The sequence below is a fragment of the Pseudorasbora parva genome, chromosome 2 (assembly GCF_024679245.1).
Source record: "Pseudorasbora parva isolate DD20220531a chromosome 2, ASM2467924v1, whole genome shotgun sequence".
Taxonomy (NCBI): domain Eukaryota; kingdom Metazoa; phylum Chordata; class Actinopteri; order Cypriniformes; family Gobionidae; genus Pseudorasbora; species Pseudorasbora parva.
This window is the reverse complement of record NC_090173.1, coordinates 6,634,458-6,706,546: the sequence shown is the minus strand read 5'-3', so window position 1 is coordinate 6,706,546 and position 72,089 is coordinate 6,634,458. Positions and strand designations below refer to the sequence as shown.

Genomic DNA, 72,089 nt, shown 5'->3' with positions numbered 1-72,089 from the left:
TTAGGGCCATAAACACACATTCATTGGCTGTAATTCCTGCTTTGAATTAAATTTGAGTTTGTCCAATGGGTTATTTTTGCATTTTAATTCTACAAATATGCTTGTTGTTATTTAAAAGTTTTAAAGGTAAATTAGATTGATAAATGTGTTCGCCCTACATAATAAACTTTTATAAATTTGACATAACATTATTAAGTGCACATATAAATATTACGTAACAGTGACAAATTCAAATTATTTGTATTTACTCAAAGAAATGTTGTCAGCTTCACTCGAATTTCTTTTTTTCGTAAAACTAAATTATTTGTAAAAATTGCTCAATATAGTTGTGTGCAACCACTTGATGCATATTTTTTAAGTAAATTCAACAAGTCATTTTTTGACTGATGCCCATATCCTGATTGGCTTCATCTCTCTGTCTCCGCTCCACCAATCATGGGTGAGCGTTCTGGCACAATATGGCTGCCGTCGCATCATCCAGGTGGTGGTTGAGGAGATGAACCCCCTTCTATATGTAAAGAGCTTTGAGTGTCTAGAAAAGCTCTCTCTCTCTCTCTCTCTCTCTCTCTCTCTCTCTCTATATATATATATATATGTATATATATATATATATATATATATATATATATATATATATATATATGTAACAAATGAATTATCAATTACAAATTATGTTCTTGTGTAACAACAATGACTATGAGTTTAATATCTCGGGGAATAATTAACTCAAAAGGGATTTAATATTCAATATTCATGAATTTATGAATATAATTTGCCAGTTGTTCATTACGTATTAAGATTTTCCGATAGGGAAAAATGTTTATTTAAATACAAGTAACCCTTTACGGACTTGCTTGAAATTATCCTACTAAGTTTGTCCTGCAAATTAGTTATAGACTTTTCAAATCAATTCTCAATAAGGGATTACTGCTTTACGAGCGCATAAGAAACATTAACTTTACTGATCAGGACAAGTTCAATATTTCAAATGGTCATACAGTTTACTTTACTAACATAGTAGCATAAGCAGTTAGGTAACGTTTAGATCGTAAGTTTCATTGACTTTGTGTATGTGGAAGAATAACAGATTCAACTCATTAAATGTCCTTTGGAGGTTTAATAAACACAGACTAAAAATAACACTACGATTCACATAGAAAGTACACACTAAATATGCATCAAGAAAGTAGACATATAGATATTAACGAAAGAATACATAAAAGAGAATAATGAATAGACTGAAATTAGAGGGAGATAAAAGAGAGAGAGAGAAAGAGAGAGAGATGGTACAAAGAATTAGGGATAAGAAGCAGCTTTCCTTCAGTTCATCAAATACAACCTTCACGGAGTTAACTTGTCCCAACGGGAAAATAACACACCCTCTTTAGAGCAGTTTGAATTTGAAAGAATAAGAATACTTGCTTTCTTTTTGGTTTCGTTTTGGCTTCTCGCGTGTGTGCGTGTATTCCTGCTTGTCCGGTGGTTCTTTCCGAGGTCGGGAGGGAAGCAGCTTTTCTTTAGCGGTGCTTCGTGTTCTCCTCCTGAAGAAGGCCCGTGGGCTAGTAAGTTGATGAAACGAGGAGCAAAGGGTTGTTGAAGACCGGATTGTAGAAGATTTCGGAAGAGAGGAGATTGTCAGAAGAAGAGGATTTTTAGAAGAGGAGTTTTTCAGAAGAGAACGATTGTGGTCTCCACTGGTCTTTTAAGACAATTAATCCACGCCCCCTTCTGGATAATTCACCCAATCCAGAGGGTGAATTCTGAGCGGGAAAAGTTATCTTTGTCTTAGTTTATGGCCTGTTTTGCATGTTTCTGAGGTGTCGTAAAGGGGTGTTGATTTTGTATGGTTTTACTCCCAAGTCGGCTAAACATATTAATGATACATTTCACAATCCCATTTTGTGCATCGTTGAGTAAGTCAAAGAAATAGGAATATTTAGATATCAAACACCTTATGGCTGGGAGATATTAAAACAGAGATACAATTTTACACAGAAATACAAGCATTTAAAATGAGCTTACATTGTTTCTATGCCATGACTGAGTAGGCCTGAGTCAAGGAGCATGCATATACACACCAAGCTAACTCGTATACAGTCTAGAATAGTCTTAATTAAAGCTTCATAAGGAATGTGTGTGTGTGTGTGTTTGTGAGTCCGTGTGTATTGACAGGAGCCTTGGCGCCTTTCTGTCTGGGGAATGAAAGGGGGGGGGGAACAGGGTTCGAGTCGTGTGACCCGATCACTGCCTGTTTTATTTGGACTGGGTCGTAAAACTGCCGGAGTTGTCACTTCCCCCAGACTCTGTGGCGTGGCTCTTAATTTACATTAAAAAAGCTACCCCCCCCCCCCCCTTTTTACAATCAACATTGGGTTCATCTTTGATCCTCATTGTAAGAGACCACAGACGCTACACTTGTATGTGATATATTGAAGATCCTTAACATGTTAAAATAATTTAACATCTAACATTATAATTTAACAATCAAAATCTTCAAAAACTCACTGACTACAAAAAAACACACCGAAACAAGAGGTGCACAGGTGTGGCGTGGATACCCATCATAACCATTTCAACCAGTGTGAAAACTTGAATGGCTATGATCAGGCCAAACATTAAAGCTTATGTGAACTAATGCGATGCACTTGAGGGTTACATTGGGTTGAATGATCACAGCTGAAGATGTTATTACTATTCACTTCATTCTCTTCACAGAAAGAATGGGACATCTACACACTTCTCTTGCTTTGCTCTTCATCTTGTGTTCACCGTGGCTGGGCGATGGGAAAACTTTCTTCACTCATCTTGGGACGCTGTGTATTGAAGACTGCAAGCCCGACTACTTGGGCCAATACAAGTGCAAGACTATTGATAAAGATGGAAAATGTCAGGAAATGTACTGTTCTCCTCAGGAAAACATGGACTACCAGGGTAGGCTTTGCAGTGCTGAAAGTATGTGTGGGAAGCATGGAGAAGACTACTACTGGTGCAGAATTAATATCCTTCATTGGGGATACTGTGGGCTGGTGACGGAAAACAAGAACTATTATGGATCATCTTATGGATCGTTGTGTTACGACCACTGTGATAAAAGAAATGCAGACTACTATTGGTGCAATACTGCACAGGGGTGGGATAAGTGCTCGCCATCAAAAAACACAGATTACTATAACAAACAGTGCAAAGAAGACAGTCCATGTGGGAAGCATGGTCATGACTACTACTGGTGCAACCGTGTGGAGGGAAGCTGGGATTACTGTGGGCTCGTGGAACCAAAGATGTTGCTCCATCGGTCTAAGTATCATTATGTTTGCATAGATGAATGCCAATATTATGAGAGTGGTGATTACTACTGGTGCCACACTACCACCGGCTGGGAATACTGCTCTCCAGATGTAGATGTAACCTATAAAGGCAAACCCTGTCGCTCAGACCACTCCTGTGGCTTACATGGTTCTAGTTACAACTGGTGCTGGACCTCAGAGTCAGAATATGATTACTGCGGGCCCATTGAATCTGGAGAGTGCACTTACATCACCTCTCGAAACCGCAACAGGAGAGCCCCAAATAAAAGAGTACTGATATGCACAGTGAAGGACAAAGGTAACAAGAGAACAACCATCTTTTATGCAGAGCCAGCGCCTCATCACATCACTGATGGGAGTCAATGGAGAGAGGAGGCGGAAAGCTTAATCAGTCGCTGGGAAAATGAGTACCTGGTGGACCAGGGCCGCTCAGATCTGGTCCCCCCTGATCCAAATAATCAAAACGCTAGAAGAAACCTCCGTATCGACATGCAGGGCATCATCGCTAATAATAATCAGCGCTACTACAACCTACAGATCCAGTTGAACACAAGACGGGGGCCTGGTGAAAGCACCACCGTGTCTCAGATCATCGTGCCTTACCATCAGGACATCCCACGCCGCTACATCCGCAGAGCCTTCCTGGAGAGCTTCAGGCGCCGAGCTCGGATCATTATTGAGATTACAAGTGGAAATCAGTGTTAGAGCCATGGGGTGGAAATGTGTACTACACAATTATCAAGCAATTATTTTCCATGAGAAATGTCTTTAGAACTTCCTTACATGTAACGTTAATCACTGTGTAACGTTTATTTCTAATTAGTGGTCAAAAGATATGGGTTTTTAATGGCTGATACTCATTATCAAATCTAGAGAGAAGAATGGTTGATTAGTATGAAAACATATATTCATAATAATATGAACATGTTATAAACAACAACAATGAAAACATAAGCTGTTTACTTTCTTTGACCTACCTATTGTTAGATTCTGTGATCACAGTTTAAAAATATTGTTCAGTTAATTGGCCTATTGGTCTATTTCTAAAGTGCTAAATTTCATCAGACTGTGAAGTAAAAGTATACTTGCATTTTAAACTCAGATTGTTTTCTAATGCTTTCACGTGTACAAAGATCAGTTCAAACGCTGGTAATTAATTATCTTTAGTTTCCTAATCTTGATTTGAAGGATCTTGTGACATTAACACACATGTAAATGTAACCAAATTAGGTAAGGAGTGATTGACACTTGCAATCACATATGAGCAAAGCAGACTCTCTATTTAGCTGGTTGGTTGCCATTCTGAAGGAAAAGGAAAATTCAGCGGAAGTAGGGGAGCACCGCGTTAGGGGCACAACCTAATGCAGGTTTAGTTGTAACACATGGTTTAACACTTTCCACACATGCCATGAAACTGAGGGTGCTTTCACACCTGCCTCATTTAGTTCGGTTGAATCGTACTAGAGTTCGTTTTCCGAGATATATATATATATATATATATATATATATATATATATATATATATATATATATATATATATATATATATATATATATCTCGATTTTGACACTTTTGGGAAAATTGTATATAAAAACATTAACTGTTAATTAGATAATTACTCTTAAGTCTCATTACCATGCTGTATTCATGTGTCAGTACTTACATTAAACGTCCAATGGTTGTGGTGGAAAGTAACACTCCCGAAAAGAACATCATAATTGGATGGATCAAGCTACAAACAATACATAGCATTTTAAAAAGCGCTGTCACAATACAAAAATACTTTTTTGGAGTTCGTGTTTAAATGCAAAAACCTTTTTCAAGCCTTTTCCAGATTTCTTTCATCTGGTATGAATCAATTAAATATGCCCTTTTGATTCCTCACATATTCTGCTTATTTCTGTAATGGAATTTTTGGTTGCCACTCAAGAGTTCCCTTTCAGCGTCAGAACGCTGAGCATGACTGTGTCGTGAAGCACTCGTGAAATCAGTCCAATGGCTTGACGGGACGTCAGAGGCAGGTGACGTCATTGACCAGGAAACTATAAAGCACCCTTGAGCTAAACAATGTCAGCTTCTGATGTCTTCAGCAAGGAGCTCTGTGTGAAACTGTCTTTGTCTATTTATTGTTGTTTGTCCAAAAAAGAATGAGCATAAGAAATGCATATAGACAGAATATATAATGGTGAGCAGACAGCATTTTTGATTGTGTGTTCCTCCCGACCCTCACTTTATTATGAGTGGGGATACAGGCGATAAATGTTTAGTTTGTTTGGAGTGGCGAATGCTGCACGGTCAGCTCTAGTAAAATGGAGCTGACAGTGTTCATTCATAAAATTACAGGCGTGCAACATGCACTATCGAGAGTATCTGCTCCTGTTGGCTTTCTTCTCAAGGGGAGAAACTCAACAACGGTCCTTGGCTCGGATCTCGCGTTTGCCGAGGCATCGCATAGATTATGGGTCTGGATCTTCACTAAGATTCTAATTGCTACAGATCGTGGCTCAGATCTTGCATTTGCTGAGGCAATGTGCAGATTATTGGTCCGCAATAAATGTGTGGGGAATTGAGCAGTCGGGAATTTCCCTTTCTCTCTCTCTCTCTCTCTCTCTCTCTCTCTCTCTTTCTCTATCTTATGATCAGAAAAAAAAATTATATATATATATATATATATATATATATATATATGAATATTCAGTCTATCATCTTGCCTAAGTTTTGTAAATGTTGTCTGATGAAATTAAATGTTAAATACTCACCTGAGTTGATGTCGGTATTAACACTATATTCAGTCTCCTCCAGACAGTGTTTACTTGTCTGGTTGATATTTGGCTGCATTTAATTCTGAGGACGGTGCCCGTCTCCCTTCGGTGCCATCAGGGGGCCGTTCTGCCAACCCTGCCACCTCTGGTGCTTCAGGGCGCAGCGGTCCTCAGCGAGCACATCTCAATGTCCACCCGGAAACGTAGCGGCACAGGGAAGCTCGCGCCCTCCGAGGAGGGCTCAAATAGGGTCAGTTCGGTTGCTCCCTGCAGGTGCGCCGTTTCAGGACACCGATCTGGCCGCTCAACAAATACCAGAGGCTGGCCTTGAGAGGCTGGTTCCCTTAGTAGATTTTCTGACAGCGTGGAAACTTCTGCCAATTATCTCTGATTGGATCCTGCAGATATAACGGGGTGATATCCACAGTGGTCAGCCCCGAGCATGCTCTGGTTATGGAACAAGAAGTACGGACTCTTCTGCAAAAAGAGGCTATAGAGAGGGTCCCTCCCCACAGCAGAGAGTCAAGGTTTTCTGCCGGTACTTTATATCTCCGAAGAAGGATGGAGGACTGTGTCCTATTCTAGATCTGCATCAGTTACATTGCAGGTAAAGAAACTAAAGTTCAAGAAATGCTCACGCTGAAACAGATTGTGCATCAAATCAAGTCCGAGGACTGGTTTATCATGATAGACTTAAAGGACTTATACTTCCATGTATCCATTCTTCCTCAACACAGGAGGTTCCTCAGGTTTGCTTTCGGAGGCGAAGCTCACCAGTATCAGGTTCTTCCTTTCGGCCTAGCTTTATTTCCCTGCACATTCACGAAGTGCGTGAATGCGATTCTGGCTCCTCTGAGACTCCAGGACATCCGTGTTCTGAACTCTAGAGTCGATTGACGAGGGCAACTAGCGGTTCAGCATCGAGGTGCTGTTCTCGCTCACATGAAAGTGTCGGGGTTGAGGCTAAACGGCAAGAAAGTGTTTTATCTACAATACAAAGTACCACATTTCTAGGCATAGTTTGGGATTCTAAGACCCTGAAGGCTTATCTAATGCCTGCTCGGGTAGAAGCGATTCTCATAGCCATAAATAAGGTAAAGCTAGGCCAGTCACTTACTGTTAAACAGTTTCAGAGACTGTAAGGTCTGATGACAGCAGTGTCCAGCGTGATAACTTTTGGCCTGCTGTACATGAGACCCTTGCAGTGGTGACTCAAGATCAAGGGGTTCTCCCCGAGGGGAAATCCATTTTGCAAGATCAAGGTCACATGGCGATGCCTTCGTGCCTTGGTTATGTGGAAGAAGCCTTGGTCTCTGTCCCAAGGACTGGTGTCTGGGGTTCATTGTCTTCGCTTGATGCTAACGACAGATTCATCCCTCACCGGCTGGGGTGCAATCATAAGTAAATCATGGAGCAGATTTCCTGTCGAGGCAGGGATTGACACCTGGGAAGTAGAGACTCCACCCTGAGGTGGTGGAGCTCTTTTGGCTTATCCAGTTGCTCTGGGGTTGCCATGGTGCAGACGTGGCTGAGGCTGTGTCTGTATGCCTTTCCCATGGTGGTGCTCCCAGGAGTTCTGGAGAGAGAACGCTGGAGAGAGGACGGGGGGTTCGTCTGTTACTAATAGCCCGTTCTGGTCGGGCTGAGTGTGGCTATTAGAACATAGTGTCTCTGCTAGACGGTCCTCCGGGGGAGATTCCTGTCAGGAGGGACCTTCTTTTCCAAGGGATGTGGTTAATATTTCACCCCCACCCAGAGTTATGGAATCGGTGGGCTTGGCTTCTGAGGAGGCCCGGCTCATAGATTCAGGTCCTTCCACTGAGGTGGTAGAGACTATTCCTCACTCCAGAGCTCCATCTGTTTCAAAATCTAAACCAGGAGAAATTGAATCTGCTCTGCTCAGTAAGGGCATTAGATGTTCGACCAGTTGTTTGTATGGTTTAGATCCCTTAGTTAGGGGAAGCCTGCATCTAAGCAGACTTTGAGCAAATGGATAGCTGAGGCTATTTCAGGGGCTTATGAGTCGGCCGGTCAACCTTCTTCATTGAGGATCCGAGCCCATTCAACTCGGAGTATGGTTATAACCTGGGTGTGGCTTCGACTCCGGGGTCTCAATGGCTTGTGACATAGTGTGCGCTAAGATTTCACACAGACAGGCACTTGGTATTATGGCGGCGTGGGTATTTAGTTCCAGCAGCTTTATGACGCAGCGCGAACATCTCAGGTTACGTATATAACGATGGTTCCCTGAGAGGGAACGAGACACTGCGTCGCTTTGCCATACTCCCAGCATGCCTGTGACCATCTTGCTTCAATATTTAAGAAGCTGACATCGTTTGGGTCAGGGCTATAGTTTCTTGGTCAATGATGTCACCTGCCTCTGACGTCCCGTCATGCCATTGGACTGATTTCACGAGATGCTGATTTCACGCAGAAGCGTTCTCACAGCGTTCCGACGTAGCGCAAGTTCCCTCTCAGGGAACCATGGTTACATATGTAACCTGAGACATTTTCTACAGGACATTAATACAAAATACAGTGGAAGCTGTAAAAAGAACCCAGAAGCCAGTAAGGAACAGCATGGTTTATTTTAATTTGTTAAACATGTGTTAAACACTTTATTATGTCAGCTAGAAATAGAAATCATGTCATAAATGTGACATCTATACTTCATACACTGTATAAAAATTAATTAAATAAATAAATAAATACTTTTATTTTATTTTTAAATTGTGACTGAATAAGAAAATGTTCTACTGACCACAACTAAATTTTTCACTCGGCCAAACTGAATTTCTGTGAATTAATTTAATTCACAGAAATTAAATTTGGCCAACTGAAAAATTGTGATCAGTCACTATAAAATTTTCAATTGGAGGCCTATTTTTATTTATTTTTTACAGTGTATGAATTGTGGAGAAATGCTGTTCTGTATTCATCATAAAGAGTTTGAATCCTGCACAGCTCATCATGTTTCTGCTACCAGTAAGACAAGCAGTGTGGCGTAATCAGAAAAGCAAGAGTTGTGAACTCAGATAATTTACTGAACACAAAGTGTTTTCTACAATGCAAGACATTGCATTCACTACATTCAAGTTCATGCTTCAAACTGAGCATGATGTACAATAAGAAAATATTACCATGTAAGCAAATATAAAATTCACTTCATTTAAATGATTAAATTATTCTAAGATGATGCATTATTACATGCAGAGTTGTTCTAAACAGAGTTATATTTTGCTATTTTCATAATTTGGAACAAATAAAACCACTTGAAACAATGTGATGTTTTAATGCAGCCAATACAAAATGTTGATTTTAGATCAGTCAAAAATGCAGGATGAAAGTTCTCCATGAACATTCCCAGATTTCAATGGCAGTCACATACCTTTAGGCATGCAACAAATACAGCTAGTCCACGTTTCAATACATACCTCGGTTTTTAATCACGGTTTTTCGGTTCGTTTTTTTTTTTTTTTTTGCTATTCTATTCTATAAGTTAACTGACTGTGTTTATATATGTTAACCTTGTGTGTATTTGACACGATTAGCGCAGAAAGACTGTCCAGTAATCACGTGTGTTTGACAGACGTTTAGTGTGCGCGCTCAATGCAAAACAGTGCATGCATTGAACAGTCTGTGCCTTGCTGGTTAAACATTTAATTTGTGTGCATGAAATGTTTAACCGGCAAGGCTTTAAAACGCGGCTAAACACCCCTTCAATATTATATTGGGTATTGTGACATCCCTACACACCTTGTATAATTCTAGACAAACTATACAATCAAAATAATAAAAGTACAGGAAGGCTTCCTACTTCAAGGTTTAATTTTTGTCAAGAAATACAACTGGAACTGGAAATTTTGTTCACTACTCATACAGAGCAGAGTCAAAGTTTTTTCTTTTTTAAATAAATAAATCTGTTGAAAATGTAACAAGTTTATGATACTTACCTTCATGACCCAATAGGCATACTTGCTTTATGTTTGGATACAAAGGCAACAGAGTTGGTTGTACAAACAAAATCTAAAATAATAAAACCAGCAGAGTAAAATAAGGTGACGTGTTTTTATATAAATATAATAGATTCATTATACAATTATATATTATATATGCAAACCAATAAATACAACTTGTTAAAAAAATGTAAATAACTTTGTAAATAATGCGTCCTTTAACTAGCCTATACAGCAACTTTAACTTAATATGTTAATGTCGAGAAGAAAATTCTTACAGGTCTGTAGATCCATTAACCGAGTGCCCCATGTTAACATAGACGTGGTTTCAGGTCTCTGCAGAACAAAAGTGGGCGTTTCTACATTTGTGGGTGTTTTCAAACGAATGGGTATTTTTATACCATGCAATGAAAATGATCCCCTTCACCTGACCCCACCCCCTAAACCCTATCCACAATGCTTGCAAATCAGGTACCGCAGTAAAAACCCTCTTACCCTCTGGTACCCTCTTGTTTTTTTTTTGTGTTTTTTTTTTTTTTTTTACTTTATTGCAATATATAGCCTAAATAACAAGACAGGGAACAACCAACAATGTAAGACATTTCCATTGGGACAAAAACAGAGTCTGAATTTGCGAAAGAACAAAAAAATAAATAAATTACAAAACACAAGAGAAGACCACCCTCTTATGGCCTCGCCCACTGATCTAGTAACTTTACTTGGGTTCCTGAGCTTGACACTAAAGTAGATTAAACGTCTTTGAAATTGCGTCAAATACCGTAATATACACTGCAAAACAAAGTGTTTTATTATGCATACCAGTGAATGTACAGGTGAAACAATTTTAATAGGTGATCCGTGAAATATGGCATTTAACGAATCTGTCGCCATCTAACATTGCGGAAATCCAGGTAAAACTAGCTGCATGCACGCGGACGTCCCCAGATAACAAGGGCCATTTCTCAATATGCGTACTTGTCTGTACTTGTGTTCTCGTGGACTTGTGAAACGTCATCAGTTGCTGCCCAAGTACTGTTTCATTTCAAAGTTCACATCTAGCCAAGCAGGCTACGGTTAAAATCCCTGGATATGTCCTTGATCCGCCCCTTTTATCGAGGACACATCGAGAGGAGACATCCCAGAATGCATCTCGCACCGACCAGCAAGCGTAAATAGTGGATGAGAAACCCAGCGTATTTTAAAAATACTACTGCTAATGTGTCAAAAAAATGTAGTTCCCTATATCGAGAAAACTTCGCACTGCGTCGGAACGACGTTTTGGGGATACTCCCTAAGCATGAACGCGTCTGAAGTATGAATGAAACTAGTCCAATCCTTATTGGTCCTACGTCATGACGTAGATGTGACGGCATACCCGGAAGCTATAAAGGGGAGCCCGGCACATAGTAGCGTCAGTTATCGCTCTTCAGCATAACGCTCTGTGTGTGTTTGAACATTGTCTGTCTATTTATTGTTGTCTGTGCCAATATATATAATATATATTATCAGTAAGAGACCAAGATATGTCGAATACAGAGTTTAAGAGGTACGTGCATCAGTGTCCCCGCTACATCTCGGGAACGGACACGCACTCTCTATGTGTTCAGTGCCTGGGCGTTCAGCATGCTCAGCCGGCTCTCGAGGGAGCCGCCTGCAGCCACTGCGAGCTGCTGACGCTCAGGGTGCTAAGGTCTCGGTTGGCGGTCTTCGATGAGGCCAGCCAACCACGCGAGCCCCGTGGTTCTGGGCCTGCGTCCGCCGAGGCGGCGCGGCGTCGCAGATCATGGGACTCGCAGCTGGACGTATCAGCGGAGATTGAGACTGCCGAGGCACTTTCTCAATCTTCCTCTGATAGTTCAAAGGTTCTCCCACCTCGTGCGGAAGCCCGCGAAGCGGCTTCTTCCCCTGGGGTGGAGAACCAGATGTTGATTCTCTCTGGATCCGAGGATCCGGAAGATATCAACATCGAGGCGGGTGGGGCCGCATATATGTCACCACCGCACCCACCCGCCCAGGAGGAGCTTATCGAGGTGCTGACTCGTGCCGTGGCCAAATTAAATATCGAGTGGCCACAAGAGAGACAGGAAGTCCAGCCATCCAGCAGGCTGGACGATCGGTTTCTCTCGCGCCGGGCTCAGTCGCCTCGCCGGGGCTTGCCGTTTTTTCCGGACCTGCACAACGAGTAGTTGTGCATTTCCAACCCCCCGGTATTAGATTATGCCAATGTTAGGGGTGCGCGCGAGGCCGGCTACGGGACGATGCCGCGGGTGGAAGATGCTCTCGCGAGCTATCTGTCACCCGAATCGGCATCGTCCCTAAAAGCCCCGGTACTGCCCACCAAGCCATGCAGGGACACATCGGCTTTGGTGGGCAGGGCATATATGGCGGCGGGTCGGGCTGGTAGCGCTCTGCACACGCTGTCTATCTTGCAGGCGTACCAGGCCGACCTTCTAAAAGAGCTGGACGAGGGAGAGGGTCCCTCACCGGAGGATATTTTAGAACTGAGGAAGGCCGCTGATCTGTCTCTCCGCGTCACCAAGGAGACGGCCCGTGCCATCGGCCGCTCCATGGCCTCAATGGTGACGGTGGAGAGACACCAGTGGCTAAATCTGTCGGGGATGAAGGAGAAAGATAAATCGTTTCTCCTGGACTCCCCGATCTCGCCTTCTGGCCTGTTCGGCGACGCCGTTAATTTGGTCGTCGACAGGTATCAGGAGGCGAGACAACCGAGGTTGTTTCTCGCGCGACGCTCTCGAGGGGAAAACGATGTGGTAATCCCGCCGTCACAGACGCTTCGGGCCACATCGTTTTCCCTCAGACACGTTTCGTTCCAGTCGCCTCGAGTGAGACCTGCGACTGGGCGGGACGAGTGGCAGGGGACGAAAAACGAGACTCAAGTAACACCCGAGACCTTCAGCCGAGAGGCTGATTCCCTTAGTAGATTATCTTGGCGCATGGAAATGCCTTCCGAATATATCCACATGGGTCCTGCGTACTGTAGAAATAGGGTACAGACTGCAGTTCGATCACCCTCCGCCAAAGTTCAATGGGGTGACATGGACTGCAGTGGTGCCAGAGCGGGTTCGGGTAATGGAACAAGAAGTAAAATCCTTGCTGGCAAAGGGGGCCATAGAGTGGGCCATAGAGTGGGTCCCGCCGTCGGAGAGGGAGGCCGGGTTCTACAGCCAGTACTTTATAGTTCCAAAAAAGGATGGAGGGCTTCGGCCGATTTTAGATCTGAGGTATCTGAAGCGGTCTCTGAGGAGATTCAGGTTCAAGATGTTGACCATTCCCACAATCGTGAGTCAGATCCAGCCCGAGGACTGGTTCGTCACGATAGATTTAAAAGACGCCTATTTTCAGACGCTCTTTCCCCTCGCACGTTTACCAAATGTATGGATGCAGCTCTGGCTCCATTGAGACTTCAGGGCATCCGGGTACTAAACTACATCGACGACTGGCTTATACTATCTGGGGGTATTATGGGATTCGGTTTCGATGCGGGCGCAACTCTCCCCCGCACGAATCAAGACCATTCTGGCAGTAGTCTCAAGAATAAAGCTAGGCCAAAGTATCACTGTGAAACACTTTCAGATAGTGTTAGGGCATCTAGCGGAAGCGTCCAACATTATTCCGTTCGGCCTGCTACACATGAGAGCTCTACAGTGGTGGCTGAAAACCAAGGGGTTTTCCCCCAGAGGGAACCCATTCCGTATGATCAGAGTCACGCGCAAATGCCTTCGGGCTCTAGGTATATGGAAGAAAGCTTGGTTTCTGTCCCAAGGGCCAGTCTTGGGAGCATCATGTTGCCGGAAAACCGTTTCAACAGAAGCTTCCCTTACTGGTTGGGGCGCGGTCATGGAAGGCCGCTTCGCGAGGGGTCCATGGGAGGACCATCATTCGACCTGGCACATAAACTGCCTGGAAATGATTGCAGTTTACAGGGCTCTCAGGAGTTTCCTCCCGGAGCTTTGCGGGTACCACGTTCTAGTCCGTACAGACAATACGGCAGTCGTGGCATATTTGAACCACCAGGGGGGGTTGAGGTCGCGCCCGCTATGCAAACTGGCGCATCTCATCCTTCGCTGGTCACAAGACAAACTGTTATCCCTCAGGGCAATGTATATCCCGGGGATACAGAATCAGGGGGCAGATATACTATCGAGGCAGGGGCTGAGGCCCAGGGAATGGCGGCTCCACCCAGAGGTGGTGGAGGCGATTGTCAGGAGGTTCGGCCCAGTGGAAGTGGATCTGTTTGCGTCTCGAGAGACGTCCCATTGTCCACTGTGGTTCTCCCTCACGCACCCAGCCCCGCTGGGGTTGGATGCCATGGTACAGACGTGGCCGAGGCGGCGTCTGTATGCATTTCCCCCTGTCGCTCTGCTCCCAGGGGTCCTGGAGAGGGTTCGGCAACAGGGAGTCAGTCTCCTTCTGGTAGCTCCTTGTTGGCCAACTCGAGTATGGTTCTCGGACATAATAGCGCTGCTGGCGGGTCACCCGTGGCAGGTCCCTCTGAGGAGGGACCTCCTATCGCAGGCAGGGGGCACAATATTTAACCCCCGCCCCGAAATCTGGAACCTTTGGGTCTGGCCCCTGAGGGAGCCAGGTACCGAGAGGAGGGCTTGCCGGCAGACGTTATAGAGACCTTGCTTAGCTCTAGGGCCCCGTCTACTAGGAGATTGTACAGCCTCAAGTGGAATGTCTTCGTCACTTGGTGTAGAGAACGTGAGGTAGACCCAGTTAACTGCCCAGTGGCTTCAGTACTGGAGTTCCTCCAATATCGTTTCTCTGCAGGGCTTACCCCGTCCACGCTTAAGGTGTATGTGGCAGCTATTGGAACTTTCCACGCTCCGTTAGGTGATGGGCCTTTGGGTAGGCATCATTTGGTTGTACGTTTCCTTCGTGGGGCGCGTAGGTTAAGACCTGTAGTGCGTACCAGAATTCCAACCTGGGATCTGGCAGTGGTTCTCGAAGGCCTGGCTGAGGCCCCCTTCAAACCACTGGAGGCAGCAGAACCTAAGAATCTAACGCTTAAAGTGGCGTTCCTCCTAGCTATTACCTCTCTCAGGAGAGTGGGAGATCTTCAAGCCTTGGCCATCACGCCAACCTGCTTGGAGTTTGCCCCTGGAGGAGTAAAAGCCGTACTGCACCCTAGGCCAGGGTATGTGCCGAAGGTTCCGTCCAGTACGGTCAGGTCTTTGGTTCTTCAGGCATTTCATCCTCCGCCCCACGTGACGGCGGAAGAAGGGAGATTATTCCTTTTGTGTCCAGTTCGGGCCCTAAGGATTTATCTGGAAAGGTCAGCTCAGTGGAGGAAATCAGACCAGCTGTTAGTGTGTTTTGGCTCACCCAAGAAAGGGCTGCCTGCATCAACCCCTACTATTAGTAATTGGATTGTGCAGGCAATAGCCTTGGCATATCAGGTGCGCAATCTGCCTTCACCTATTGCCTTGAGAGCCCACTCGACTAGAGGCATGGCCTCTTCGGTGGCCCTTCTGTCCGGAGTCCCTATGCAGGACATCTGTGAAGCGGCTGGCTGGGCTACTCAGCACACATTCATAAGGTTTTACAGCTTACACCTCCCTGCAACCCCCGGTGTCAGGGTACTCCAGTCCTGATTGTGCCTGGTCTCCAGCTCACAATAGGGCAGGCGTATCCTTGGTGTGGCCTAGTGGGTACTCGTTCCCCAAATCGTCGTTCCGACGCAGTGCGAAGTTCCCTCGATATAGGGAACGGCTCGGGTTATGTATATAACCCTTGTTCCATGAGAGGGAGCGAGCACTGCGTCTCGTCGCCACACCGCTTATCGCCTGAGAGCATTATGCTTCATCGCGATAATTGACGCTACTATGCGCCGGGCTCCCCTTTATAGCTTCCGGGTATGCCCTCACATCTACGTCATGACGTAGGACCAATAAGGATTGGACTAGTTTCATTCATACTTCAGACGCGTTCATGCTTAGGGAGTATCCCCAAATCGTCGTTCCGACGCAGTGCTCGTTCCCTCTCAGAGAACAAGGGTTATATACATATATACATAACCCGAGCCGTTTTAAAGGAAGTGTATGTAAGATTGTGGCCAAAACTGGTACTGCAATCACTTTCAAATGAGTGCAGAGCGGTGTATCCCCCTCCCCCCGGATGCCGAATCACTGACTTTGTGATTGGTAGATAGGTGGAGGGTGGAGCTTCAGGCCAAAACATCAGCATCAGTTGAGGGCTGCAACAACAACCTTTAACCCTTGTATGGTGTTCGGGTCTGTTGGACCCGTTTTCATTTTTTATCGAAAGAAAAATGATACGATTAATTATTTTTCCGAACTGAGACTCATTGACCTTGGCTCATTTTCTGTGAGGAATATTTATCAGAACACATTTTCAATGACCACACACTGTACACCCCCCCTACACATTTATATTACACACAGGAAGTTTCAGTTGTAACAACTCCTATATGTCCAATCAGGAACTAGTTACAAATCATCTATTTCACTTCACACATGCTCAGTTTAGTCCTTATTCCACATGTGATAAAGTAGAGCTCTGTGGCAGACATAGCAGATGTTTTGACGTAAGAAAGTAACTTTTTTATTTACTTTTTTTATTTTTGTTACAGGATTTTTTGTAGTTAAACGCATCAAATTTAAATTATGTTTCTTGTGTGTCTGTGTAGATATTTGTCATCCAAGTTGTTAGTGCTAATGTTTTAGCTGTTAGCTGTAAGGTGGGCTAGTTCATGGCTACAAGACTCGGGTTAGTTGTAACAGAGTCACACACACATTAGGGTGACCAAACGTACTGTTTTCCCAGGACTTGTCCTGTTTTCAAGTTCTGTCCTGGCCCTAATATAACAAGTTTCTATCCATACAGAGGGGGCATACTTTAAATGCAATTAATGAGTAACTTCAAGTATCATTTGAGTCGACCTATCTCATTGCCGGGCTAAGTGTCCTTTTTTTCAGTAATCAAAATATGGTCACCCTACACACAAACACACACACACACACACACACACACACACACACACACACACACACACACACACACACACTCACAAACACACAAACAGGCACGTTCAAGTGTTCAATTTCAATATTTTACTATGGCTAATTCTATGACTAATGCCATGACTGACAGGAACACAAGCATTATGTGTGTAAGCATGTTTGTTAAAGTTCAATTTATTATGTTCAATTACTATGACTGAGAGTGGCAAACACACTGACACTGAGAGTGACACACACACATCAGTTATATTGAAAAGTTAGTTTTGAATAAAAAGCTTTCAATGAAATCCTAATTTCATTATCTTACATTTCACCCCGGTGGATATTATAATGTTACATCTCACCCCAGGGTATGTTCCAACTTACCAAGACTATGGGGTGAATTGTAACATTTCACTCCTCCTGTTTGAAACGAAACCATTTTCTGTTTGTGTTGCAGAGATAATAGTTATCTCATTTAATAGCAGACACTTGTAACTAGTTTGAATCACATTTTGAACACACTGGCTTAAAAGTACTCTAAGATGTAGACAGAAAGGTAACAAATGTTACAACCATCCCAGGTCTCCCCTAATTAGAATGAAGTAAACATCTGTTGAGTATTTTAACATTTATGTTTGATTGAGTTGAATTAAAAACCCCAAAATACATCGGGTCCACTGGACCCACGAACACTGGCTGAGTAACAAAAATATGAACACCACACAAGGGTTAAAAGACAATATCCTGGCCGGACTACTGTTGTCAGTGATATAAGTATTTGAAATTAACATGATTTCTTAATGTCTAGTGACATATCAGGGCCATTTTATAATTTATTGAAATACATTTCTTACATACAGTTCCTTTAAGACTTTTTCAGGCGAGAATGTACTTGTTTAATGATTAAATATGTGGTTTATTTATAAAGAGAGAGCGCATATTTGGCAATTATATCTGCCGTTTTGTAAGCTCGATCAGCGGGTGCTCAGTGCTCGTTAACCCGCCGAGAGCAGCCTTTCCTCGGCTAGAACTTCTGACGTCTGCCGCTGACTCTGGTGTGGTTAAACATGAGATATCAGAAACGTTCGTTTTCGTTTTATTGTAGCCTAAAATTATTACGTTTTTTTTATGAAAAAAAAGAGGCAGTTTGTGTTTTATGACATAGTTTTATTGTAGCTTATACGTTTCTCAATACCAAGTACGCGAACTTCTGACTTGCGTCCGTGTAATTCCGACTTTACATTTACATTTACATTTAATCATTTAGCAGACGCTTTTATCCAAAGCGACTTACAAAAAAGGGGAGAGCAATAGAAGCAACGAAACAAACAAGGCCAACAACCTGTAAGAGCTGTAAGAAATCTCAATTAATTAGTACAGTACACAACTTTTACTTTTTTTTTTTTTTTTTTTTATAGCCAGCTACAACAAATACTCACGTACGGAAAATACAGAACACTGGATTTTGATAGCTATGATAACAACCTAAGGCTGATGCCCCAACGACTTGCCAAGTTCGACTGGAGAACAAACAACCGAGGGCGGCAGGACACAATTAAGTTAAGGCTGATCTGATAACTGCAGCGTTCTTCATAGTGTCACTCAAAGTGTAGGCCTATAGGCTATGTATTTTAGGCTACAATAAAACGAAATATATGATAAAACACCACTCTGCCTAGCTCTTTTCGTTTTCATAAAAAAAAAGAAAAGAAAAGAAACATATGCAGCCACACAAATGTGGTGCAGGCAATGCATTATCTTCACTGCTACGGTATAACAAAACGAAATATAAAACCCCTGCCTCTTTTCGTTTACATTAGAGAATAATAATAATAATAATAATAATAATAATAATAATAATAATAATAATAATAATAAGTGGTTCAGAGTGGTTCAAGTCTGCATATGATTTTCACTCTAATAAAATGAAATATGACATAAAACCCAGCCCAGTCTATTTTTGTTAAATGTCAGTTTGTGTGATCAATGATATAAGAGTATTAAAGGTATAAGAAGCTAAAAAATAAAGTGAACAATCCAGTCAAATAAATTAGCCTAATGCTATCTACAACGGTTAACTTAAATAGCCTAAAATAAAAAAAATAAACTCTTCACTCTGCCATCATCCGAAACGATCTTTCAGGGAACAAATTATAGATTAAATAGACCAAAGATCGCCCGTTAGATCTACATAAAGCAAATTATGTTTCATGTTTAACCACCACAGAGACATCAGAGCCAGCGGCAAACGTCAGAAGGTCTAGCCGAGAAAAGGCTGCTCTCGGCGGGTTAACGAGCGCTGATCACCCGCTGGACCGACTGGATCTCACAACTCCGAAAACGCCAGATCAAAATGCCAAATAGGCCTCGTTATAAATAACCCACATATTTGAGCATTGAACAACTATATTTTTGCCTGAAAAAGTCTTAAACCTACATTTTGTGACATATTTTTTAATTGTGCGGGTTTTCTCGTCCGCTTTTGACGTTTGCTGGTCGGTGCGAGATGCATTATTGGATACCAGTCTGTCTGAAGTCCACAAGTCCACATCCGGGGATTTGAACTGTCCTTGGCTATATGTGAACTTTGAGTTGGATTTGGAACAGTAGGCTACTTGACCAGCGAATGATGGCGTTTCACAATTGAGATTCCTCTCGTCCTTTGGAGTTCGTTCTACCGAGTCGAACTTGGCTGAACTACCAAGGACGCAAGTCAGAAGTTCGCGTACTTGGTATTGAGAAACGGCCAAGATCCCCAGTTGTTCCGTAACACCTGTTCAGCGTGTTCACAGGTCGTAGCTTACGTTGGAACTTTTTACTTTCGATTTCAGGGTGCGGCCGAAGAACTAACGATCAGGATGGGTAAGAATTAAGTAAATTGTAAACATTAAGAGCTAAATATGCTTTATTTGGCTAGTCTTACGCTGCCTTTTAAGATGCTTAAACTTTATCGAAATAAAATAGCTACACAGTGTATTGCCTACTCGATCATAACTCAGATATAACTTGCTGTATTTTCTCACATGCAATTTAAAATCTGAAAATGTGTGCTATAGGTGTTAGGTATTTTTGGATATTATGTTATGTTGTGCTTGGTTTTGTCTAGACCCGGTCCCACGGCGGTACTGGCTAAGGAGCGGAGACGGCCTAAGTAAGTGCCAAATCATGAAAACAATCGCATAACTTCGAAATGATGAATGAGAATGATGACGAATTATAGTACAACGTTACTTTAAGAAAATTATATTGAATAGACTTTCCTTAATCACAACGATCTGTTCTCTTCAGAAAGACAGCCACTGAGAAGGGAGGAACTTCCTAACAGTAAGTTAATTCTACCTTCTACCCATTCCAGAGATTGTCTTTTCTTTTATACATCTGGTGTAAGTTTTATGTTTTGGCATTACTCTGCAAGTATACCTCTCAAATGTTTTTGGACGGTAAGATTTTAAAAATGTTTTTAAAAGAAGTCTCTTCTGCTCACCGCAGGCTGGATTTATGTTATTAAATATACAAAAATAGATTCAATATTGTAAAATATTATTAAAAATGTAAATTAACTGTTTATCTATTTTAATAGAAAAACAGAGGAGAAGCGCAATGGTCAGTGAAGAAGAACGAGCTGCAGGTATTGTTTTTGAAATATTCTGTATTGCTTAGCATATTAAGTGCTATAAAGAGGTTACATTTCGACTTTGCACTTATCTGCACATAATTATACTGTTATTGTATTTAAACTTTAACCACGGCTGTTTGAAGTGCAGCCGCATTTTGCGCTGCACTCAATTTTTATTTCTGGCCTTGAGCACAGGTAGTGATTCATACTTTCGTATCGATTCGAGCCATTAGCAGGCTGTTGCCTTGAATAACTTCTTAAACTCCAGGACTATTTTTTGGGGGGGATTTCCACCTGGATTTGGCCTACCTAAATTGAAAAGCTTCCCATACACACATACAGTTATCTAAGTTCAAAATTTGTGTGTCCTTTTACAGGAAACCCTTTGAAGTTTCATAAAACACTGCTAAAAGTGATACATATGTACCTCCCCCTCCTCTGCTATGGCACCAGAGTAATTTAATGTAAATACATTACTTTGTGTAAAACAAATGCCAATGTAGAAACTCTAAGCTTTTAAATTGTACCATATATGACATCATAGCTCCTCCACAGACATTTAAAATGGAAAGTATATACATGACGATGCCATTCCAGAAACAGCTAATCAATGCATTGATTAGCTTGTGCAGGTGTGTTTGATAGGGGTTGGAGCTAAACTCTACAGGACAGTGGCCCTCCAGGACTGATATTGGGGACCCCTGTTGTATAGGAAATCCGCACATTCCACACTCCGCCCCGCAGTGCGGGTATAAATAGGAAGTGGACTGGCAGATCAATGCTTTTTTCTTTTGAGGAGCCGAATACGTGACTGGGCTCCTAGCGGAATTACAGCACCTGGCGACGGGACGTACGTCTCCCTTCCCTTCTTCAGGGAATGAGGGTTACATACGTAACCGAGACGTTCCCTTTCAGTCGGTCACGTTCGACGTACGTCGGAACTGAACCGACGAATTGGGATCCCTCTGGAAAACGCCACGATGCTGGCCCTTCCAGCGTCCTGCTTGAGCGCACTGGACCGTCTAGTATGGTACGCAAGTCAGGGCTCCAAGCAAGGAGGTCAGTCACTGCTGTTTCTGCAAGACCCACTTAGAGTGACCACTGACCACTCACAGCGTGCCCCTCTCGGAAGAAGGTAGGCTGCGGGGCCACGTCCTTCACGGAAGGAGTGGTGGCCGAATACACATTAGGACTAACCTGGCAGGGTAGTGCAACATATAGCAGTCTCTGGGGTGGTTCCAACCTAATTGTAGCCACGCTCTGCCACGCCCACCTCGGGACTCGGCCATGAAGCCAGTGTTGGAGCGGTCTCAATGAAGCAATCCGAGCGGCGTCACCGTGGCTGCAGATGCCATATGCCCCAGGAGCCTCTGAAAAAGTTTCAGTGGGACTGCTGTCCTGCCTTTGAACATATTCAAGCAGTTTAACACCGACCTTACTCGCTCCTCCGTGAAGCGCGCAGTTTGGCTGACCGAATCCAGCTCCATACCGAGGTAAGAGATTCTCTGAGTAGGACCGAGCTTGCTCTTCTCTCGGTTGACCCGAAGGCCCAACAGGCTGAGGTGACTGAGCACCATGTCCCTGTGTTCGCACAACTGCTCCCGAGACTGGGTGAGAAAGTTGAGAATGCGAACGCCGCGTTCTCGGAGTGGAACAATGGCTGCCTCCGCGATCTTCGTAAAGACGCGAGGCGACAGGGACAGCCCGAAGGGCAGGACCTTGTACTGGTATGCCCTTCCCTCGAACGCAAAGCGTAGGAACGGTCTGTGTCGAGGGAGAATAGAGACATGAAAGTATGCGTCCATCAGGTCGATCGCTGCGAACCAATCCTGGGGACGGATGCATTGAAAAATGCGTTTCTGTGTTGACATCCGGAACGTGAGCTTGTGCAGGGCCCAATTCAGGACGCGCAGGTCCAGGATTGGCCGTAGCCCACCCCCTTTCTTGCACACGATAAAGTAGGGACTGTAGAACCCTGTCTACATCTCGGATGGAGGAACCTGCTCGATCGCGACCTCGATCTCTGACCGCAAGGCTTGAGCGTCGCTACTTCGCACTGAGGTGAAGAGGACGCCCTTGTTCTTTGTTGGCCGGCGAGCGAACTGAATCGCGTAGCCGAGTGTGATGGTACGGATGAGCCAACGAGACGGTCGAGGGAGCTGTAGCCACGCTCCCAGGGACCGTACCAGCGGGACCAACGGCACCACAGACATGCCTGGGGTGGGGCAGCGCAACGGAGTGCTGTGGCTCGACTCGGGAGGCCCGGAGGTGGCCCAGAGTGTCACGCGAGTACTGCTGGTGTGGGCAGGGTGTGGGTGAGAAGGCCCGGAGGCGTCCTCGAAGCCCACTCGGCTGCTCGCTGCCTGGAGGCAGAGAGGTGGGATGCTCAGACCCGACTCGGGAGCCCCGTGGGCGGCCTGGAGTGTTGTCTGAGTGTTCCCGGGTGGTGCAGAGAGTGGGTGAGAAGGCCCGGAGGCGTCCTCGAGGCCCACTCTGCTGCCCCCTGGCGAGGGGAGGGGAGGGAGGGAGAGAGAGACAAAGCCCGGAGGCATTGTGAACTGCCATCCTGACCCTCTTGGGGCCAAGGGGGATAGGAAACTGTTCTTTTGGTGAAAATGTGGGTACCGCCGAGCTCCGGAGAGCTGGCGGCAGATGTAAAGAACTAGTCGGGGCCCCCCGGTCCTCCTCCGGGGGGTGGCGGAGGGATGCGGACATCATCTCCTTATGGGCTGCCTGTCTTAGGGCTGCTTCCCCTTGCGCTTGCTGGCAGGCTTAGCGCCCTGGACAGGTTGGACGCCACCCTTGCGCCCGGCACCCTGCTTGGCCGGTGGAGGCTGCTGCTTTGGCTTGGCAGGGGCGGAGGCTGACGCCGGGGGACGCCCTCGGCGACGAGCAGGCGGGGGAGCAGCAGCCAGCCACTGGGTGGAGGCAGCAGCAGGTCGCCGGGGCAGGACAAGCACATTAAAAAGCAATCCTGTCTGTTAGATGCGCGAGAGGCGACGCGATAACAAATTCATTAAACTGATCGCGCGTTCAATATCGGACTTGCTGGGCAGAAGGAGATTGATGCGGTGGTCTGGGAAGAGTCTGGGGATTTGTTTAAGGTTTTTTTGGTAATATTTCGAATTAATATTAATAAAAAAGTAGCAGTAATAAAACCGGAAAAATCACTAATTTTGGCTCCCCTAACATTTGCCTATTCTGCCTATACCACGGGCCGGCCCTGGTGTCAGCGCTGGCACGGAAGCCTCAGCGGTAGGGCTGTAGTTATCGAATATTTTAGTATGCGAGTATTCTACCAATTTTTCCATTGAGTAATCGGATAATAAGTACTTTTTCTTTATTAAAGAGAAATACTTAATGTATGAGAGAAAATAAGACAGATATCTTAAAATTAACAACTAATTTGTTTCCTTTTCTTAAAAATTGTTACATTTTTGACATTTTGAGTCAAAATGTCACGCACGACAGAATCTGTCGTCGCACGACAAAATCACTCGCTTCATTCAAAAGACAGGTAAAAACTCATCTCTTCCATGAGCACTTAATCTTATCATTAAAACAAAAAAATCAAACTCTTCTTCCTCTATTTTTCTCTTTCCCCTCCCTTTTCTAGTTTTTGCTACTCTTGAGTAATATCCAAATCTTTGTATTTAGGGCATTTTTTGCATTTCTTTGCCTCTTCTTGACAGATCGCTTCTTGTACTCCTGAGTTGTAAGTCACTTTGGATAAAAGCATCTGCTAAATGCATAAATGTAAATGTAAAATGTAATATATTTTAAAATGCAATTAATTCCTGTGATCAGAGCGGAATTTATCATTACCCCAGTGTCACATCCTTCACAAACCATTCTATTATGATCATCTGATGCTGAAGACACATTTAGGATTGTTATCTATATTGAAATCAGTTGTGTAAAACATTTTTTTAGGATTTTTTTTAGAAATAAAAAGCTCAAAAGAACAGAATTAATCTGAAATAGAAAGTTTTTTTTTGAAAATAAATCACAAACCAGAGTGGATATATATATATATATATATATATATATATATATATATATATATATATATATATATATATATATATATATATATATATATATATATATTAGGGATGCAACAATACAGTTAGTCCACAGTTCAATACATACCTCGGTTTTTAAAGGGGGGGTGAAACACTCAGTTTCAGTCAGTGTCATGTCAATCTTGAGTACCTATAGAGTAGCATTGCATCCTGCATATCTCCGAAAAGTCTTTATTTTTTTTATAATTATATAAGAAAGATGCGCTGTTCCGAGTCTTTCCGAAAAAAGCCGAGCGGGTGGGGGCGTGTCGTGTGAGCGGAGCTAAATAATGACGTGTGCAGCAGCGCGCTGCAGTGAGGAAAGTGATTCGCTCTGTGAGGAAAGTGATTCGCTCAGTGAGGAAAGTGATTCGCCCGCCGCGTGAGGAAAGTGATTCGCTCTGTGAGGAAAGTGATTCGCTCAGTGAGGAAAGTGATTCGCCCGCCGCGTGAGGAAAGTGAGTCGCTCTGTGAGGAAAGTGATTCGCTCTGTGAGGAAAGTGATTCGCTCTGTGAGGAAAGTGATTCGCCCGCCGCGTGAGGAAAGTGAGTCGCTCTGTGAGGAAAGTGATTCGCTCTGTGAGGAAAGTGATTCGCTCAGTGAGGAAAGTGATTCGCCCGCCGCGTGAGGAAAGTGAGTCGCTCTGTGAGGAAAGTGATTCGCTCAGTGAGGAAAGTGATTCGCCTGCCGCGTGAGGAAAGTGAGTCGCTCTGTGAGGAAAGTGATTCGCTCAGTGAGGAAAGTGAGTCGCTCTGTGAGGAAAGTGATTCGCCCGTCGCGTGAGGAAAGTGCTAATACAGATCGACCGCCGGCCTATCAGTGGGTAAGTCAGTAGCTACTGGTTATATCACCTGTTTAGCATCCTACAAACCAGCGCTTTGATGGGCGTAGGCTGTTGCTTTCGCTCTCTCCCTCGCTCTCTCTCACGCGCTTCCGGTAGAATTGTCCGTAAGGCCCATACAAGGAAATTCCGCCCCCATTAACGTCAAAGGGGACGCATGATCTCAAAAAACTTGCCGAAACTTATGACTAACCGGAAGTAGTATTTTTGACAAAGAAATACTCCCATCAAACGTCCACCTTAACTTTTGAAACTTTGTCTATGTTTAGTATGGGATTCCAAGTCTTTAACAGTGTAAAAAGATCAGTATGCATGAAACAGCATTTCACCCCCCCTTTAATCACAATTTTTTTCAGTTCAGTTCAGTTCGTTTTTTTTTTTTTTTGCTATTATATTCTTAGCTGACAGGAACAGAAAGATTTTACTTAAAAGACTTGAAAACACTTACTTAAACTTAAAACTTTACCTTAAAAAACCCTTGTACACATTCCCAGTGTATTGTATAATATAAAACAAAAAATCAAACTCTTCCTCCTCTATTTTTCTCTTTTCCCTCCCTATTTTGGAGAGCGCCTTGAAATACATTTAGATAAACAAGTGTAAAAGACTCATTTTATGAGGTATTGATATCAAATTTGAAATTGGGTTTGGTAAGGCGTCAGACTGTTATCCCATTGTGTTTTCCAGCTAATAGCTACCAGCTATTGTTATCTGCAGGCATCTTCTTACAAAAAAAAAGTAGGCGGAATATTTTTTTTTTTTTTTTTTTTCATTTTTCAGTGAGTTCAAAATTATATTACTCAATACCAGTAAGACTTACAGTGATTTTGACAGTTTAGGAACAAACCTCACCTTTTAAAAGAGACCAAAATCCATGCATATCCTCCACATGGTTCAAGCACAGCATGCAATTTATTTTGGGTATGCCTTTTTTCAGGCGTTTTAGGCAAAATTTAAAGGAATGCTAAGGGGCTAAAATGTAGACTGAATGACACTTTAAGCAGAACATCTCAAATGGAGATTGATAAAATGCAGCTTACTTGTTTATTGTTGTTTTCAGATCGTCCGCGCGCACGCGAGAGAGAGAGAGCTTGCGTGCATATGGTTGCCAGATTGGACATGTTTAGGTAAAACACCGGAGAGTATACGAGTTTATTTTCACAGAAAAGCTGTGTTTGGGGGATTTGATTACTGAAATCTGGCAACCGAGAGCACGCAAGCTCTTTCTCGCGAGCGGATGATCTGAAAACACCAATAAACAAGTAAGCTGCATTTTATCAATCTCCATTTGAGATGTTCTGCTTAAAGTGTCATTCAGTCGGTCTGTGTTGTGTCAGGACGGTCAGGACTCACAAGCCGCTTCACTGAACTGCTGTGAGCTGCTGAAATAAGCCAATCAGAGCAGAGCTCAACATTAATATTCATGACCCTTCCAAATAAGGCAAAAACAGAGCTTTACATCCTAGGGACAATTTATAGGGTTGTAAATGGACCTGTAAAACTGTATCTGGACCATTTTTGCCCATAAATAAGCCACATACCCTCTATGTAGACATCAGAGAACAATTTAACATTGTTTCAAATCATTCTAGGGAACCTTTAAAGGGGTACTTCAGCACTGGGAAGATTAATCTGTATTTAAACTGGGTCATCAATGTAGTAGAAATGTGAAATTATTTTTGAATTCGGTGCCTTCTAGACTGAGAAAAGACAAAAAATGTATTTTTGTCTCATGGGGATGAAAGACTACAATTCCCAGAATGCTTCGCTGCCCTGTGAGGCCATTCCCAAAGCCACCAACTTGATCACTGTGACTGTGTTGAAGACACTACAATTAAAAACTGAACGTGTCTGTTCAATATAATGAGTGAGTCACCGCGCGAGTATCACAGCACTGAGCACTAACTGCAGGAGTCAGATAAATGAGCTGATGAGCTCTCGTGATGAGAGCTGAGGTAATCGCGACTACACTCGTGGCATATATTCACAACGCGAGTTCAGTCTGGTGCGTTTCAGTTCATGCCTTTGCAAGCTTAACTTTCATAGAAATTAATTTGAGAAGTTAAAAGACTTACATTGCTCACCATAGCTCCGTTTAAATGAGTGCCTGTAGCTGCGAGCTGAGCTCTGAGTGTGATCTCCATCCCCCATGAGCGGGTCCAAGACATGCGGAAATGGCTCCCTCTGCTGGCTGTAGTCATTAGCCTTATTCCATACATTCCTCCTATGATGCAAATATCATCAATTTGCATCATAGGAGGAATTTTTCCAGAAATAAAATGCATAAATTTCTTGTCTCAGGGGGATATGAGGGGGGAAAGCACAATCATTTGAATATACTCCAGGGTTTCTACTGATACAAAGCCATATGCTAATCGCTGAAGTAACCCTTTAATAAAATCTTAGGTTATCCCAAAAGCCTCTAAAGTTTTCCACAAGTAAGAATGTTCAACTCTGTCAAACGCTTTCTCTTGGTCCAATGAAATGAGACCAATATTTATGTTCAGTAACTTAGAGACTTCAAAAATGTCTCCGATAAGTGTGATGTTTTTCAAAGATGGATCTCTCCGGAACACAATATGTCTGGTCAGAATGCACCACCTGATCTATGACTTAAGCCAACCTATTGGCTAAAGCTTTTGATAGCAGCTTATAGTTGGAACACAAGAATGAAACTGGGCGCCAATTTTTCATCTCCAACAGGTCTCCTTTTTGGGGGAGAAGAGTAATAATCGCCCTTCGGCTAATAACCGGACAGCCTGAACTTAAACTATCATTAAAGACCTCCAAGAGATCCTCTCCTATTTCAGACTAAAAAAACTTGAACAATTCTTTCGGAAGGCCGTCAATACCCGGCACTCTTCCGATATCCATATCTTGGAGGGTTCTATGTAGTTCCTCCAACTTCAATTTACCTGAGAGCTTGGTGTTAGCGCTCTTTGGCATTTGCGGGAGGTCTTTAAAAAACACACTTTCAGAGTCACTTTCGGAGTCTAATTCAGTCTTGTACAACTCTGAATAAAAAGCACAAGCTCTAGCTCATATATCTTTGTGGCAAGATAACATTGTACCTCTCTCAGGGCGTAAAGCATGAAAAAAACGTTTTTGTCCATTTTTCTTTTCCAGATTAAAAAATATTTGGATGGTGCATCCATGCGTTCCATATTTAAAAACCGAGCGTGAACCAGAGCTCCTTTTCTTTTTAAATTTAAAAAGTCTAATTTTAAAAATTATTTGAGTTGTGATTTTTTTATTATTTGAGATCAGTACTGTGCAATTCTGCTTATTTGTAATATCTGCTAAATTCTGTAAATTTAAAAATCTCAGCCTCCACAAATTCCATCAATTTATTTAGTTCACTGGTGACGTTTTGAGTGTACTGTTGGCATAATTGTTTTATCTGGATTTTGCCAAAATCCCATCATTGCTGTATTTTTTGAAACATAGCGTTACAGTTTTTAAAATCTTTCCAAAAAAAAAACAAACAAAAAAACACGAACAACATCTTTAAAATCCTTATTGCACAACATATTTGTTTTAAAATGCCAGTAAGCGTTTTGTGGTTTAATCTGATTAAAAAAGAAAGTAACTAAAACCATATGGTGATCAGAAAAGCACACAGGTATTATAGTACAGCTTTTATAAATACTCAGTTGGTGTTTAAAACCATAAAAACGATCTAATCTATCAAGGGAAAAAACATTTTTACGAGTGTGAGCCCATGTGTATTGCTTTTGTCCATCACTAAAATATCTCCAGATGTCACACAAATCATTGGCTTTCATCATCTTAGTGAGACGCACTCGCGTCACTAAGGCATATGATGCTTAATGTGATTGCTGTCACAATGTCATATCTCCTCCTAAAAATAGGTATTCATCTGTACAACATTTTTGTAATGTGGAATTCAATGTTTCCAGAAAAAAAACTATTCTTTCAATAGCTGAAGTAGGAGCATAAATACAAATGGAACTAAAAACATAATCCTCAAAATCTGAAACATAATCCTTTAAAAGTCTGCCTTTCACAATCTCATCCATCTCAAACGAGATTGGACAGAAACTTTTGGGAAACAAAAGCACAAAGAAGAAAGTACATGCTTTTAAGGCAACAACTCTATTTGGGGGAATTAAGCTCTTTGCATCTGGCAACCACAAGCATGACTGCAAGTGGAGGCTTGTTAACAACGCAAGACAACGCAAATCCCAAAGAAAAAACACATTTTAAGGATAAATAACGAGGGCGCCAATATCGTGACAATTATTTGAAATCAATCGAGGGAAGCAGATATCGTTATCACGATTAAAATACGGTTAATTTTGCAGCCCCAGTCACCGTAAATGCCACCGTAAAGGGTTAGTTTACCCAAAAATTAATTACTCACCCTCATGTCGTTGGAACACCTTCGTTCATCTTCAGAACAGAAATGACGATATTTTTGTTGAAAGCTGATGGCTGAGAAAGGCTTCAGATAGGCCTCCATTGGCATTCAGTACATTCCCACTCACAAGACCCATAAAGGCACTAAAGACGTCGATTCAAAGTCCATCTCACTACAGTGGCTGTACAATATCGTTATTTTGATTTTTGTGCGCACAATAACTATTTTCGTCGCATTGTAAAATTATAATCCGCCAAACTATTGACGTGAACTCGACGCATAAGCGACAATAACGCCAGCTCCACCGTTCGATTCATAGCGAATACATGAAGAGAAGTGGAGGAGCGTCACTATCGCGTGATTTCCAGGTGAGTTCACGTCAGGGACCTACGCGGAAGACAATATCTTGGCGGATAAAGTCATTATTTTGATTTTTTTCGCACAAAAACTCTTCTGGTCGCTTGGTAAAATTATTGTACAGCCACTGTAGTGAGATGGGCTTTGTAACGAAGTCTTTAGTGCCTTTATGGGTCTTGTGAAATGTACTGAATGCCAATGGAGGCCTATCTGAAGCCTTTCTCAGCCATCAGCTTTCAACAAAAAATATCTTCATTTGTGTTCCGAAGATGAATGAAGGTGTTACGGGTGTCCAACAACATGAAGGTGAGTAATGAATGAAATAATTTTCATTTTGGGGTAAACTAACCCTTTAATGAGCATGGCTCAACCCCTGCGCTTGTTTGGCCGACATGCCTCCAATGGAAAACACACAGCCCTCAAACTAAACTAACAAACTTAAATAATAAATCAGAGAAAAATAAGCCAGCCCCCTCTCAGAGCAGACCCCAGTGGAACGCGAGTCCTTCCCTGGTCTCCTCTGTCAGGGCACAGTCGTTACCAGTGCCCCGACACCGGGCCGCTATGCCACCCGAGTCCGGGCCGGTAACACTGCCTCGCTGCCCCACCGAGGGTACACTGGTGCTCCGTATGACCCCGTTGGTACACTCCCTGGGAGCGTGGCTTCATGACCATCAGGCTCGGCTACGTGATTCAGTTCGTGCGAGCTCCTCCCCGCTTCCGGGGTGTCCGGTTCACCATGGTGGGGCCCAATGCCCCAGTCATGTGTGCGGAGATCGCTACCCTACTGGCGAAGGGCGCGATCAAGCTCGTCCCTCCAGCCGAGATGAAGTCTGGCTTCTACAGCCCTTACTTCATTGTACCGAAGAAATCCGGTGTGTTACGGCCAATCCTGGACCTTCGCGTCCTGAACCGATCCCTTCACAGGCTTCTGTTCGGGATGTTGACTGCGAAACGCCTTTTGAATGAGTTCGTCCATGCGATTGGTTTGCAGCGGTCGACCTGAAGGACGCGTACTTCCATGTGTCCATCCTTCCAGACACAGACCATTCCTGCGGTTTGCGTTCGAGGGGTGGGCATATCAGTATGCTGTACTCCCATTCGGGCTAGCTCTGTCCCCTCGCGTCTAATCTTCACGAAGATTGTTGAGGCAGCCCTTGCGCCACTCAGGCAGCTAGGGGTTCGCGTCCTGAACAATCTCGACGACTGGCTCATACTGGCTAAAAAAAAAAATAATAAAGAGGCAGCTTGTGTTTTATGACATATTAGTTTTATTGTAGCCTATACCAGGGGTTTTCAAATCCATTCCTGGAGCCTCCCCAGCACTGCACATTTTGGATGTCTCCCTTATTAGTGTCTTATTTAACACAGGTGTATTAACTCACCAGCTGATTAGTTTAGTACTCCATGAGCTGAGCTGGGTGTGTCCAATAAGGGAGATATCCAAAATGTGCAGTGCTGGGGAGGCTCCAGGAATGGTTTTGAAAACCCCTGGCCTATACGTTTCTCAATACCAAGTATGCGAACTTCTGACTTGCGTCCGTGTAATTCCGACTTGCCAAGTTCGACTGGAGAACGAACAATCGAGGGCGGCAGGACACAATTAAGTTAAGGCTGATCTGATAACGGCAGCGTTCTTCATAGTGTCACTCAAAGTGTAGGCCTATAGGCTATGTATTTTAGGCTACAATAAAACGAAATATATGATAAAACACCACTCTGCCTAGCTCTTTTCGTTTTCATAAAAAAAAGAAAAGAAAAAAAAGAAATGAAACATGCAGCTACACAAATCTAGTGCAGGCAATGCATTATCTTCACTGCATGTATACCGGTATAACAAAACGAAATATAAAAAACCCTGCCTCTTTTCGTTTACATTTAGAGAAAAATATTCTACAACGGGTAAGCTAAAAAAAATAAAAAAACGTTTGGCTTCACTCTGCCATAAGCCAAAACGATCTTTCAGGGAACAAATTATAGAATAAATAGACCAAAGATCGCCCGTTAGATCTACACAAGGCAAATTATATCTCATGTTTAACCACCAGAGACATCTGGGGTCTAGAAGGTCTAGCCGAGAAAAGGCTGCTCTCGGGGGGTTAACGAACGCTGATCACCCACTGGACCGACTGGATCTCACAACTCCGAAAACGCCAGATAGGCCTCGTTATAAATAACCCACATATTTGAGCATTGAACAACTATATTCTTGCCTGAAAAAGTCTTAAAGCTACATTTTGTGACACATTAACTGTAGTATTTTTTTAATTGTGCGAGTTTTCTCGTCTGCTTTTGACGTTTGCTGGTCGGTGCAAGATGCATTATTGGATACCAGTCTGTCTGAAGTCCACAAGTCCACATCCGGGGATCTAAACTGTCCTTGGCTATATGTGAACTTTGAGTTGGATTTGGAACAGTAGGCTACTTGACCAGCGAATGATGGCGTTTCACAATTGAGATTGATGACGATTCATCCCTTCCTCTGGAGTTCGTTCTACCGAGTCGAACTTGGCTGAACTACCAAGGACACAAGTCAGAAGTTCGCGTACTTGGTATTGAGAAACGGCCAAGATCCCCAGTTGTTCCGTAACACCTGTTCAGCGTGTTCACAGGTCGTAGCTTACGTTGGAACTTTTTACTTTCGATTTCAGGGTGCGGCCGAAGAAACAATCAGGATGGGCAAGAATTAAGTTAATTGTAAACATTAAGAGCTAAATATGCTTTATTTCGTCTTTTAAGATGCTTAAACTTTATCGAAATAAAATAGCTACACAGTGTATTGCCTACTCGATCATAACTCAGATATAACTTGCTGTATTTTCTCACATGCAATTTAAAATCTGAAAATGTGTGCTATAGGTGTTCGGTATTTTTGGATATTATGTTATGTTGTGCTTGGTTTTGTCTAGACCCGGTCCCACGGCAGTACTGGCTAAGGAGCGGAGACGGCCTAAGTAAGTGCCAAATCATGAAAACAATCGCATAACTTCGAAATGATGAATGAGAATGATGACGAATTGTAGTACACACAGAAAAATAGGGTGTCAAAATTGTACCTTTAGCTTGTCGCTGGGGCAGTACCCTTAAAAGGACATCTTTGTACCTGTTTTACTCCTAAAAGGTGCATATTAATACCTTTGAGTACAAATGCATACCTTAAGGTACTACTATGAACCTTTTTGTGATGAAAATGGTACAACATTGTTCTTTTTAGGGTACTGCCCCAGCGACAAGGTACAATTTTGACACCCTATTTTTCTGTGTGTAGAACGCTTTAAGAAAATTATTTTGAATAGACTGACCTTAATCACAACGATCTGTCGTCTGTTATTTTTTTGTTTTTGTTTTTTTCAGAAAGACAGCCACTGAGAAGGGAGGAACTTCCTAACAGTAAGTTAATTCTACCTTCTACCCATTCCAGAGATTGTCTTTTCTTTTATACATCTGGTGTAAGTTTTATGTTTTGGCATTACTCTGCAAGTATACCTCTCAAATGTTTTTGGACGGTAAGATTTTAAAAATGTTTTTAAAAGAAGTCTCTTCTGCTCACCTCAGGCTGGATTTATGTTATTGAATATACAAAAAAGATTCAATATTGTAAAATATTATAAAAAATGTAAATTAACTGTTTATCTGTTTTAATAGAAAAACAGAGGAGAAGCGCAATGGTCAGTGAAGAAGAACGAGCTGCAGGTATTGTTTTTGAAATATTCTGTATTGCTTAGCATATTAAGTGCTATAAAGAGGTTACATTTCGACTTTGCACTTATCTGCACATAATTATACTGTTATTGTATTTAAACTTTAACCACGGCTGTTTGAATTTTTATTTCTGGCCTTTAGCACAGGTAGTGATTCATACTTTCGTATCGATACGAGCCATTAGCAGGCTGTTGCCTTGAATAACTTCTTAAACTCCAGGACCATTTTTTGGGGGGGATTTCCACCTGGATTTGGCCTACCTAAATTGAAAAGCTTCCCATACACACATACAGTTATCTAAGTTCAAAATTTGTGTGTCCTTTTACAGGAAACCCTTTGAAGTTTCATAAAACACTGCTAAAAGTGATACATATGTACCTGTAAGATTTTACTTGGTGCCCCTTGTATCAAGGTTTTTATATGCTGGTTGTGTTTTTATAATTTAAAAACACACACACACACACACACACACACACACACACACACACACACACACACACACACACACACACACACACACACACACACACACACACACACACACACACACACACACACACACACACACGTCTGGTTCATTATCTTTGTGGGGACTCTCCATAGACGTAATGGTTTTTATACTTTGTTTCTATCCCCCTACACTGCCCCTGCCCCTAAACCTACCCATCACAGGAAACATTCTGCAATTTTACTTTCTCAAAAAAACTCATCCTGTATGATTCATAAGCCTTTTGAAAAGTGGGGACCGCTGGCTGGTGAACTCATGTTTTACTATCCTTATGGGGACATTTGGTCGCCACAATGTAATAAAAACAAGGACAAACACACACACACATACACACATATACACAAAAATGTGTGTATATGTATGTATATCCTCCACTAAATTATGCATGCTCATGTTTTCACCATGAATTAAACTTTTTAAGAAATGTTTATATTAAGTGTGCATTTTATTTTTTTGTTTAGCTATTTTAGATAAACCTGTATATACAATATCATTACTAATTTCAGAAAATAAATTTAAAAACGCCATATATCCCCTTACAACTGCACAACTGAGTAAAACATTATGCTGTTAAAAAATAATATATGTGTATAAACAATTTTAAACAAATTTTAAGGTAAAAATAACCGGAATTAATTAGCAAACATTCATATTTAGATAATGCATTTAGATAGTTCATTCATTCATAGTTCATGACACATTGGCCATCCGTCATAAATAATTAGGCAAGTTTCACTGTCGAGCGCGAGCAAACAAGCACATTAAAAAGCAATCCTGTCTGTTAGATGCGCGAGAGGCGACGCGATAACAAATTCATTAAACTGATCGCGCGTTCAATATCGGACTTGCTGGGCAGAAGGAGATTGATGCGGTGGTCTGGGAAGAGTCTGGGGATTTGTTTAAGGTTTTTTTTGGTAATATTTCGAATTAATATTAATAAAAAAGTAGCAGTAATAAAACCGGAAAAATCACTCATTTTGGCTCCCCTAACATTTGCCTATTCTGCCTATACCACGGGCCGGCCCTGGTGTCAGCGCTGGCACGGAAGCCTCAGCGGTAGGGCTGTAGTTATCGAATATTTTAGTATGCGAGTATTCTACCAATTTTTCCATTGAGTAATCGGATAATAAGTACTTTTTCTTTATTAAAGAGAAATACTTAATGTATGAGAGAAAATAAGACAGATATCTTAAAATTAACAACTAATTCATTCATCATTCATAAGACAGGTAAAAACATTTTTTTAGGATTCTTTTATAAATAAAAAACTCAAAAGAACAGAATTTATCTGAAATAGAAAGTTTTTTGAAAATAAATCACAAACCAGAGTGGATATATATATATATATATATATATATATATATATATATATATATATATATATATATATATATATATATATATATATATATATATATATATTAGGGCCGGGACTCGATTAAAAAAATTAATCTAATTAATTAGAGGCTTTGTAATTAATTAATCGAAATTAATCGCATTTTAATCGCATATAAATATTTTACCTGAGAACAATGAGAAGTAATTTTTTACATGTATTTTTAGTATACCATTGAATAATGACTGAATACATAAGCTTAATCAACAAAATATTGTTTATTTATTTCAGTCCAGCAGACCATCAGTGCAATGTTTGCCATTAAGTGTAGCAAAAGCATATTTGTGATATTTGAGGCTCGATGTGCTGCGGTGATACGCTAATTCCTTGTTGTATAGCGGGGTGTCCAATCCTGCTCCTGGAGGGCCACTGTTCTGCTGAGTTTAGCTCTAACCCCAATTAAACACACCTGTACCAACTCATTAAGGTCTTATTAGGCATACTAGAAACTTTAGCAGTGTATTGAGGCAAGCTGGAGCTAAAATCTGCAGGACGTCAGTGGCCCTCCAGGACCGACTTTGGATACCCCTGTATAGCTTGCACACAACCATGCTCTTGTCGACGCTTCCATCATTTCGTTTTTTAAAACTAAATTTCCCATCCACGGGGCCAAGCAAAGCGGTCTCATCAGCTTCTTCGTTCATGTTCACTATGGTTTGTTGTTTTCATGGTTGTTGTCGTGACTCATGCTCATCATGAGCGCTAGTTGGTGTTCCAGTATAATCGGTCCGTCAAAACTCATTCATTGATAAACGTTCCGCGGGGCAAAAATAAGTGCGATTAATTTTTTTTTTTTTTGCGTAATTAATTAACGCGTTAAAGTCCCGTAGTTAATTAATCTTAATTAACGCGTTAAAGTCCCGGCCCTAATATATATATATATATATATATATATATATATATATATATATATTAGGGATGCAACAATACAGTTAGTCCACAGTTCAATACATACCTCGGTTTTTAATCACAATTTTTTTCAGTTCAGTTCGTTTTTTTTTTTTTTTTTTTTTTTGCTATTATATTCTTAGCTGACAGGAACAGAAAGATTTTACTTAAAATACTTGAAAACACTTACTTAAACTTAAAACTTTACCTTATAAAAAAACCCTTGTACACATTCCCAGTGTATTGTATAATATAAAACAAAAAATCAAACTCTTCCTCCTCTATTTTTCTCTTTTCCCTCCCTATTTTGGAGAGCGCCTTGAAATACATTTAGATAAACAAGTGTAAAAGACTCATTTTATGAGGTATTGATATCAAATTTGAAATTGGGTTTGGTAAGGCGTCAGACTGTTATCCCATTGTGTTTTCCAGCTAATAGCTACCAGCTATTGTTATCTGCAGGCATCTTCTTACAAAAAAAAAAGTAGGCGGAATTTTTTTTTTTTTTTCATTTTTCAGTGAGTTCAAAATTATATTACTCAATACCAGTAAGACTTACAGTGATTTTGACAGTTTAGGAACAAACCTCACCTTTTAAAAGAGACTAAAATCCATGCATATCCTCCACATGGTTCAAGCACAGCATGCAATTTATTTTGGGTATGCCTTTTTTCAGGCGTTTTAGGCAAAATTTAAAGGAATGCTAAGGGGCTAAAATGTAGACTGAATGACACTTTAAGCAGAACATCTCAAATGGAGATTGATAAAATGCAGCTTACTTGTTTATTGGTGTTTTCAGATCGTCCGCGCGCACGCGAGAGAGAGAGAGAGAGCTTGCGTGCATATGGTTGCCAGATTGGACATGTTAAGGTAAAACACCGGAGAGTATACGAGTTTATTTTCACAGAAAAGCTGTGTTTGGGGGATTTGATTACTGAAATCTGGCAACCGAGAGCACGCAAGCTCTTTCTCGCGAGCGGATGATCTGAAAACACCAATAAACACCAATTCTGTAATCTGAATTTACGGCGTCAATGACTTTGTCCTGCACTCAGAGATGCTGCACCGGTGGAAAATGCGTCATATATTTACAGCTCCGTGTACGTAACAGAGAACGCATCACTTACGCCAAAAACGGTATCCACTAAAAATTGCGTAGTACGTTCCTACCATATGTATTAAGTATTTTACATAATCCTAAATATATCAAATACAGCTGTATATAATACTGAAACCCATATCAGTAAAGAATTCACATCAACTGTATTGCTGCGTTTCCCTGTAAGCACTTTTATTACTGAAATGCTGGAAAGTATTTACAAGAATAAAAATTCATCACCGCTCAAAAGAGAAAGAAAAAACAACAACAAGTAAACATTTGAAATGAGGCCTTATTATGGCAATAATTAATGTTATATAGGTTAAATTTGCAGCATTGTATTAACTTATTTCCAGTCATTTCCACATATATATTTTTTAAACAGATTAAATAATTAATATTTTCCTATTATTAAATTAAATTAAATTAGATTTTATTCTTATTATTCCAAGCATATGAAATTTTCAATCAGTCATTCGACTGGCCACGTGAGCAGTGTTCCCAGTTGCGCAGGATCACAAAACTCACTCCTCCACTGTGAATAAATCGCCATCCGAATGCAAGAGTTTTATCACTCAGGTGGCATGCAAATGTATTTTTACGGACATCCGCATGAGAAACAATTACCGTCCGAATATGGCTTAAGCCTGTGGCTGAAGTCAGTTGTAGTTCTTGTGTTTCTCTTTCCTTTAGTGATTCTGCTCATTATCATCAGGTGTTCATCATCAATGCTCAATCATCACTTAATTAATCACTTAAGTATCTCATTAACTCATTAACCATATGAACACCGAGCAGTGTTACTTCAACAAAGGGAATTTTTTGACAATATTTTGCCTGTAAAACTTTAAAGAAATGCAAGGCAAGTTTTTACTGGTCTGTTTCTAATACATTGTTGACATGTAAACATACCCTTACTGAATATGAAGTCTTAACTATTATTTTTAAAGATCTTTTTAGTCGATGATTTTTCAGTGTTTTTATCTTTAAAAAAATGTTGTGTGTGTTTTTCAGTGTGTAGTCTGAGGATTGTTTTTCTGGGAAAGAATGTATCAGAAAACAGTCGAGTGAGAAACGTAATCCTGGGAATTAATTTGCATGAGACTGAAGAACCTACATCTTCACAGCAGCATACAATATTCCAAATTGGTGGAATGGTGAAGGACAGACACGTCATGGTCATTAACACTCTTCATCTGCTGAATCCAAACATCTATGATCATCAGATCACACAGACAGTGAGAGAGTGTGTGAATCTGTCTGCTCCAGGACCTCATGTGTTCATAATCGTACTGCAGTCTAATGACTTCACTGAGGAGGACACGAGAAGAGTCAAATATGTGCTGAAACAATTCAGCGAAGAAGCAATTAAACGCACCATAGTGCTCACGACTGATACACATGCAGGTTCTGTAAAGAAGAATACAGCTATTCATGAGCTGATAGAGGAGTGTGGAGGAGAACATCTGCAGTTCAATGAAAGAAAACCAGAATGGCAATCAGAGATATTCAAGACAGTTGACAAGATACTCAAGAGACACAAGGAAGAATATCTCACATGTGAGATATATGAAGATGTTATAGGAACATCAGTGGACATAGAGCCGAGCAGATCTGATCATTCTTTCAGATCAGATGAAGAACATGAGGAAAGTTCTCAACACAAAGATTATGGAAAACGCAAAGTGAGAACTGAAGGTATTGTTTTATTTTTTCCAAATTTTGAAGTTCTCAGAATTTATCTTCAATTAAATTATATTCATGTAAATTTAAATACGAAAAAAAAAAAGAAAAAAAAAAAAAGAAAAACGTTCCAACGCAATCCGGGCTTATTGGAAAAATTTACCTCTAGCTACATTTTTGCAAACTCAAGAAAACAAACCAGTCAATTTTATATTTGTTTTCAAATATTAGAAAATATACATGTTTATAAATAAAAATAGGTAAATAAATATGATAATAGGAAAATAAATAACAGAATAAACGACTTGGGGGAAAAAAAGAGATTCATGTGTACAGTGTGGTCATTGAAAATGTGTTCTGATAAATATTCCTCACAGAAAATAAGCCAAGGCCACTGAGTCTCAGTTTGAAAAAATAATTAATCATGTAATTTTTCTTTTGATAAAAAATGAAAACGGGTCCAGCAGACCTGAACACCATGGGTTAATTTTAAATTAACTTGTTTAAAGGGGGTCAAACACAGTATTAGTATGGTGTTCCTAATAATCCTTTAAACATTTATTTAAATGAATAAAGGCCAAATTACAGACAATTTTTGTTATTAACAGATTTGTGCATTTGTATTTTTATTAAATGTGTTCATAGACTAAATACCATAAAGCTATTCTTGATATAGAAACAATATTTTTTACTTTTCACCATGTAGTGAAGTGCCATGTGTGCATAAAACAATGCTCTTATTTAGTATTTTTGTAGTGTATTTTTGTTTTTTTGCAGTGTGGTTTTACCTTTGGTTATCTAAATAGAGTACTCGTTTATTTAAATAAGAATACATTTCTAACTCAGTTATTATATTTTAATTTCTTTTTTTTTCTTTTTTTTTTTTTAAATCATATGGCTTCATTTGTGAAAAAACATATCACTTCATGGTTGTTTAAATGTATTTATTTTTATTTCATTTATTTTTTACAGCCAGTATAAGAGAACAAAGTCCATTGGGAAATCGCCCCAACAGTAAGTAGACAGTTCTGCTGATTTGACCCAATAATTAAAATGGATAAATGTATGTGTATATACTTATGTATATAGGTGCTGTCAAAATCAGTGGATTCAAAACAAATAATAATTCATTGGACATGTTCTGTATTTAATTACTGTTAATTGCACCTAGCATTTAGCCTGACAAGCCAGACCCACATCAAGATGTTTGGTCTGGAAACTCACCATTGACAATCTCAATCCGACAGGCGGATAAACGGTTGTCTTTCAAACTCCCTCTGCACGCGATAGGATAGCGCTACACCAACCAGAGCAACGAAGGTGAAGCAGAGCTCGCTGACAGATTAAACATTCACCGTATCCGGTCGGCTAAACTCTGAACACATCTTCCCTTTTTAAGAATGACTTCAGTGCCGTTCTTTGTTCTTTTCTCAGAGAAAAGCTTAACTCCAAGTCTTCCAGAGTCGCGGTCAAAGCTGATTCGAAAGACCGCCGCCGTTCGCCAGTTTCTGTGTTTACTAGAAGCACGCAAACGCAACTTTGCTGTCGTCATTATGGCCCCGCCCGCCGACTCTATACATGATGTGATTGGCCCGTCCAGAGTGAGAGGAATACAGATCAGATAGGAATTGAGAGTTGCTAGACGACACTTGCAGGCAAATTAAATTTGCTGCCGCTAGGGTGCGTCTAGATTTCTAGGCTACCTAGCATTAACATTTTTAGAACATTTGTATATTATCATTTTACATTGAATCTGATTAAGAAGAAACAACATAAATATGATTCATTTTAAATATATGTTTAATTCAATATTTTATACAAATAACAATGAATGAAGTCCAGTATCACAGATAGCAATATTGATGTCTTTATTAAATGGAGTTTTCCGCTCAATTTTAGTCATTCAACAGTACAGTATAATTGAAAGCCATTATTTTAAACATTTATTTGGCTTTTTTATTTTAAGTGAATTTAAAACAATAACAATTATATATAATTAATATAATTAGGGCTCAACACAAAGGATTATTTTCTACTAGCCCAGTCAGTCCGATTAAAATTTTTACTTACTTTTACTTGTTTTTCAGGTGGAATGGTGTTTTTCAGTAATATTTTGAGCAGTGAGCAGCAAGTCATAATTTCGGCCTTTAAATCTCATAATTTCAACATATGTCATGAATGATGTCAACTTTAGTGTATCATCATTTAAATGTTTTATGAATCGGTTGAATGGGCTTTAGATATAATCCCTCTATTACTAACTAAGCATTTGTTAGCACAACATACTTTTTCTGTTTCACTTTGCTTGCTTTTTTTAAGGCAATCGGTTAGCATGCTTTTTTAAGTAAGTCTAATTAATTCGATTTAACAGTGCACCCTTTATGTCTATTTGTGGATTTTGCAAATATTTACCAAATGAAAAGTAGTAAGAAGAGCTTATGCCTAAACTTCATAATAAAGGGTAAAGTTTTACTACAGGCTTTTAAATGTGTCTGAATCAGTGTTGGAGTGAATGAGATAATTAAGGAAGTGTACAGTACCAATGTGTTATAGCAGGGATTTAACACTTATGCTGCCTGGAGGCCCCTTAATGATCTCATTAACTCTAACACTGCTTCAGTGTTACTTTTAACACCCTGTAGTATGCACACATATATACACCGAAGAGTGTTAATATAAAGGCATCTTTACACAGCAAATGTGGCACAGAAACCGAATCTGAAGCAGCATAAAATCACAAAAATGTGCATTTACACAGACCGTTTAATGCTTCTCTTCTCTCGGCATTAATGTATTTACACAGGAATTAAAATAGCAGGAAACGATGCTTTGAACATTACTAATTTAAAACTACAGTTTTTTTTTGTTATAAATTAATTTAAAACAAATAATGAAATAATATATAAAAATACATAATTTTAAATAAATTTGTTCTGTGCTTTTGATGTTTGTCATAATTCTGTGGGCTTACTGTAATTCTGTAATTCTTCTATTGTAGGCTACGGTATAGTTCTTTTTATATTTCTTAATAAAATTGTGCCTGATTGAACAAATGCTATAAAGAAATTATATATTATTACGGGTAGATCACTGCAGGACTAAAAATGGTCCGAACAGAAAGTCACTTTGGAGCAGTAAAAACAAGCGTTCAGGGGCGTCGCACCCGTGGGGGATACACCCGAACTTTTCCCGGTGACAGGGTTCAACACCCGCTCTTTTTCTGCAGTTAACCGGCCCATGAGTTTCCCGTGAATGCTTTTGCTGGGGTTAGGGCCTTAAATTCGAGCACATGAATAAAACTAGGACAGGGACAAATAATTATGAATATTATCGAATTTACTGCAAATGCAGATAACAAACGTAATATTGCACTTTTGTCAACCAGAAATGCACTTGACAACAAAGCACTGATTTTGAGCAAGGATGCAGTAAAGTAAAATTACTGCTTACTGTCATAATTTACTCACTCTCATTTCCTTGCAAGCCTGTATGACTTTCTCTCTTCCCTGAAACACAAAAGAAGATATTTTGAAGAATGTTGGCAACCAAGCCATTTTGTTTAGGATACCATTGAATATTATATGGACAAAAAACAAACAAACAAAAAAAACAGTTAATTCATTTTTTTTTTTTTTTTGGTTGTGTGTGTGTGTGTACAGAAATAAATTGATTTAGGTTTGGAATGACATTAGCGTGAGTAAATTTTATTTTATTTATTTATTTATTTATTTATTTATTTATTTAATAATTTATTTGATAGGGACAGATACCACCAACATAGATCATTTAAACTAAACAATCTGATGTCTGTATCACAGTGTATATAGCCAAAGGCTAATTTGCAACACTTGTCCCTAGAAGGGCCTTTATACAATCAAATACAATAAATACAAAAAAGTATCTAAAAACTGATTCATACATTAATAAAACTCAAACAATTATACTCTATAACTTCCAAACATACAAAATATAATCATGATATTATAAGTGAGTACAAGTCTGATTTATCTTTAACCATGTCTTAAGTCTGGAAGAAAACATTTTAAAATCAGGAATAGTTTTTATATCAGGTGGCAATAAATTCCAGAGTTTAGAGCTTCTAACAGAGAAAGCTGTCTGACCAAAACTAGTCCTGCAGTATGGAATTTTACAATCATGGTGTGTATTACTTCTCGTAACTCTACTGCTGTTCAGTTTCTCCACATATTTACTTAACGGTTCAGGCGTTAAATGATTAATACATTTATACAATAATTTAAAAAAACTAAAATTAATAAAACTATCAAAACTCATTAAATTATATTTTTTAAGAATAGCACAGTGATGATATCGAATCGGTTTTTTGTCCATGATTTTAATTGCACGATTATATAATGAACCTAAACTTTTAATTACAGTAGGAGCAGCCTGTGCCCATGCTGTTACGCAATATGATATATGAGAAAATACCATAGCGTGCATGTACAACAGTGCTGCCTGGTTTGGGATGTAATTTCTAATTAATTTAAAACACTTAAGGTTATTTTGTATTGTTCTTGAAATTTTCTTTATATGTTTTTTAAATGTAAGCTGAGAATCTAAAACCAATCCAAGATATTTAAAATCTGTAACAGAATCAATTTTTCCATTTTGTAAATTAATAATAAAATTTCCTTTTAAATCATGTTTCCTGAAAAACACATAGAAACTGTTTTAGAAACATTTAAGACTAACTGATTTTGACTAAGCCACTGTTGAATAGGAGACATACATACAGACAATGCCTCTGCAGCCTGTTTAGGCGACTTAGCAGCGATGTAAAAAACTGCATCATCTGCATAAAGTTGACAGCTGGCCCCTGCGCAGTGCATAGGTAAGTCATTTATAAAGAGACTGAACAGCAGCGGTCCAAGTATAGAGCCTTGCGGAATACCGATTTTCATATTTGAAAATGCTGATATATCTTGATCTATTCTAACACCCTGTGCTCTAGACTGAAGATACGAAGTAAACCACATAACTGCCTCAGTAGAAAAATTAAAACCTAACATTTTAGATAAAAGTAAGCCATGATTGACCGTATCAAAGGCCTTTTTGAGGTCAATGAAGACAGCACCCACCACCATACCCTTATCTAGTGATTTTTTAATATTTTCAATTAGACAGCAGTTTGCCATTTCAGTTGAGTACCCTGGTCTGAAGCCAAACTGCTGTGGGTGGAGGAGCTGTCTGGATTCTAGATAGTCAATCAATTGAGCTGCTACAACTTTTTCGATAATTTTAGATATAACTGGTAAAATTGATATAGGACGATAATTGCACATAGAATCTTGACTTCCTGTTTTGAATACTGGGATGATTACTGCTTTTTTCCATGCACTCGGGAATGTACAGGTTCTTATAGACAAATTAACAAGATGTGTCAATGGTTTGACAAGAACATCTCTATATTTTTTAAGAAAACTACTATTCATATTATAAATGTCATTAGATTTTGAATTAGAAAGTTTATTTATTATATCAATAACTTTTATTTCTTGAGTCTCTTTAATACAAAAACAATCTGTTGAAACAACTTTCACAGTAGAGATCTGGCTTTCTACATGTTGAAAACCTTGTGTCAATTCTTCAACTGATTGTAAAAAGTATGTATTAAACTCATTTGCCATAGCAGCACTATTAGTTATGATATTACCATTAATGCTAAGTTCTGTAATTCTTTTATTTTTATTAGATTTGTTAGTCATATTATTTAAATGCTTCCATAATAAATTACTGTTACCTTTAGCATTATCAATTAGTTGTGTATAGTATGTAGCTTTTGCTTCAGCAGCTCAAGTACAACTTTATTTCTTAGACTTTTGTAAATCAAAAAATCAATATTAAGTTTTGTGCGTAATGATAATTTTAAAGCCAAATCTCTCTTTTTCATAAGTTTATGTATTTCATTATTAATCCACGGTATAGTTTTTTTTTTTGTCTAGTTTTTATTCGCTTTGTAAATTTTTGTGTTATTCCTGTAATCACGGCATTACAGCACTCCTCCACATCCTCCAGAGCCGTAATCTGTTCCCAGTTTATATTATAAAATTCACTTTCAAATTGTACAATTTTAGATTTTGGGATAATGTTTTTTAGTTTTTCACAGTCAGGTTTACCAAAATACTGCAAACGGTTTCTGGTCAGTTTCCTAACAGTTAGGATCATGTTATGGTCCGAAAGTCCTGTAATAAGATTATAAGTCCGTGTTATACGTTCAGACTTATTAGTAAATGTAAGATCAATAAGGGTCCTAGTCTGTCGAGTTATCCTTGTAGGTCCTACAATCATTTGTTGATAATTGAATTTTGTAAAGGATGCTTTTAATTTTTGTTTACAGCTTTTATCAGACCAATTAATATTAAAATCACCATACCTTATTGTCTCTCTATACGAGTCTAATTGTTTCAATACATGGCTCAATTCATCATAAAAAATACTATTATGAGAGGGTGGATTGTAAAGAACAACAATATTAAAATACATAGTAGGTGATAAAACTACATTCAGGGCTAGACATTCTAAAGTAGTACTCAATACAATTTCATTACACTTAAATTTCTCTTTAATATATATTAATACTCCTCCTCCCTTACCAATGTTCCTATCCTTTCTAAAACACTGGTATCCGGCAATATCCAACATGGTGGTCGGTATAGTACAGTGAAGCCAAGATTCTGTCAGACAAAGATAATCTAAATTCGAGTCCAAAAGAAGTGCAGAAACCTGATCCCTTTTGGGGATGAGGCTGCGTATATTTAGATGTCCCCCAAGTATTCCCTTTGGCTTACTCTTAGCGTCCCAGAGAACACGGGCATGATTCACAGTCTGAAAAAATAAATGTTGCTTCTGTTTTTGTGCTGCACAAAAACAGCACAAATATGGTCACATTGGGTTGAACTACCCCTTTAAAAACAATCATATTTTTCAAGAGTAAACACTTATGTAAGTATTAATGTAAGTAATAATAGCAAAATTTTTAATAAATATGTTTCTTCCAAAACACCCTATTTCTTCACTGTAACATACATTGTGGCTGTGCTAAAGTGAAATGTTTGTAGTGTAGCCTATTGCTGTTTTCCACTTTACCTGGTCATGCATTTTAAATAATATAATAATAATAAACTTTATTTTATATAGCGCCTTTAAATGTTACATCTCAAAGCACTTTACATAAAAATACACATAACATTACAGGCAGTAAAAATAAAATAAAAATAAATAAATAAAAAAGACAGCAACAAAGTAGACAAATGAATCACATAAAAGCTATCCTAAAATAATATGTTTTGAGTGATGATTTAAAAACACTAAGGGATTCTGCATTCCTAATCTCAGAGGGCAGGGAATTCAACAACTTAGGAGCCAATGAAGAAAAAGCCTGATCACCCATAGTTTTCAACGTGTTGTTTGGACAGTTAAAAGACCAGTTAAAGACCAGTTAAGACCGTTAAAATAGGCTACTCGCGGTTGATTTCAGCTCGATTCACCACAGAACCTGTAATGTTCCCGTGCCATTCATCACTTTATAGAGCAGCAGAAAAGCAGCATACATTCGTCAGTGGCTGCCCTGTGCAGATATTCACCTTTTGCAGTTCCATGTGCCATGCACTCAAATAAAGTAATAATAAAAAATAAATAGAAAAAAGCACCTAATATGGCTTTAGTAACTAATAGTAACTTTCTCACTTTGGCCTGTCAATTCAGAAGACAAACCAATGGGCTGCTATCACTGCATGATGGGCCAGTCAGTGAAAAAAAACACAACTTGTAACAAAGTGCGTCAGACAACCGGGAAAATGCCGGGTATGCCAGATTACCAGTCCAGCCCTGTTCACAACTCACTGTCATTTTTTGCCATACAGATAGCCTACATGCAAGACATAATTATAATTACTTTTAAGTGTACTTTTATTTGTGTAAACTCACAATAACGACAAAGGCTGTGGATCCTGGGAACAGATTGTTTTACATGCACTTTATTCCAAACGCTGTCTTCATTAAAAAAATATTTTGTTGATTAAACGCAAAGTTTTTAATTTCAAAAGCATTTCTAAATTCTGTTTATATGTCAAACAAACTAAATTCCGAGCCAAAATAACGAAGTGGTAAAATCCAAGTGGTAAAAATCCAAACTTCGCAGTCTATTTTTAACAACATAACATGTAGGACAGCAGATGGCCTATATCAGCAAATATCAAATCTAATATCAAATATGGTTATCAAAGATGTTATTTTTGGAATCTAATATTCAAATGCACAATCACTGTGCTGCCAACTAGGTTAAGCATTTACCGTTTCTGAGGGGAAATGTTGCAGTGCGTTGATCTGTAAGTCTCTTCAAAGGAAGATTACAAACCGAGAACACTACAGTGGTTAGTAGTGATCGACCGATATATTGGATTCCCGATATTTTCTCAATTTCACAATTGAGATAACCTCAAATAAGATGTTATGAGATGATGATATGTATAGTTAATTTATAAAAACAGCCATATTAACAACAGGCAAATACATTTATAAAGTCTAATGTTTTCTAATGGAGAACGAGACTTGAGTCTATCAACTCCCCATAACTATGAGCATAAATATAAGCATTTAAATTCAGACTATTTATTGATGTAAATGTCTTTTGTTCTGTATGTAAGGGAGTGAAACTGCAAAAAAAAACCAAACAAAAAAACCTTGTGTTTAAAAAGCACAGTTCAGTGCTGTTGCGTTAATTGTAAAAAACAGAAATGACACAATAAGTAAATCAGTTCCATATATCGGTTATCGGCACATAAACGTCCAAATAATCGGTATCGCAATCAATAGTGGTTAGCTTGGCAATGTGAGTACAGGACTCTTTAACTTTAATTCCTAGATGGTTTGTCTCCTGCTTCTTGATTCTCGAATCTCGTGAGTGGACGCTGACAGGCAGTTGTCATGACAATGATGTAGTTTAAGTTTGCGTTCATTTACACTGAATCAAAACCGTTTCAGTGTCGCCTTTGATACTAGGGGCTGAGGTGGGCCAGACCCGGCATATTTTGAGTCTGCTTTTATGCGGCATTGCGTCTTTACACAGAATTTTGAGCAGATACAGAGCCGCTTTAGAGCCCCTTAACTCTGCTGTGTAAAGGTGCCTTAACACTGGGGATTTTGCTGTGCAGCACTGCACATTTTAAATGTGTCCTTCATCTAACTTACCTAATTCATCTCATCAGCTGCAAAAGACCAAGACCCGTAGTGGGTGTGTCCAATAAGGGAGACGTACAACATGTGCAGTGATAGGGGTCTACCAGTACAGGTTTGAAAACCCCTACTTTTTAGACAAATGTCTCTACATATGTTTTTCAGTGTCCCTGCATTTCTCTGGAAAACAGAAGCTGAACCTGGTCCTGTGTGGAAGTGATCTCAAGGTCTCTGTGTCAAAACTTTTGCGAGGGAAACCCATAAAACCTTCACATCACAGGGAGACCAGTGGACAGTGTGTGAAGAAAGAGGAGAGGATTCATGGGCGTCAGATCAGTCTGGTGGATCTTCCAGCTCTCAGTCAGCTCTCAGAAGAGGAAGTGAAGCGTCAGACTCTCCGCTGTGTGTCTCTCTGTGATCCTGGAGTTCATGCTTTCCTCATCATTGTTCCTGTTGGTCTACTGACTGATGAACATAAAGCAGAAATGGAGAAGATCCAGAAGATATTTGACTCCAAAAAGCACTTCATACTGCTGTTCACCTCAGATTTCACCGCTGATGGATTTGCTTCAGATTTTGTCAAATCCAGCCCATCATCTCAGAGGTTAATCAGTCTCTGTGGAGGTCAGTACAGAGTGATGGGGTTAAAGGAACCTGAAAACTCAACACAGATCCCAGAACTGCTGGAGTATATAGAGAAGATGAAGACCGAACCATATTCACTCCAGACATATGTGAAAGCTCAAGAGAACAGAGTCAGATGTGAACTGGAAGAACAACATAAGAAACAACTGAGTGAAATGGAGAGCAAAATGAAAAAGTTAGAGGAGAAAATTCAGTCAGAAGGTGAGCAGAGTTTTTTGTATTGTGCTTTTTTGTAAGAATTTGAAACCTCTCCAGTTGACTCAATTATCTGAACCTGCTTCCTCCCAATCCTTGTTTAATAAAACATAATTTAGGAATTACTCTCATTTACTAATTTTCTTAAACAAAATAAAGGACTACAAAAAAAGATGTTAATGTCAGACAGATTTTCGTATTAATTTCATTGACAAAACACACTATTTCATATGCTGCCCAATGCTGTCTTTCAAACAAACGTACCAACTGAATGCTATTAAAACAAATGCATAGTGAATATATCTTTATCTGTGCTATATATAAAATAGCTGTAAAGTGTAAAATTGAAAGACTCGTGTGAATTTGTAACACTTACAGATAAGGATATAACAGTAAAATTAAAGTTTTGCGCTGAGGCAACATATCACACATGAAACAGCACACACATTTGTCAAAGCACCTGATGGCAAGCCATGTTAAACATAATGCTAATGCATTATCTTCAAGCCTAAAATAAGGAATTCTCATGTTTTGGTCAGCTTGGGTCACATTCATATCCCACTAATAGATAATGACATTTGTTGTTTATGATTTTCATTATTGATTATTATATTATTGATTAGTTGTTACAGCCATAGTTGAAACCCACTGTGGATCCCACTGTGTCGGCCCAAATCCGGCCCACACCTGACACGTGTGGAATGATGATCTGGCCCACAGACTTCTGAAATTCATTGTATTTCATGGGGAAAAAAAATGACATTTTAAAAGTTAAATGCTCTCTTTATTCTCATCTAGGAAATGAAACGCAATCAGTGATATTGTTTTATGATTATAGTTACAGATTTTGTATGACTAAAACAATGAAGGATTGTTTGTTGTTTGTTATTAATACATTAATTCCTTCAATGCGATTTTCAGGTTCGGAATGTGATGCAGATGATCTGAAGCGTTTGAGGATTGTGCTGATCGGAAGGACAGGAAGTGGAAAGAGTGCAACAGGAAACACTATTCTGGGAAGAGAAGAGTTTGAGAGTGACTTAAGCGCAGATTCAGTGACGACTGTGTGTCAGAAAGCAGTTGGTGAAGCTGATGGTCGATCAGTAGCTGTTGTTGATACTCCAGGACTCTTTGACACGACACTGACAAATGAACACGTGGTGGAAGAAATAGTAAAATGTGTTTCAATGTCAGCACCTGGACCTCATGTGTTCATCATTGTGTTGAGTTTGGGAAGATTCACAAGAGAGGAGATGGACACAATGGATCTGATAAAGAAGATCTTTGGTCATAAAGCTTCTCAGTTCAGCATCGTTCTGTTCACTGGAGGAGACAAACTGAAGAAGTCCATAAAAAAGTATGTCAGTGAAAGTAAAAATGCAGAACTGAAGAAACTGATCACAGATTGTGGAAACAGATTCCTGGTTTTTAATAACACAGAAAATCAAGACAGAACTCAAGTGATTCAACTGTTAAAGATGATAGAAGAGGTGAAGAATAGTAATCAGGGTCGATACTTCACTAACAGCATGTTTGAGGAGGCAGAGATGTCCATTAAAAAGAGAATGGAGGAAATAATGAAGGAGAGAGAGAAAGAGATTCAGGAACAGAAAGAAGAATTGCAAGCCAAATATGATATGGAAATGAAAAACATGATGAAGAGACTTGAGGAAGAGAAACAAAAAGCAAATGAAGAGAGAAAACAGAGAGAACATGAGTTCAGAAAAAAAGAAGAAAATCTCATAAAAGACTTTAAAGAAAAAGAGAAAAGAGAACAGAAGAAACGTGAGATTGAAGCCCAGAGACAATTAGAAGAGGAAACCCAACAAAAAGCTGAATATGTTCAGAAAATAAAAGAGATGAGGAGAGAGATGGAACATCAGAGATCAATGTATGAAAAAGAGCAAAAAGAAAGAGAAGAAGAAGAGAGAAAGAGAGAAGAGAAATATGGACAAGATAAAGAAAAGATGAAAAATGAACAAGAACAAATAGCACAATTACTGAAGAAACAAGAAGAGGAAATAAAGAAGAGAGAATCTGAGAAGCTAAGGATGAATAAAGAAGAAGAGGAGGAGAGACAGAGATGGGAGGAAAAAATAAAAGAGGCTGAAAATGACAGAAAAGAGACTCAAGAGGAAATTAAACGACAGCAGAGAGAATGGGAAGATGAAAAGAAACGACAGATGAGAGAACGTGAGAAAGAAGAAATAAAGAGAAAAGAGAAACATGAGGAACAACTGAGAGAAAAGCAAGAAGAACTGGAGAAAATGAGAAAGAAAATTGAAAGAGAGAGAGAAGAAGAAAGACAGAAGATTGAGGAGGAGAGAGAGAAACAGAAAAGAGAGAGAGAAGAAAAAGAGAGAAAAAATGAAGACAAGAAAATAGAAATTGAAAGACATTATGAAAGATTGGAGCGAGAGAGAAAAGATGAATGGGAGAGAAGAAAACAAGAAGATGATGAAAGACGAGAAGAAGAGAGAAAGAGATGGAAGAAAATGATTGAAGATCTTAAACAGGAGCAAGAGAAAGAGAAAAAGAGAAGAGAAAAAGAGGATAAGGAGAGAAAAGTAAATGAAGAGAGAGAGAGAGATGAAATAAAAAGGGAATATGAAGAGAAAATAAAAGTCATGAAGAAGAAACATGAAGATGAAGCCAGAAAACAAGCAGAAGAACTGAGTGATTTCAGAGAGAGAAAGGAGCAGTACGTTCAGGAGCTCAAAGAGAAGCTGGATGATAAACAGAAACAACATGAACTACTGGAGAAACTCTATCAACACCTGCAGGACCAGAGAGAAAGAGAAATAAAAGAACTACAAGAGCAGAAAGACAAAGAAATAATAGAGCTGAAAAATAAGAAAGAAGAAATAAAAATGCAACAAGACCAGAAAGGAGAAGAAATAAAAGAACTACTTCAAGAAGTTGAAAACCTGAAGAATAAATCCCGCTGTGCCATTATGTGATTTTTAAAGCTTGAAGACCTTGTCCACCAACAACATCAATGCTTTTTTTAAAGGTGTCATGAACTGGCCTTTTTTATTTTTTTAATACTGTTGTCTGAGGTCAACAAATGACGTTTGTGTGGTTTTTACATTCAAAAACATCATAACTAGGCTATTTTCTACACTGGTTTTGAGGCTCTCTCCTGAACGCTGGGTTTTGATGGGCGTGTCACTGAAGACATGGAAGTAAACGCCCATGGCTAGGATTGGATAAGATTTTTAATGAGCTTCAGCTCCCCTGTCAGTTCAGCTCACATGAGGGAGAGATTGATTTGAAAGCGGCAGCTGCAAAGACTCTCTCGACCACAGGGCTCGTAAATTATTAAGCAAACATAATGATTTATTTCTCATCCAACCGTGATTGATTGGAATATTATTTCTGTATTACATGACCCGCACGATCGGTCGGTTTAAGAGCGAACACACACATACACACACACAAACACACGTGCGCAACCAGATCAGGAAAGAATTTCTGCTGACGGGCGTACGTTTTGATAGCCCATCTGGAAAACACACAGCCCCCGGACTACTATTAGCCTAAATATAAAAAACACATTTTACTCACATAAGTGTGTTGCACCATTCCTGTCGGATCCAATATAGAAGGCACAGCATTGTGTCTGCAAATCCAGCACCTGAGACTTGTTTACAAACGATTCCGCAGTGAAATGAAACGAACATTTCCCACATGAGCTGGAACTTCATTACAAATAAATGTAGTATCACACATTCCTAATGTTAGGATCTGAAGGAAGCTTATGCAGTGACTGTGTTCTTCCACAATATCTTGCTATCTTCTTCCATTGCTGCTGGCTAGTGATCCGATCACGCCCATGAGTCGGTGGGCGGGGCTACTGAATTACACGTTCTGTAGAGGCGTGTTTTGTCGCGCAATGATGTAAGTATGAAGCACACGATCGTTTTCTGGGCCTGGTGTCTATAAAAGCTTTTCTTTTACTAAAGGAAGTTTTCAGCTCTGAAACTTACAGGATAATCTTATATTACCATGACCTTATATAAAAAACAGCTCAAGGGAAAGTTGAGTTCTCAAATCATCACCCCTTTAAAGTTATTTTTAGTTACTTACATGAAGCTTTTATCCTATCATTGGATTAATTGCTGAAAAATTAAATTAAACGTCAAAACATAGCAAATGTCTTTTCTTTCCCTCTCATTACTCTCATGGCATGTTCACACTGATGCAGTCTGGTAAAAGATACAGAAGTATTAAATCAAGGACTACGCGGCTGTTAAACAGTTTTTTTTCCCACAACTATCAGACTGCTTAATCAGAAACGGTGAACTGCATTTAAGAGATGGTTCTTTTAATGCCTTTTTTAACATTAGAATTATTTATTTATTATATTTTAGTTAGCTTATTTATTTATATTTTTAATATTAGGTATTTATGTATTTGTGTTTTGGTTTTATCAATTGTATGCACTGAATTATTAAGTGGTGGATGTCTGAAACACAATTTCGTTTTTCTTCTATGTGGCACATAGGAAAAAATGACAATAAAAGGAATCTGAACCTGAATTCTTCAGCTTGATGTTTGTGATGTTTGCATCGATGTTTGATATCTGTTCTAACCCATTATACAGGTGCTGGTCATATAATTAGAATATCATCAAAAAGTTGATTTATTTCACTAATTACATTCAAAAAGTGATACTTGGATATTATATTTATCCATTACACACAGACTGATATTTCAAATGAATGTTGAATGGGTTTTGTTTCACAATCCTCTCCAGGGTGCGGTTATCCCTATTGCTTGTACAATTTTAGTTTTTTGAATATCTATGTGAAATACCTTGTGAGTGGTCTAGTGACATTGTTTGTAGCTTAAATATCCTTAAGCCATCTCATTGCTGTGTATGTTATGTATGTGTATGGTTTGTGTCTCTGTATATGTTATTAAGCTAAATGTAACACTCGTCTTAGAAATATAATTGATTTCACGTTAAAAGAAAATATAAAAAGTTAATAAAATCAAAGAAAGTAAATTACAAGATCACACGGCCAATTCACAATAAAACTGACTGAAAATTGCACTCGGTTTTTCCCTTAAATATACGCACAGACCGGTCAATTCAGTACATCAAAAAAATAATACACCAAAGAAAATAAAATAAAAATATTAAAGAATACACAGTGAAAGTATAATGTCTCTCTCAAAAGACCTCAAGTGTTCTCAAAGTTTTGAATGTCTCGATCTGGTCTATGGATGACCATACACCCTTTAGAGTTCTTTAGATCGAAACGTCTTTCTACACTAGAAAACTGGAAGACTCAAAGAAAGGATTTCGTCGTCCTCTCCACAACTAATCTTCTACACTGCTAAAGGTTTGCTTGGCTCGCCATCAACGTGAAGTTCACAGGGTGTCACAGAAGATCATTCGGGTTTAAAGTTTACAAGAATCAAGAAAGAAGAAGAATAGAAACAAGAAAGACAAAAAAACCTTGCCTCTGAATCACGTGACCAACAATGGCGACGGTGAAACTCTTTGATCGATTTGTTTGCTCTCACACAGGCGAACCTCGATTACAGGCGTGCGCGACCATAAAATTGCGTCGTGAACTAATAGAACGTTTTACTCTACTCTGTCGGCTCTCTCACTCAGAATGCATCAAAGTAATTGAAATGTAAACTTCCTCATACTTTTCGAAGGGTTTTAGTCAAATTTTGGATCAGTATTGGATCGCATTGTTCGATCACGTCTGCTCTCTTCATCAAGATCTCTTCTGTCATCGTGCATGCTCATTGAGTTCAAGTTCAAGAGTTTTATTTGTCACATACACAGTTATACAGAATACAACCGGCAGTGAAATGTAAACAGGTCCGCTCCATGGACAGCAAATAACAATTAACAAAAAAAGCACAATAAATTACAAAATAGGAATAGGATAAGGTGCTATATATATATACATATGGAGAATTATGAATAAATCAAGTAAAAGAAATAAGAGATGTGGAATAAAATAAGTGAGATAAAGTAAACTGGAGACTATAAAAATAAATCTGTGGATAACAGAAGTGCAGGAGTGTAATGTGCAAACAGCATTATAATGAGTAGTTACATGAACACAAGAATAAAGTGCAGTGCAATATCAGTATGTGAGTTTGTTAATACTGAAGTGAGGTGAAGTCACATGTAGTTAAGTGACAGCGTTCAGGAGTCTGATGGCCTGTGGGAAGAAACTCCTCCTGAGTCTCTCAGTTTTGGCCATCAGGCTACGGAAGCGCTTACCAGAAGGCAGCCGGGTGAAGTGGGGTTGGCCGGGTGATTAATGTCCTTGATGATTTTTGTAGCTCTGCCTCTGCATCGTTTGATGTAGATGTCCTGCAGAGACGGGAGAGCTGACCCTGAGATGCGCTCGGACAAGCGCACCACTCTTTGCAGGGCTTTGCAGTCGTGACTGGTGCTGTTACCATACCACGCTGTGATGCACTGAGTCAGTAAACTTTCTATCGCCCCTGAATAGAAAGATTTCAGGATAGCTGGTGAGACCCAGAATTTCCTCAGCTGGCGCAGGTGGTACAGTCTTTGCCTGGCCTTTTTCACCTGAGACTGGATATGTGCAGTCCAGGTCAGGTCCTTGGAGATGTTCACACCCAGGTATTTGAAGCTGCTCACTCTCTCTACTGGTGTCCCGCTGATCATGAGAGGGGAATATGACCGTTGCTGTCTCTTCCTGAAGTCCACAATCAGTTATTTGGTCTTGTTCACATTCAGAAGGAGACAGTTGTCTTGGCACCATGATGTCAGTTGCTCCACCTCGTCCAAGTATGCGGTCTCATTGTTGTTGGAAATGAGGCCCAGGACAACAGTATCATCCGCAAACTTGATGACAGAGGTGGAGCTGTGTGTGGACAAACAGTCATGCGTGTAGAGAGAGTAGAGCAGGGGACTGAGGACACAGCCCTGTGGAGCTCCCACACTCCCACACTCACTCATGACACGCATGGCGTAAAATGACAAAGAGCTCTCATTCGTCAATAACTGAGGATTGTTCTAGAACGAACTTGCATGTATTTATTTATTTATTTTAAATTATTTTTACATCTCTTATTGACATCTTTTATTAAGGGAATATGATATAATTTGATAGTATATAAATTAAATAATCCCCTTTATTTAACCTGTGTTACATAAACATCCAAAATAAGCACTGAAAACAAGCAGAAGAAGATCAAGATATTGCTGATTTATTTTCAATAAATTGTTTCAGTGATGACTATTCAGAAGTTTTGAGTTAATCCATGCACACTGAAGTTGATTGAAGCCTTTTTCAAGTTTGGGCAGAAACTGAGGCTGAAAATCCCTAAAAGCTGGACAGTATTTAGAATTTCTGTCCTTTTTGACTTTTTGTGATAATTGAATAATTTCACTTTTATGTAATAGTATTCACTGTTGTATTTTGATTGTTTTTGTTCACTTTGACTTTTTTGATAATTGAATAAATTCTCTTTTATATATTACTGTCGCATTTTGAAATATTTGTCCATTTTGACTTTTTGTGATAATTTAATTAATTCAACTTTATGTAATAGTATTGTCATAATTTGTTTTTGTCCATTGTGACTTTTTTGATAGCTGAATAATTTCACTTTTATGTAATAGTATACACTGTAGTATTTTTTGTCCATTTTTGACTTTTTGTGATAATTTAATAAATTCAGATTTATGTAATAATATACACTGTCATATTTTAATGGTTTTGTCCATTTTATGTAATAGCATACACTGTTGTATTTATAGTTTTTGTCCATTTTGACTTTATTTTATATTTGAGTAAATTACATTTTATGTAATAGTATACACTGTCGGATTACATTTTTTTTGTCCATTTTGACTTTTTGTGATAGAATAAATTGAATTTTATGTAATAATATACAGTCATATTTAGATGTTTTTTCCATGTTGACTTAGTGTATACTAAGTGCATAATTCATAAAATTGAATTCATTCAAATATCAAATAAAGTCAAAATGGACAAAAACATCCAAATACAACAGTGAATACTATTACATAAAATAGAATTGATTACATTTTCACCAAAATTGAAAATGGACAAATAAATGAACATGCAAGAGTATTACATAAAAGCGAATTTATTCAATTATAAAAAAGTCAAAATGGACAAAAACATCTAAATACGACAGTGTATACTATTACACAAAAGTGAAATTATCCAATTATCACAAAAAGTCAAAATGGACAAAAACATCTAAATACGACAGTGAATACTATTACATAAAAGCGAAATGATTCAATTATCAAAAAGTCAAAATGGACAAAAACATCTAAAATACGACAGTGAATACTATTACATAAAACTGAAATTTTTCAATTATCACAAAAAGTCAAAAAGGACAAAAACATCTAAATACAACAGTGTATACTATTACATAAAAGTGAAATGATTCAATTATCATAGTCAAATTTAGATTTTTTTTTGTCCATTTTGATTTTTTTAAAATATTTTTTAATTAATTCACTTTTATGTTATAGTATACACTGTCATAATTTGATCGGTTTTGTCCATTTTTACTTTTTGTGATAATTTAATTAATTCAACTTTATGTAATAGTATACATTGTCATAATTTGATTTTGTCGATTGTGACTTTTTTGTTAGCTGAATAATTTCACTTTTATGTAATAGTATACACTTTTATACTTAGATTATTTGTCCATTTTGACTTTGTGATAATTACATAATAATACTTTTTTATATAATAGTATACATTGCCATGTTTAGATTTTTTGTCCATTTTGACTTTATTTTATATTTGAGTAAATTACATTTTTTGTAATAGTATACACTGTAATATTTTGATTGTTTTGTCCATTTTTAATTTTGTGATAATTGAATAAATTCACTTTTATGCAATAGTATACACTAAGTCGACATGGACAAAAAATCTAAATATGACAGTGTATCCAATTACATACAAGTACAATTATTCAATTATCAGTCATATTTTTTGTCCATTTTGACTTTATTCGCTATATGAATGAATTCACTTTTATGTAATAGTATACACTTTCGTATTTTGATTGTTTTGTCTATTTTTACTGTATTTGATATTTGAATGAATTCACTTTAATGTAATATTATAAGTGTCATAATTCAATTGTTTTTGTCCATTTGGACTTTTTGCGATAATTTAATTAATTCAACTCAATTAATGTTGTCCATTGTGGAGTTTATCTTATTTTTATTTTTATTTTTTTTGATAGCTGAATAATTTCACTTTTATGTAATAGTATACACTGTCATTTTCACAAATCAGACCTCTGGGGCTCCCTCTGATCGCCAACAGAAGGCTCCCTCACCTGAATATTAATCCTCACTCTGGACTTCATTACCCATAATTCTTTGGGATGGGGAAATGAAGCAGTGAGGCTTTACCCTGACTGTTTCGGGAAAAGATTTGAAGTGCTAAAAGTATTGAGAACAGCGCCATCTGCTGCTTACTAAAAATAAAGCAGGCAGAAGCCTGTGAAAGAAGCTCTGTCAGATATAGCAATCACAACACACTCCATCGTTTCAATGATATGTGTTAAAATAAAAGCCTTACATGTCTGTGTTTCATTTGTCCATTGAATAAATTAATATACCAATTAAAGTGTGACAATAAAATATAATATGAGCTTATATGATTCAAGAAGATCAAATGTAGAGAGAGAGAGAGACATACACACAGTGAATCAATACATTGTGTGATATCATTAAATGTGCTTATGACACTTAGCAGTTATAATGCTTGTGTACAGTGAATGACAGAAAAGTGATAAAGTTTTGAATTATTTGTATTAAGACAAAAGCTGTTTCACAGTTTGGGGCTGAGTCTATTTATCCTCTTAGACAGTAGTTCCCCATTTATTTATTTTTTAAAGCAAGCACACATTGGAAGCTATAAACTCAAAATATTCCCAGATAGGGAAAGGCCATTACTTTTGTACTTTTTTTTTTCATTACTTTAAATACAAACATCAACACCATATCCCCTAACACCAAATTAGTCCGGGGATCCCAAACCCAGAGAACATTCTGGAGGTCGCTGCCGCCCTGTCCTTGCCACACAGGCCTCTTGCTCTGCCTTCGCCGCCCTGGTGCCTTGCCCTGCCGTGGTCAGCTAAGGACCAGCGACCAGAGAGGACTCCGCTCCCAATCACAAGTCCAGAGGAAACTCTGAGCTTCCGGTGCCCCCGTGGTCCCCTAAGTGGCCTGCTTCTAAATGGCTTCTACAATGACCATGGCTTCTAAAACACCCGGGTCCACCCACGCTCCACGACCCTGGTCTACCCGCGCTCCACGGCCCCGGTCCGCCTGCGCTCCACGGCCCCGGTCCGCCCATCTATGCCAGGCCAGGGCCCTTGTCCTGTTCCGCTCCATGGGCCTGGGCCTCCATCCCACCCCCAGGCCTTCCTCCGCTCCACCGCCCGCCTTGACAATTATAGGAGTGTCTGGAAGCCACTCCTTAGGAGGGGGGCTCTGTCACAAATCAGACCTCTGGGGCTCCCGCCGATTGCCACCAGAGGGCTCCCTCACCTGAATATTAATCCTCACTCCAGGCTTCATTACCCATAATCCTTTGCCCTGACTCATCAGCCATCATTGTTTACACCTGTGTGCCATTAGCCTCATCACCTCAGTCTACATAAACCATAGCTTTGTCTCATTTCGTTAAATTTCGAAGGCTGCGTCCTCCGGAGGACACATCCTGTGTAGGATGCAGTATACGGAGTGTCCTCAATCAGACTTAAACGAGACGTCCTTCGTAGGACACACAGGCAGGAAGTATCACGTTGCTATGCCAACAAGTTCAGCGACGTTGCGCTCTCACGCCAGTTATATGAATGAAAATTATTTATAACTTGAAAATGACTATGAAATGTTTCTTGTCTTGACAGCAATGTACTGTTCTAAACGTTTAAAATGCACTAAACAGTTGTAATCCTGTTTACCACAACTATCTGTTTGAGGTAATAGAGTTTAAAAAAACCAACAAAAAAAGCTTAAACTACTTATTTTAAACACCACACCTACGCTCGCATGTATATCTGGCGGTGAAATCTCACTTTTTTGAAATGAGACGGCCTTGTGACGTATGCACCCTTCGAATGCGACCTCCGGAGGACGCAGCCTTCTGAAATGAGACACAGCTCATGTTCACTGCAAAGTCTTGTTAAGTGTTACACTACAATTCTGAGCTTTCTCTAATGTTTTCAGGTCTCTTGGTTTTTGATCACCTGCCTGTTTCTGGACTACTCTCTTGCTTACATTCCCTGACTTGTTGTGTTTGTTTGTTTGGACTGCCTGCATGTATTTTGACCTTGCCTGCACTCTGGACTTCGATTGTGGACTGTTTTCTTAATAAAATTGCGTTTGGATCGCCGATCTGTTGGGTTAGGGGTTAACAGCTTATGACCCAGGACCAGTAGTGAAGAAATGAAGACAGAGTCAGGATTGCAATTAATTAAAATAAAAATTTACTTAAGAATAGTTTGCAGTTTCAAAAGCAGAAGCCAGCTTCAAGTCTCATAAGGAGTTCGTAGGCCGCGCTCCCGCTCTCACCGTCTCGTTGCCTCGCCCTATCGTACATACAATTGTCCCAACAGTTATACTGTTTTCAAGGTCTTATCCACGTCATTACTGCAATGTGGATGCCTCTGATTGGCTCAAAGACAATGCACAGTCATGGTAAATTTCCACTCGAGTCAGTTAATCTGATGCACGTTTCCACTGACGTGTCACTTGTTGATGCTTTCACCCCAGAATCAGGCCCGTAGTGACCTTCCAGATCTGGAGCAGGCGCCAGCTTGCCCAGAACAACAAGTCCACCCATCTCTTAGGGTGCCCATTGGACACCATTCTCAACACTGATCTGTAACATAGAATATTGCGCACATACACAGATACACAGTCTCTCCAAGGTTGGAGCTGATTAAGCTCCAGTTCTAACCAGTTCTTACCAAAACATACTGATAACATGTGCTTTCTTTCAGTGAGAGGGACACACAATAGTACAGGCAATATTCATCTTGAGTCTTTAGTGTTTCAGTAAAAGGAAATATAAAAGGAATAAAACATAATAAATTAAATGAAAGACAAATCCATATTTCATATCTGGAAGCCGGCCTAAGTGAGCAAACGCTGTTACTGCACTCCTGACATGTTAGGGGTGTGTGATACCTCAAATCTAAACACACGACCTTGTTGCCAGTGTTTAGTGACACATCACACATCTCTAGGCCAGACCCTCAGTCACCCCTCAGAGACCAAATATACACTTTAGAAAACAAGAAACTAAAAGCAAAATGATAACTGGATAGAATCATTATAATAATATAGGTAATATAGGAAGATAAATATTAATTAAAGTTTTGATTATGAAGTTAATTAGGAGATAAATATATACAGGTATATTGAAGTGGCAGTGGATTTCAAAATCCCCCCTTCAGTTGACTCATCGTTGCAATTGTATTTTGAGTATTTATTATTATTATTATTATTATTATTATTCATTTTGACTTTTTGTGATAATTTAATAAATTCAATTTTATGTAATAGCTTACACTGTTGTATTTAAATTTTTTGTCCATTTTGACTTTATTTTATATTTGAGTAAATTACATTTTATGTAATAGTATACATAGTCATAATTTGTTTTTTGTCCATTTTTGACTTTTTGTGATAATTTAATAAATTCAATTTTATGTAATAGCTTACACTGTTGTATTTAGATTTTTTTGTCCATTTTGACTTCATTTGATATTTGAATAAATTAAAGTTTATGTACTAGTATACACTGTTGTATTTAGATGTTTTTGTCCATTTTGACTTTTTGTGATAATTGAATAATTTCACTTTTATGTAATAGTATTCACTGTCGTATTTAGAAGTTTTCTGTCCATTTTGACTTTTTGTGATAACTGAATAATTTTGCATTTATGTAATAGTATACACTGTCGTATTTAGATGTTTTTGTCCATTTTTGACTTTTTGTGATAATTTAATAATTTCACTTTTATGTAATAGTATACACTGTCGTATTTAGATGTTTTTGTCCATTTTGACTTTTTGTGATAATTTAATAATTTCACTTTTATGTAATAGTATTCACTGTCGTATTTAGATGTTTTTGTCCATTTTTGACTTTTTGTGATAATTGAATAATTTCACTTTTATGTAATAGTATTCACTGTCGTATTTTAGATGTTTTTGTCCATTTTGACTTTTTGTGATAATTGGATAATTTCACATTTGTGTAATAGTATACACTGTCGTATTTAGATGTTTTTGTCCATTTTTGACTTTTTGTGATAATTAAATAATTTCACTTTATGTAATAGTATTCACTGTCGTATTTAGATTGTTTTTGTCCATTTTGACTTTTTGTGATAATTGAATAATTTCACTTTATGTAATAATATTCACTGTCGTATTTAGATTGTTTTTGTCCATTTTGACTTTTTGTGATAACTGAATAATTTCACTTTTATGTAATAGTATTCACTGCCGTATTTAGATTTTTTTGCCCATTTTGACTTTTTGATAATTGAATAATTTTGCATTTATGAAATAGTATACACTGTCGTATTTAGATGTTTTTTTTTGCCCATTTTGACTTTTTGATAATTGAATAATTTTGCATTTATGTAATAGTATACACTGTCGTATTTAGAAGTTTTCTGTCCATTTTGACTTTTTGTGTTAATGAATAAATTCACTTTTATGTAATACTGTCGTGTTTTGATGTATTTGTCCATTTTCAATTTTTGTGATAATTGAATAAATTCAGTTTTATGTAATAGTATACACTGCCGTATTTAGATTTTTTTGCCCATTTTGACTTTTTGATAATTGAATAATTTTGCATTTATGTAATAGTATTCACTGTCGTATTTAAATGTTTTTGTCCATTTTGACTTTTTTGTGATAATTGAATAATTTCACTTTTATGTAATAGTATTCACTGTCGTATTTTAGATGTTTTTGTCCATTTTGACTTTTTGTGATAATTGGATAATTTCACTTTTGTGTAATAGTATTCACTGTCGTATTTTAGATGTTTTTGTCCATTTTGACTTTTTGTGATAATTGGATAATTTCACTTTTGTGTAATAGTATACACTGTTGTATTTAGATGTTTTTGTCCTTTTTGACTTTTTGTGATAATTGAATAATTTCACTTTTATGTAATAGTATATACTGTCGTATTTAGATGTTTTTGTCCATTTTTGACTTTTTGTGATAATTGAATAATTTCACTTTTATGTAATAGTATTCACTGTCGTATTTAAATGTTTTTGTCCATTTTGACTTTTTTGTGATAATTGAATAATTTCACTTTTATGTAATAGTATTCACTGTCGTATTTTAGATGTTTTTGTCCATTTTGACTTTTTGTGATAATTGGATAATTTCACTTTTGTGTAATAGTATACACTGTCGTATTTAAATGTTTTTGTCCATTTTGACTTTTTTGTGATAATTGAATAATTTCACTTTTATGTAATAGTATTCACTGTCGTATTTTAGATGTTTTTGTCCATTTTGACTTTTTGTGATAATTGGATAATTTCACTTTTGTGTAATAGTATTCACTGTCGTATTTAGATTGTTTTTGTCCATTTTTGACTTTTTGTGATAATTGAATAATTTCACTTTTATGTAATAGTATACACTGTCGTATTTAGATGTTTTTGTCCATTTTGACTTTTTGTGATAATTGAATAATTTAACTTTTATGTAATAGTATTCACTGTCGTATTTAGAAGTTTTCTGTCCATTTTGACTTTTTGTGATAACTGAATAATTTTGCATTTATGTAATAGTATACACTGTCGTATTTAGATGTTTTTGTCCATTTTTGACTTTTTGTGATAATTTAATAATTTCACTTTTATGTAATAGTATTCACTGTCGTATTTAGATGTTTTTGTCCATTTTTGACTTTTTGTGATAATTGAATAATTTCACTTTTATGTAATAGTATTCACTGTCGTATTTTAGATGTTTTTGTCCATTTTGACTTTTTGTGATAATTGGATAATTTCACTTTTGTGCAATAGTATATACTGTCGTATTTAGATGTTTTTGTCCATTTTTGACTTTTTGTGATAATTTAATAATTTCACTTTTATGTAATAGTATACACTGTCGTATTTAGATGTTTTTGTCCATTTTGACTTTTTGTGATAATTGAATAATTTCACTTTATGTAATAGTATTCACTGTCGTATTTAGATTGTTTTTGTCCATTTTGACTTTTTGTGATAACTGAATAATTTCACTTTTATGTAATAGTATTCACTGCCGTATTTAGATTTTTTTGCCCATTTTGACTTTTTGATAATTGAATAATTTTGCATTTATGTAATAGTATACACTGTCGTATTTAGATGTTTTTTTTGTGCCCATTTTGACTTTTTGATAATTGAATAATTTTGCATTTATGTAATAGTATACACTGTCGTATTTAGAAGTTTTCTGTCCATTTTGACTTTTTGTGATAATGAATAAATTCACTTTTATGTAATACTGTCGTATTTTGATGTATTTTTCCATTTTCAATATTTGTGATAATTGAATAAATTCAGTTTTATGTAATAGTATTCACTGTTGTATTTATTTTTTTTGTCCATTTTGACTTTTTGTGATAATTGAATAATTTCACTTTTATGTAATAGTATTCACTGTCATATTTAGATGTTTTTGTCCATATTGACTTTTTGTGATAATTGAATAATTTCACTTTTATGTAATAGTATTCACTGTCGTATTTAGATGTTCTTGTCCTTTTTGACTTTTTGTGATAATTGAATAATTTCACTTTTATGTAATAGTATTCACTGTCGTATTTAACAGTTTTCTGTCCATTTTGACTTTTTGTGATAATTGAATAATTTCACTTTTATGTAATAGTATTCACTGTCGTATTTAGATTGTTTTTGTCCATTTTGACTTTTTGTGATAACTGAATAATTTCACTTTTATGTAATAGTATTCACTGCCGTATTTAGATTTTTTTGCCCATTTTGACTTTTTGTGATAATTGAATAATTTCACTTTATGTAATAGTATTCACTGTCGTATTTAGATTGTTTTTGTCCATTTTGACTTTTTGTGATAACTGAATAATTTCACTTTTATGTAATAGTATTCACTGCCGTATTTAGATTTTTTTGCCCATTTTGACTTTTTGATAATTGAATAATTTTGCATTTATGTAATAGTATACACTGTCGTATTTAGATGTTTTTGTCCATTTTTGACTTTTTGTGATAATTTAATAATTTCACTTTTATGTAATAGTATACACTGTCGTATTTAGAAGTTTTCTGTCCATTTTGACTTTTTGTGATAATTGAATAATTTCCCTGTTCTGTAATAGTATACACTGTCGTATTTAAATGTTTTTGTCCATTTTGACTTTTTGTGATAATTGGATAATTTCACTTTTGTGTAATAGTATTCACTGTCGTATTTTAGATGTTTTTGTCCATTTTGACTTTTTTGTGATAATTGGATAATTTCACTTTTGTGTAATAGTATACACTGTCGTATTTAGAAGTTTTTGTCCATTTTGACTTTTTTGTGATAATTGGATAATTTCACTTTTATGTAATAGTATACACTGTCGTATTTAGATGTTTTTGTCCATTTTGACTTTTTGTGATAATTGAATAATTTCACTTTATGTAATAGTATTCACTGTCGTATTTAGATTGTTTTTTTCCATTTTGACATTTTGTGATAACTGAATAATTTCACTTTTATGTAATAGTATTCACTGCCGTATTTAGATTTTTTTGCCCATTTTGACTTTTTGATAATTGAATAATTTTGCATTTATGTAATAGTATACACTGTCGTATTTAGATGTTTTTTTTTTTTGCCCATTTTGACTTTTTGATAATTGAATAATTTTGCATTTATGTAATAGTATACATTGTTTTTGTCCATTTTGACTTTTTGTGATAATGATTAAATTCACTTTTATGTAATACTGTCGTATTTTGATGTATTTGTCCATTTTCAATTTTTGTGATAATTGAATAATTTTGCATTTATGTAATAGTATACACTGTCGTATTTAGATGTTTTTGTCCATTTTTGACTTTTTGTGATAATTTAATAATTTCACTTTTATGTAATAGTATACACTGCCGTATTTAGAAGTTTTCTGTCCATTTTGACTTTTTGTGATAATTGAATAATTTCCCTGTTCTGTAATAGTATTCACTGTCGTATTTAAATGTTTTTGTCCATTTTGACTTTTTTGTGATAATTGAATAATTTCACTTTTATGTAATAGTATTCACTGTCGTATTTTAGATGTTTTTGTCCATTTTGACTTTTTGTGATAATTGGATAATTTCACTTTTGTGTAATAGTATTCACTGTCGTATTTTAGATGTTTTTGTCCATTTTGACTTTTTTGTGATAATTGGATAATTTCACTTTTGTGTAATAGTATACACTGTCGTATTTAGAAGTTTTTGTCCATTTTGACTTTTTTGTGATAATTGGATAATTTCACTTTTATGTAATAGTATTCACTGTCGTATTTAGATTGTTTTTGTCCATTTTTGACTTTTTGTGATAATTGAATAATTTCACTTTTATGTAATAGTATACACTGTCGTATTTAGATGTTTTTGTCCATTTTGACTTTTTGTGATAATTGAATAATTTCACTTTATGTAATAGTATTCACTGTCGTATTTAGATTGTTTTTGTCCATTTTGACTTTTTGTGATAACTGAATAATTTCACTTTTATGTAATAGTATTCACTGCCGTATTTAGATTTTTTTGCCCATTTTGACTTTTTGATAATTGAATAATTTTGCATTTATGTAATAGTATACACTGTCGTATTTATATGTTTTTTTTTTGCCCATTTTGACTTTTTGATAATTGAATAATTTTGCATTTATGTAATAGTATACACTGTCGTATTTAGAAGTTTTCTGTCCATTTTGACTTTTTGTGATAATTTAATAATTTCCCTGTTCTGTAATAGTATTCACTGTCGTATTTAAATGTTTTTGTCCATTTTGACTTTTTTGTGATAATTGAATAATTTCACTTTTATGTAATAGTATTCACTGTCGTATTTTAGATGTTTTTGTCCATTTTGACTTTTTGTGATAATTGGATAATTTCACTTTTGTGTAATAGTATTCACTGTCGTATTTTAGATGTTTTTGTCCATTTTGACTTTTTTGTGATAATTGGATAATTTCACTTTTGTGTAATAGTATACACTGTCGTATTTAGAAGTTTTTGTCCATTTTGACTTTTTTGTGATAATTGGATAATTTCACTTTTATGTAATAGTATTCACTGTCGTATTTAGATTGTTTTTGTCCATTTTTGACTTTTTGTGATAATTGAATAATTTCACTTTTATGTAATAGTATACACTGTCGTATTTAGATGTTTTTGTCCATTTTGACTTTTTGTGATAATTGAATAATTTCACTTTATGTAATAGTATTCACTGTCGTATTTAGATTGTTTTTGTCCATTTTGACTTTTTGTGATAACTGAATAATTTCACTTTTATGTAATAGTATTCACTGCCGTATTTAGATTTTTTTGCCCATTTTGACTTTTTGATAATTGAATAATTTTGCATTTATGTAATAGTATACACTGTCGTATTTAGATGTTTTTTTTTTTGCCCATTTTGACTTTTTGATAATTGAATAATTTTGCATTTATGTAATAGTATACACTGTCGTATTTAGAAGTTTTCTGTCCATTTTGACTTTTTGTGATAATTGAATAATTTCACTTTTATGTAATAGTATTCACTGTTGTATTTGGATTGTTTTTGTCCATTTTGACTTTTTGTGATAATGAATAAATTCACTTTTATGTAATACTGTCGTATTTTGATGTATTTGTCCATTTTCAATTTTTGTGATAATTGAATAAATTCAGTTTTATGTAATAGTATTCACTGTTGTATTTATTTTTTTGCCCATTTTGACTTTTTGTGATAATTGAATAATTTCAATTTTATGTAATAGTATACACTGTTGTATTTAAATGTTTTTGTCCATTTTTGACTTTTTGTGATAATTGAATAATTTCACTTTTATGTAATAGTATACACTGTTGTATTTAGATTTTTTGTCCATTTTGACTTCATTTGATATTTAAATAAATTAAAATGTATGTAATAGTATACACTTTGTATTTAGATTTTTTGTCCATTTTGACTTTTTGTGATAATGAATAAATTCGCTTTTATGTAATAGTATTCACTGTCGTATTTCGATGTTTTTGTCCATTTTGACATTTTGTGATAATTGAATAATTTCACTTTTATGTAGTAGTATACACTGTTGTATTTCAATTGTTTTGTCCATTTTGACTTCATTTGATATTTGAATAAATTGAAGTTTATGTAATAGTATACTCTGTCGTATTTAGATGTTTTTGTCCATTTTGACTTTTTGTGATAATTGCATAATTTCACTTTTATGTAATAGTATACACTGTCGTATTTTAGATGTTTTTGCCCATTTTGACTTTTTGATAATTGAATAATTTCACTTTTATGTAATAGTATACACTGTCGTATTTAGATGTTTGTGTCCATTTTTACTTTTTGTGATAATTAATAAATTCGCTTTTATGTAATACTGTCGTATTTTGATGTATTTGTCCATTTTCAATTTTTTGTGATAATTGAATAAATTCAGTTTTATATAATAGTATTCACTGTCATATTTCGATGTTTTTGTCCATTTTGACATTTTGTGATAATTGAATAATTTCACTTTTAATGTAATATTATACACTGTTGTATTTCAATTGTTTTGTCCATTTTGACTTCATTTGATATTTGAATAAATTAAAGTTTATGTAATAGTATACTCTGTTGTATGTAGATTTTTTTTGCCCATTTTGACTTTTTGATAATTGAATAATTTCACTTTTTTGTAATAGTATACACTGTCGTATTTAGATGTTTTTGTCCATTTTGACTTTTTGTGATAATTGAATAATTTCACTTTTATGTAATAGTATTCACTGCCGTATTTAGATTTTTTTGCCCATTTTGACTTTTTGATAATTGAATAATTTTGCATTTATGTAATAGTATACACTGTCGTATTTAGATGTTTTTGTCCATTTTTGACTTTTTGTGATAATTTAATAATTTCACTTTTATGTAATAGTATACACTGTCGTATTTAGAAGTTTTCTGTCCATTTTGACTTTTTGTGATAATTGAATAATTTCCCTGTTCTGTAATAGTATTCACTGTCGTATTTAAATGTTTTTGTCCATTTTGACTTTTTTGTGATAATTGAATAATTTCACTTTTATGTAATAGTATTCACTGTCGTATTTTAGATGTTTTTGTCCATTTTGACTTTTTGTGATAATTGAATAATTTCACTTTTATGTAATAGTATTCACTGTTGTATTTGGATTGTTTTTGTCCATTTTGACTTTTTGTGATAATGAATAAATTCACTTTTATGTAATACTGTCGTATTTTGATGTATTTGTCCATTTTCAATTTTTGTGATAATTGAATAAATTCAGTTTTATGTAATAGTATTCACTGTTGTATTTATTTTTTTTGCCCATTTTGACTTTTTGTGATAATTGAATAATTTCAATTTTATGTAATAGTATACACTGTTGTATTTAAATGTTTTTGTCCATTTTTGACTTTTTGATAATTGAATAATTTCACTTTTATGTAATAGTATACACTGTTGTATTTCAATTGTTTTGTCCATTTTGACTTCATTTGATATTTGAATAAATTGAAGTTTATGTAATAGTATACTCTGTCGTATTTAGATGTTTTTGTCCATTTTGACTTTTTGTGATAATTGCATAATTTCACTTTTATGTAATAGTATTCACTGTCGTATTTAGATGTTTGTGTCCATTTTTACTTTTTGTGATAATGAATAAATTCGCTTTTATGTAATACTGTCGTATTTTGATGTATTTGTCCATTTTCAATTTTTTGTGATAATTGAATAATTTCACTTTTATGTAATAGTATTCACTGTCGTATTTTAGATGTTTTTGTCCATTTTGACTTTTTGTGATAATAGAATAATTTCACTTTTATGTAATTGTATTCACTGTTGTATTTAGATTTATTTTTGCCCATTTTGACTTTTTGATAATTGAATAATTTCACTTTTATGTAATAGTATACACTGTCGTTTTTTTAGATGTTTTTGTCCATTTTGACTTTTTGTGATAATGAATAAATTCACTTTTATGTAATAGTCGTATTTTGAATTATTTGTCCATTTTCAATTTTTGTGATAATTGAATAATTTCAGTTTTATGTAATAGTATTCACTGTCGTATTTTAGATGTTTTTGTCCATTTTGACCTTTTGTGATAATTGAATAATTTCACTTTTATGTAATAGCAGTTACTGTCGTATTTTAGATGTTTTTGTCCATTTTTGACTTGTGATAATTGAATAATTTCACTTTTATGTAATAGTATTCACTGTCATATTTAGATGTTTTTGTCCATTTTGACTTTAGGATAATTGAATAATTTCACTTTTATGTAATAGTATACACTGTTGTATTTAGATTTTTTTGTCCATTTTGACTTCATTTGATATTTGAATAAATAAAAATGTATGTAATAGTATTGTTACGTTCCCATTTTTAGATTTCTAGGGGAGAAAGGGAAGTAACGTTTTTTAAAGAATATTTAATAGAAACAAAGAAGGTTTAAATGTTCTCAGTCCCAGCATTTACTACACAATATAAGATTTAAATAGATTTATTTACAATAAATGAGTGAAAACATAAATACAGTGCCAAAGGAACAAACAAAACACAATCCAACATAACAAGGGAAACATGTTCAAGAGCGGGTGCAGCCAAAACAAAGAAACAAAAGATTACTAACTAGTGGTATAGGATCTAAGTAACCTGCACAAAATAAATACAAATAAACAACAACACGCTTACCTTACTTCACTACTAACAAAAACAGGAGAGAATGAGAACAAAATAAAAATGGCCCCCGTCTCCCTACTGCTTCAACATAGCAGGCAACTAACTTAAAAGCTGGGCACACAGCCACAACACATTTAAGTTTGGTTTTAAGTTTAAGCTTAACACATAAAAGCTGCACACTACAGCAATGACACCAATTTAAGCTTAAAACACAACAAGAGCAACACTCTGGGACTGGCAACATCAGAACCCTCTCATGCTCCTGGGAGAAGGAATCTCTCTCTGGACCTCTCTCCTGTTCTGCTTAAATACTGGCTCCTCCTGACAATGATGAGCAGCTGGTAGATCCAATCACCTAGATTAGGACAGGGAGGAGCACAGGAAATAGGGCAGAACACGCATCACAAAAAACTACAATTGCCAGCAGGGTGTTGGGTCCATTGGCAAGAACACAGTACATCAACAAATGACACACACCATAATTATAAAACATACACATACGTCCTG

General features: G+C 37.5%; 1 protein-coding gene and 1 long non-coding RNA gene across 2 annotated transcripts; both read left to right on the top strand.

Annotated features, from left to right (window-relative positions):
* The first annotated feature begins 19,623 nt into the window (after window positions 1-19,623).
* LOC137091244 (uncharacterized) lies at window positions 19,624-20,337 on the top strand. The gene is made up of 3 exons (XR_010908059.1): window positions 19,624-19,875; window positions 20,120-20,164; window positions 20,302-20,337. It is a non-coding gene; the product is annotated as an uncharacterized lncRNA (long non-coding RNA).
* A 13,582-nt stretch (window positions 20,338-33,919) lies between these two features.
* LOC137048358 (GTPase IMAP family member 8-like) lies at window positions 33,920-52,544 on the top strand. The gene is made up of 5 exons (XM_067426495.1): window positions 33,920-33,966; window positions 38,881-39,551; window positions 42,968-42,983; window positions 48,919-49,590; window positions 50,506-52,544. The coding sequence occupies exons 1-5, from the start codon at window positions 33,939-33,941 to the stop codon at window positions 52,542-52,544; spliced, it is 3,426 nt and encodes a 1,141-aa protein (XP_067282596.1). The 5' UTR covers window positions 33,920-33,938.
* The last annotated feature ends 19,545 nt before the right edge of the window (window positions 52,545-72,089 follow it).

Coding starts and splice junctions, on each gene's coding strand:
- LOC137048358 (XM_067426495.1), top strand. CDS start 33,939: ATGGTCAGTGAAGAAGAACGAGCTGCAG. Junction 33,967..38,880: donor TGAAGAAGAACGAGCTGCAG/GTATTGTTTTTG, acceptor TGTGTTTTTCAG/TGTGTAGTCTGAGGATTGTT. Junction 49,591..50,505: donor GGAGAAAATTCAGTCAGAAG/GTGAGCAGAGTT, acceptor TGCGATTTTCAG/GTTCGGAATGTGATGCAGAT.